Source organism: Pistacia vera, unplaced genomic scaffold, assembly GCF_008641045.1.
Source record: "Pistacia vera cultivar Batoury unplaced genomic scaffold, PisVer_v2 Contig357, whole genome shotgun sequence".
Taxonomy (NCBI): domain Eukaryota; kingdom Viridiplantae; phylum Streptophyta; class Magnoliopsida; order Sapindales; family Anacardiaceae; genus Pistacia; species Pistacia vera.
Window position 1 is genome coordinate 869,642 of NW_022196176.1, and position 72,089 is coordinate 941,730.

The following is a 72,089-nucleotide window of genomic DNA, read 5'->3' on the forward strand; positions in this document are numbered from 1 at the left end:
GATGTAGGATTTATAAATTAATAAAATACCTCATATGTTTGTTTTTTTACAAAATACCCCCTATAATAAAACATTAAAAGTTAACAAAAACACCCCTAACCCACCCTCAAATACGGACAGCCGGCCACCACCGCCGGAGGGTGGCCGGAGTCGCCGTATCGGCGCATGACCGGCTGGATCTTGCCGGTCTTGCGCCGATATGGCCTTTTCCAACTAGATCTACGGCTAGATCTGGCTGTCAACGGCCAGATCTGGCCGTATTTGCTCATCAACGACGGACAACAAGCGGTCGTCGTTGATGGTCAACGACGACCGTTTGTTGGCCGTCGTGACCGACTGTTACGGCCAAAGATCTGGCCGTCAACGGCCAGATCTTTGGCCTTAGATTTGGCCTTTTCCGGCCAGATCCACCATGGATCTGGCCGGAAAAGGCTAGATCGGTGCACTACCGGCCAGATTCAGCTGGTAGTGCGCCATCCTACCAGATTCGGCCATTTTCCGACAGTGGTGGCCGGAATCTGGTAAATGTGGATTGTTGAGGTGATTTTATAATTTTTAAAAAAATATTTAGGGGTATTTACTTAAATTAACAAATTTAGAGGGTTTAAAAAAAATTGAATAATATTGAAAGTAGTATTCCCAAAAATCAGAGTTTTTGGGTATTTTACTGTTTAACTTTTTTGGGAATACTAAAAGTAGTATTCCCAATTTTGAACCAAACGAAGCCAAAATCATCTTTCTGACATCACAAGGTCTACCTCTTATTACGTATCGAGTATCGACTGTCTCATAACACAAATCCTAGGTAGATATTAATTGCTTTCCCTAATTAACATTTATAGGGTTTAAGGTCGTAAGTTCAAAACTTGGGGTGGCCAAGTAATAAAGTGAATTTATAGGGACTAATTAAAATTCTATATAAAATTTGAAAGTTTTTGTGAACTCTGTGGTTTTGCCCTAATCTATAACGTATATCAAATGTGTTTTGTCAAATTACCACCTATATAACCAATAGTTATTATTATTGGTATTAAAAAATTACTGAAATCTTATATTATTTAACAACCAAACATAGTAATATCAATAATATAAGATGGCATTACTAGAATAATAAGAGATGACCCTCAACCAAACAACCCCTAAGAGAATATTACATACTCTTGTTATAGAACATACATAATCAAGATTAAGAAGATAAAAGATAAATTAAAATATTTTTTCTTTCAAATTAGTGATTTATTAATTTATCATTTACATATTAACGTTATGTTTAAGATTATGATTGAAATGTATGGTATTTTACTCATACAAGGTGAGGGGAAAGAATTCCAGTTGTAAAATATACAATAGAAGACATTAGACCATTAAAATCCTTGCTCCTTCCAACAATTTTTTGGGCCTCAGGTACCGATTTATGAGGGTCCATTTATTTTAGAGTAAAGTATTCAAATCTATTAGGTTAAATTATAATGTTGATTTAGTATTATATAATAAGATTTTACACATATTCTGAAAAACAGCTAAATTATGAAAAAATATGTATGCCACCTAAATCACCTAGTTAACATAGATAAATCAAAATCTAAAATATGCTTGCATTCATTCAGGCAACTTGTACCCTTAAGGTGCGTCTGGTTCAGGAAATGTTGTATTATTGTGAATGTTATATTAATGGAAATAAAGATTACCTTAGAGATTATTGGAAATGTTTAGGAAAATATATTTGGTTAGGTTGGAATAAATTGATGGGTATGTTATATTGATATATTTGGTTGGGGGGATAAATGAGTAGGTAAGTTATATAGATTACTAAATTTTTCTCCTTGTTAAATATTAATATAAGATTAATTTTATTATTAATTTTTGAATCATTCTTTTAACCCCCTACATTTGAAATTTTATTAAAACACCCCAACCATATTCAACTTTAATTTGTAATAAAATCACCCTTAGCCACCCAAGGGGCTGTTGGCAGCCAGCCACCACTGCTAGTGGCCTGTAGTCGCCGTAACGACGCACGACTACCAGATTTGGCCTGTTGTGCACATATAAGGCTGCTTTCGGCCATGGATTTGTGATCCACGGTCGAAAATGACCAGATCTGGTCGTTTCACAGCCAAAGATGTTGTTGAGAAATGGTCACACATCTTGCCGTAAAAAATCAACCATTTCACGGCCGCCAGATCTAGCATTTTCACAATTAGATCTAGCTATTTCTGACCATGGATCTGTATAGCCTTATCGACGCACAGCTGGCCAAATCCGATAGCTGTGTGCCGTTTCGGTGACTGTCGACGGTGACCGGCGGTGGTAGCCAGTGGCCGACAATCCCTTGGCTAGCTGGGGTGGTGGCAGGGGATGGTTGGAGGTGGCTGTGGTCTTGGGTAATTTTGTTGAAGTTCAAGAGTAATTTTGTCTTAAAAATCCTAAGTATGAGGCTAAAATTTTCTATAAATTTTATTGTAAATTATTTAGATAACAAGGGTATTTTTGTCCATAATTTTTATTAATAGTAGAAATTGTAACAAAAATAAGCTTACCAAGTAATATTTAAACTTGACAATCTTAAAATACCTAAGAAAATTGAGGTAATCAAATTATCTCCAATATTACTAACAGTAATTACTATTGGTTTTGAAAGATTATCGAAACTTATATTACTTGACAATCAAATGTGGTAATCAAGTAATATAAGATGACATTATCTCAGTAATCTCTTATTACCGTCAATCAAACACACACTTAGAACACAGTTTTACTTATTGACAATTCATGAAAATACGAAGGAAGGATGGAGGACAATAATCATCGGGTTAGGGAGTACATAGTCATTTTCCTTTTGTTTGGTGAGTTTATTTCATTTCTCAGGTAAGTTAGTATTAAACTCATCCACTTTGTTAAGAAAATATTAATTACTCTAATAAAAAGGTTTTCTTATAAATTTGAAGGGAGAAGTATGATAATTATTATATAGTTTTTAATACTTTTTTGAACCAAAAGGATGAATTAATACTTAGTAATCTTATAGGAAAAAAAATGAAATAAACCGTTTGTTTAGATTGAGGGTTTGTCAAAATGATACCATCGGAAATAAGGCTTGCACGGATGGAGAATTGGCACTAGAAAAAATTTGAAATTGAAGTGTTTGTTTATAGAATTTTGAGGCAAACAACGTAACCCAATCCTAACTACCTCTAGGATGATCGAGTGGTCTGATAAAGACTCTTAGATATATTACTCAAGAGGTTCTAAGTTTAAATTTCATGTTGGTTGCTAATAGAGATAATTACTGAAGTTTTTATCTAATCGATAGTTTTAAGATTTTGAGTGATTAGTTGAAATATGTATAAACTGGTTCAAATATTAAAAAAAAAAAAATCCTCAGAGAAGAAATTGTGATTATCCCCTCTCCATCTTATCATAGGGGAGTTAGTCCTATATATGCAATGTAGAAGAAGATGACCCTCATGGGCTGAAAAGGAAAGAAAATTTTCACTGAAACGGAAGTTACGGATATTACAATATTTTATTTGGAATCTTGACCTTGGGTCTTCTCCAGCAAATGTTGATTTGTCCATATGTATAGGCTAAGGGCTATTTGATTGACTCAACCCCTACAAGATTTTTTTTCAAATCTATAAGCTGTAGCCTGTACTATTGTAGGACCCAATTTCTGTTTCTCGTCATGCTTTACTAAAGCTGAAAAGATTGGCACTTGTTCTGTCCCCATGATTTAGGTCCATTTTGGTCCCTCCTCATCACAACTTCCAAGAATCACCACATTTGATTTTGCGGTTCATTATCTGTTTTTCTCTCTTTTTTTTTTTTTTTTTTTTAAATTTGTGTTGATCCCAGTGGCCACTTGCAAGTGAAAGAGTGGAATATTGGTGAAGAACAGCTACTCCTGATAGATGATCCCATCGGAATTCTTTAATATATTTTAAGAGGTTGCGAGATAAGTCTCTTTTTCGTTTTTATTAGAATACTGTTAAACTTTTATCCTATAAATAATTTTAAAATCTCAAAAAATAATTAAAGTGCATATACACACAATCCAAACACTTTCTTTAATAAAAACAAATTGTTTGTACCAATCTCATATAACTCTTAAACTAAACTATCTTGTTTAAGTGATGCATTAATTTTATATTCCTGTCATAGTTAATTTAATTTTCTTGCATTAAGATGCTGCCCAACATTCATTAATTGTTGTAATATTTAACTTCATAAATTAAAATGGAAACAGAGGAAAAAAGCAATCACGAGTTGATTTATTGGATTACAAATTATCTAGTTACATTGATTCTACATAATATATGAAAGGGAAGAAATATTTATATATATATGAATGCAAGCCTAAACATGAACGTCTAGAAGTAGAATGCGTCCATCTTCAGGATCCGGTGGCTTAGCAAATTACAGGCGGTGCGGTTTAAGGGCAGCATAAGTCCGAGGTGATGGAGCAGGTGCAAGTTCAACCGTTGACTTTGATCAGACGTCAAAGTTCAGTATGATTGGCATAACGATTCTTCATACAAGGAATCAAATTTAATGACTTCTCGTTTGGACAGGTCCTCCGCTTGGAGAAGAATTTACGGCATTCTTCAGGTGATCTCTGAAATGGAAGATCCAAATGCAGTTCATCCGAATATCAATTTCTTGTTCCTTATCAACTTCCTGCATTCAGGTCCAACCTGCGTAAAATAGTTATATGACAAAGACAAGTTCGCGAGCTTCGGCAGCTTGCAGACCATCTCCGGAACCGGCCCGTAAACTGGTTATTAGCCAAATTGAGTTCTGCATACCGGCCAAACATCCAAAAGAGTGTGGAATGGGGCCAGTCAACACGTTGGTGCTGACATCGAATACAGTAGCATTTCTCAGGAAGCCGATTTCGTATGGCAAGCAACCTGAGAACTTGTTGTTCAGGAAAAGCACTTCTAGCGTTCTTTGCTTTGCCAATGCTGCTGAATGGGACCGGTGAACTTGTTGTTGGCGAAAGTGAGATAAAGAGCTCGTGTGGAGCCAAGATTCGAAGGAAGATTTCCCGAAAAGTGGTTGTTATTGATGAAGAGGACATCAAGATCCAGGTTGAATACTTCAGGTGGAACCTTTCCTCTAAATGAGTTGAACCTGAGGTCCAAGAAGGTTAATTTCTTGCAGTTAAGAACTTCCATTGGGAACTCACTGATAACTTGTTGTTGCTGACATCTAGCTCGTACAAGTACTTAACTTGGATGTTAATTTTGGGATTGAAAGGGTGAAGTTATTGGAATTCACGTGGAAGATTGCCAATCATCCAACTGCTCAAGAATCAGAGAGGCTAAATCTCGGACCCTTAAAATTATAGCCATTGAAGTCTACTCCCGCAACCGCCCTCTGTTTTACGTCAGGACGAGTATCACATACAAAGCCTTTGTATTTGCAAACATTTTTACCATTCCATGAATTTGTAATATTTTGTGGATCATCAACAATTCTAGTCCTGAATCTTTGAATTACTTCGCGACACGCATGAGTCGGGCATTCGCGGGTGGGTGGTCTCGGTATTGGAGATGGAGGTCGCGGTGGTCTTTGAGGTGGAGCTGGTGCTGGTGGCGGCGGCGGCGGAGGCGATGGCTTCGGCGGAGGCGGAGGCGATGGCTTCGGCGGAGGAGGCGGCGATGGCGTCGGCGGAGGCGGAGGCGATGGCTTCGGCGGAGGAGGCGGCGATGGCGTCGGCGGAGGCGGAGGAGGCGGCGATGGCGTCGGCGGAGGCGGAGGAGGCGGCGATGGCGTCGGTGGAGGAGGCGGCGATGGCGTCGGCGGAGGCGGCGGAGGTATTGGAGGAGGACAAATCGGCTCAGGAGGAGGAGGAGGACAATTTTGATATCCATGAGAGGGAGCAGGGCCAGCTCCACCTCCACCGATAATGATCTCCAAACCTTCTCTTCTTGTTTGATGATCACCCACTACCTTATGATGCAAACATGAATGAAAAATGAGAGCGAATAGCACTAATGAAGAACAAAGCTGAGAAATGGAGGCCATAATTGTATTCTACAGGATTTTTGAGAGTTGTAGCTAGATATCAAATATATAAATAGAATAGAGTGGAGGGCAGTCAAAGACTCACGAGCAAATCAGACGACGTCTACCTCAAATTTACTAGCGGTAATGGCCGTTGCCCTATCATTTTCACAGCAAGAGACAATCAATTAGCACTGGTGTTTCTCACTGAACTCACTCTGCCTTTATTGTATATTTACTTTCTCCAACTTTTTGGTAGGTTCCAAAATTTATGGCTGTCTTTAACTATGTCTTCAATGCATGCCTGGCCTTCAACTCTCTGGTTTTAATTCAATTCAGTAGATTTACGTAATGAAAATGGCAATAATACAGTACTACTACTGCCAGCCCGGTAGATAGATGATGATTAGAAAAAGAAAAAGAAAAACGAAAACATGATATTCTGCCAACCCATTGAGAAACTTTTAGATTCGAACCAAAAAGGTTGAAGTAATCAATTAATTATCTAAAAGCTTGAGCTAGTTATTTTTTGTTCTAATAACATGTTCCTTGTGTGGAATAATGTACGTGGATTAAACAATACTCTTAAATACTAACCACTAACAAACTAATTAACAACAAACAACAAATAACAAATGTATATATAACTAAAAGTTTATGTTTTTATATAATTTATTTGATAAAATAGATTTGAACACTGGATTACTTTTCTAATACAAACTTAAAAAATTATCTCATATTCAAAGTTAAGGTCATAAGTAAAAGGGTAATACTATACTTACAACTCAATCTTACAAACTACTATACTTACAACTCAATCTCACAAACTTTCTCTTACAACCTTGATGTGACAGTTCACAATTGGTCAACTCGTAAATGAGTCATGTCTGCTCACTATGGGTTATGTTTGCCCAATTGTGAACTGTCGTGTTGGGGTTGTGACAAAAAGTTTGTAAGATCTTACAAATAAAATCTAGGCAAGAACTTAATAGTTCACTTCTTGGATAGCCAATATTTTGGATTTACATTATAAAGTTATATACTCTTACCAAGTGCTTAAAATAAATTTGTGAGTGGTGTTATTTAAGCTCCACCCAGACTCTTTTTAAGTCCCAAAATTAATTAATTTTCCAAAAATACCCCTTTCCTAATCTTTTTCAACTTCTCTAATTTCCTAATATTTTTCAACTTTTTTTTTTTTTTTTTTTTAAACTCATGATTTAGAAACAGTAACTGAAAACCCCTGGCCATGGCAAAGACAAAAAACAAGGCTTATCTCAGGTATCTCCACCTGAAAAAATTATACGCCGTACAAAAATTTTCTTTGATAGGAATCTCTGCAATTCGGTACTCTTAAAACAATTCCAATTGAAAATGGTTAAAACAGTATTTAAAAAATGAAAGAGCTGGACACTCAATGTCCTGCCAAACTCCCCTCATGCAAACCTACTTTATGTCAGCATTAATAATGCAGTATGCCTTTGATTTTTCAAAGCTCTGACAATATTTTTTACTCTTTATCATATAATTTACACATGAAGACAGAGAGAGAATGAGACTAAAGTGAATGAAAGTTTTGGTACTTAGAACTTTTGTAGAGAGATGAACGCATATATAAAGAAGAAAATATGATAATTACGCCTGTACTATATTAGTCTTAAGAAATGATTAAGTGATTTGAGATATCTTTAGGAATTTATTCAAACTCGAATTTGATAGTAATATTTTGTGTAAACAATTAATATTTGTGATATTTTCGCATATGAAAGTCTGATTGAGACCTGTTAATGTGGGTTTAAGGTGTTTCCAAGTGATTGTCAATTCAAACTTTAATGCACATATTCGTTCCAGATAAGGTATCTTTAAAAAGAAGAGAGAAATTTGTGAAATAGAATAACAAATCAGAAATTTTTATATGGCTGCAATTATGTGAAGAGTAGTTAATTGAGACAAAATAGACATTGATGGAGGATGTTAATTGTCCTTATAGATAATATTACAAATTACATGTGTCATTTAGCTTAGATTGCCCCACCTTGTAGGGTATTTATATCTTTCTCTAGGGCAAGTTCATACAATTTTATTTCTTAGGCGGCGTTTGGATCTGGGACATATAAAATAATAGGGTAATCTTCGTTTATTTTGCAAGAGTCTGGTATTTAGTTTGTAAGTAATAAAATATTACGGGAATCTTCTATTGCAAATAGTATTTACTGTTGATAATGTAGAGGGTAATCTGATTACCTTATTAAGGGGTGTTATTAAAATATTACCAAGGTAATATGATTTTTCTACCCATTTTGCCTTTAATTAAAAACCATTTCGAACACAATTGATTTCAAATGTCTACCAAATAACAATTAGCCTAGCCCCCTATATTTGAGAAATTAGCTAAAACACCCAAACCACAAAAAAGTTTAAAAGTTAACAAAATACCCCTAGCCACCCAAGATCACCGCTTGCCGTGACTCACCACCATCGACTGCCGACATCAATCACCGTAATGGTGCACGACCAATGAGATCTGGCCGGTCCTACGCCGATAAGGCATTTTCCGGCCATAGATCACAAATCCATGACCGAAAACGGTCGGATTTAGCGTTTCTATGGTCGTGAAATGGCCATAGATCTGGTTGTTTTCCAGCCATGAATTTGTGATCCACAACCATTTTCGGCTTTGCCGGCGTACGGTAGACCATGTATGGCCAGTCGTGTGTCATTCCGTCGACTGCCAATAGCGGTGACGGTGGTGGTTGGATGCCGGCAATGGCTTGTGGTGAGTGGGGGTGATTTTGCTATAAATTAAAGTTTTATATGGTTGGGGTGTTTTAGCAAAATTTCAAATGTAGGGGTTAAAAGAAATGATTCAAAAAATAATAATAAAAATTACTATTATATTAATATTTAAAAAGGAAGGCAATTTAGTAGTCTATATAACATACTCACCTATTTATCTTCCCAACCAAACACATTTTCTAAACATTCCTAGTAATCTTCAAGGTGATATTTCTTTCCGTTAATATAATATTTCCTTTTAATAAAACATTATATGATCCAAACGCCCACTTAAAGATAATTTTTTTACATATCCATATCTACTCATTACCACTTTTGAGCATTTATACATGTTTCTTAGTGTATATGTTTCTCTTTGATTAATATCTTTAAGGAGTTTCAATTATCGTATTAATCCACTCTTTTCAAAATTAAAGTTTAACAAAGTTTATGTTAGAAAGTAAGAGTTTATATATATACTTTTTAGAAAAAGAGCATGAAACTCAAGTTTCATTCAAACCCAATTTTTGAAAACAAGAATATGTGCCCAAAACCTAAATAATAATAAATTAAAAATCCCATATATTAATTCATGAATGAAATATAGAATTACCAAAAAAAAAACCAGCGCTAAAAAGTAAATGCAAGAAAATTTTGAATTAGAGGATATTTACATGCAAGAAAGTAGAGAAAACAAGAATTGATCTATTTTTCTCTTGGAAAAAGGGTTGAAGATCTAAAAGAAATGATTTTGGGGAGAATGTCTTTGGTTTTCGGTATCAAAAAGTATCTTGGTTTAACTTGGAACTAAACAGTCCAATAGTGAAAGTGAAACAAATATTTTAGTTTCATGAATTAGTTATAGACTAAAGATTAGTCCCGTTTTACTCTTTTAGGGGTTAAAGTGTCAAGTTCAACAAATAAAGGAAGCCGGTTTTAAAAACTAAATTTATAGGGATGAGACATAAATTCCTATAAAAAGCTGATGGAGCCAGGGGTGGCCAACAGATACCTCTATCTATAAAAAGCTGATTAACATTTATATATACATCATTTCAAGCTCCTCCCCTTCTTGGGCGGAGCCCATCCACTTCTTCATGCAAGCCAAATTTCTTCTCTTGCAACTGGACCCCCCTCCATCTAATCTAACATCAAAATTCTTTGTGAATTGTGATGCCAACTTGAGACACAATACTGTAGTTTCTATATCCTCTGTAAGCAGTTCACACTGATGGCTGAATTGAATTTGAAACTACACCCTGCTAAGAACAGGACATCTCCATGGTCCATTCCTCCAAGATCTGATCAGTTTTATCTTGTTCAGGAATCTCAACACTGGACAGTTTGATGAGCAAGGCCACAGAAACTTAACTAATTAATGGCACACAACTATGTAGATGTTTCAGGTTGCCTTGTGATAGTCTGAGAAAGTTCAGTGAAAAAATTAATGCATTTGAGATTTAAGAAAACGATCAAATAATAAGATTCAGATTGGGGTAATTGCGGATGATTATTTGAGTCCCCCATTCTTTGAACTTGACATATGCCTAACCAAAAAACCTGTGAGCCCAAAACCTGCGTTGCTGGTCGAAACATAACTATAAACTATCCATTTTATATCCAGGCCTGAATCCACCTGTGGCGGTGTTGGATTCCAACTCTCATGCAATGGCCAAGGACATTCACTTCTTAACTTATGCAAAACCGATTACATTGTCCACCAAATCTTCTATAAAACCAATCTCTTCTTCTCTCAAACCCCCTGGTTTCTGACTTACAAAACCCATCCAGTTATATGGACTATAAATTGTTTGAAAAGTTGCAGACCAAGGACCAGAGAAACGTGAGATTGTGAGGATTGCTTTCAAGCCTATACCCGTAATGTGAACCACAGTGTTGTGAGTGAATGCTAAAACGGCGTCGTTTTGAATTAATGGAACGGTGTCGTTTTGAGACAGCTCCTGGATGATCCTGACAGCTAATTCAGAAGGAAAGCCAACAGCCGAGATCAAGCCTCCAGTCAACACTATAAAAGGATTAGGGTTTCCTGTTGTAACAGTAGATCGAATAAAAGGGTTGAGAGCCGTTTTCGTTTTTCTTAGAAAGCTAGGGTTCTTTCTCTGGGTCTGATTTTTTCTGTGTAATCTGTGGGTTTCTTGAGTGGTTTGGGTTAATCAATCAAGTGAAGAACTGCTGTGTTCTTGTTATAGGGATTTCCAGGTTAGAGGAGTCCTAGGGCAGATTACGGGTTCAGATCAGTGTTGTTCGATCTGGGTTTCTTGGAGAGTCTTTCTCTTGTAATCGTGACTGTAATCGGGTGTTCTTTAATCATAGTGCAGCGAACTCTCTTTCCAGAGTTCAACGTGGATGTAGCTTGCTCAAATCGGGCAAGTGAACCACGGTAAAGATTCTGTGTTTTGTTTGTGGTTTTCTGGTTTTCTTGTTTGTTTCAGTTTGCATTATAGGTTGATTGCATAACACATAGGTTGAAGAAAAATTCAGAGACTGGATGGCACTGTTGGCATGTTAAACCTCCTCCGAAAGATTGATATATGTACGACTGAGTCAAGTGGGCAATGTTTCTTACTGATAATTTATTTTATGGCAATTCCTGACTTTCCACTTGCGGAGTGGTATTTGGATATTTCTTATGCCTTTAGGAGTTCAATTTCTTCTTCTTCTTCTTCAAATTTATGTAGCAGTTATTTTTCTATTTTAAGGTTGACTGGATCGGGGATACGGAGTGATCATTAATTGGGTTGAGAGTGATTCATATTTATTTGAATCTCATTCATATCTTTTAAGTTGATGAACGAGATCCATATTTATTTATTTCAAAGTATATGCCAATTTTTTGCTTATATATTTTAAGGAAAGGAATGGAGTTGTGTCATGCATGTTTATTTATTATGATATATAATCAGAGTTAAGAACATTCATAATCTTAGTTGTTAATAAAAGTAGTCACTAAAAATTTATAAAGTCGTTAACTTTAGGGTTTCAAAAGAGTTGTTGAAGCACACTAAGCTAATCAAACACCTCTAGTTACTGAAAAAAAAAAAAAAAAAAAAAAAAAAAAAAAAAAAAACATACTCAATCTCGAGGTATGGTTAAACCATCGCACCCACATATTTGGAAACCAACAAACAACACCACCCCAAAACCCCCAAGAATGCAACAATTGATTATATAACATTTGCGATATTTCTTCGTATGGCAGCTGTGTTGATCATGAGGTGGATTTAAAAGTGGCGATCAAATAAATCCATGTGCAGATTAATTCTTGACTTCATGTATCTTTCACAAAACTAAAGTCAAGAACTATATTGATATTGGTGTTGGGGTGTTGATTTTTAGCCATCCAATTTTCCATAAATGGATTGTGCATAAGAGTGATATAAGAGGTGTTAAATTAAGTGAATTTGTCGGCAATGGTTGATTTGGAAAAGGAGACAATCAAACAAACATGACTTGGTGCATTTTCCTGTCAAATACCATTTACAAATTATTTAATTTTTTTCTTAAACTTTATTGATGAAAAGCAAATTCTTCAAGAGCAATAAGTTGACCCTTGGGGGATGCGGGTCAACTTAGTGCTCCACTTAGGATAGTCACTAAAATTTTATTAAATTAATTTAAATTACATTTCAACTTTTACATCAATCAAAAACTGTTTGGTGCTAAAAATTTTCTTTCAAAGAAAATTCAGGCTTCAGCCGAGAAACAGCATTTTAAGATTTGTCAATGGGCTCAATTAGTTCTTAGGATAAACAGCCCAGTGGGCCATGTTTTAAAGGAGATTTGCCGGCATATGGTCCGCCATATACGGTCAGTCGTGCGCCATTCTGTCGATTATCGGCGGCGGCCGTCGGTGATGGTTGGCTGCCGGCAGTGGCTTGGGATGGATGGAGGTGATTTTGCTACAAATTAAAATTGTATATGGTTGGAGTGTTTTAGCAAAAATTCAAATATGGAGGGTTAAAAGAAATGATTTAAAAAATAATAATATATTAATATTTAAAAAGGAAGACAATTTAGTAATTTATATAACATACTCACCCATTTATCCTCCCAACCAAACATATTATTAACCAATTTATTCGAACCAACTAAACATATTTTCTAAACAGTCTTAGTAATCTTCAAGGTGATCTTTCTTTCCGTTAATATAATATCTCTCTATAATATAAAATTATATAATCCAAACGCATTCTTAAAGATAAACTTTTTACGTATCCATATCTACTCATTAACACTTTTGAGCATTTATACATGTTTCTTAGTGTATATGTTTCTCTTTGATTAATATCTTTTAAGGAGTTTCAATTATCTTATTAATCCACTCTTTTTGAAATTTAAAATTTAACAAAGTTTATGTTAGAAAATAAGAGTTTATGTATAAACTTTTTAGAAAAAGAACATGAAACTCAAGTTTCATTCAAACCCAATTTTTGAAAACAAGAATATGTGCCCAAAACCTAAATAATAATAAATTAAAAACCCCATATATTAATTCATGAATGAAATATAGAATTACCAAAAAAAAAAAAAAAAAATTCCAACGATAAAAAGTAAATGCAAGAAAATTTTGAATTAGAGGATATTTACGGGCAAGAAAGTAGAGAAAACAAGAATTGATCTCTTTTTCTCTTGGAAAAAGGGTTGAAGATCTAAAAGAAATGATTTTGGAGAATGTCTTTGGTTTCCGGTACCAAAAAGTATCTTGGTTTAACTTGGAACTAAACAGTCCAATAGTGAAAGTGAAACAAATATTTTAGTTTCATGAATTAGTTATAGAATAAAGATTAGTCCCATTTTACTATTTTAGGGGTTAAAGTGTCAAGTTCAACAAATAAAGGAAGCCGGTTTGAAAAACTAAATTTATAGGGATGAGACATAAATTCCTATAAAAAGCTGATGGAGCCAGTGGTGGCCAGCCAACAGATATCTCTATCTATTTAATGGCAATTCCTGACTTTCCACTTGGGGAGTGGTATTTGGATATTTCTTAGACTATCTCCAACCTATTGCATCAAATTGGTACAAGTTTCACACCAAATTGGTGTGATTTTTTGTGTAAAATACTATTACATCTCCAACTCATTGCACCAAATATTACACAAAACAGAATATTTTTTAGAATATTCTTTTGTTTTATTGTAATAATCAACAATTAATCTATTTCATTCATTATTTTTGTATATATTAATTAAATATTGAAAATGATATTTTTATTAAATAATAATTACTTTGAAAATTATATTAATTTAATAAAATTAAGCATTTATTTAATCAAATAAACATTACATTTAATATAGAAAAACATTACATCTAATATAAAATTATACAAAAAAAAAAAAAAAAAGACAACAACAACACAAAAGTAAAATTCCATATTGATTGTAATTTAATTTTCCGAATTAGTATATTCTTCCCACAAATGATTAATTAATGCATTTTAAAGAGCATGGTGAGCCTCTGTATCCTTGATTTGTCTATGTCAAGCAAGAAAATTTTGAAATCGGACATTTTCATCCATAACAATTTCAACTTTGGGAGTTGGCGCTTCCATTTGATTCTCAATCGATGCATCAACATTATGATCATCCTCGATTATCATGTTGTGCATAATAATACACGCAATCATTATATCATGTAATATATATTTTTTCCCAAAAACGTGTCAGTTCTGCCACAATTGCAAACCGCGATTGGAGAACTCCAAAAGCACGTTCCATATCTTTTCTACATCCTTCTTGTTTCATTGCAAATAAATTTTTTTTTTTTTTGGGACCACGTGGATCGTGAGTAGTTTGTACGAGAGTAGACCACTTTGGGTATATACTATCAGCTAAATAATAACCCATATTATACTATTTTCTTTCAATGATATAATGAGTGGGAGGAGCAATACCTTGAGTTAGGTTGGCAAACAGATGAGATGCCTCCAACACATTAATGTCATTGTTGGAACTTGGCAAACCAAAAAATGCATGCCATATCCAAAGATCATAATCAGCTACAACCTCGACAATAATAGTTGGGGATCCACTACGACTAGCATATTGTCCTGCCTAAGCTGTTGGACAATTTTTCCACTTCCAATGCATACAATCTAAACTACCCAACATTCCTGGAAACCACGTTCTTCACCAACATGAAGTAGCCTTGCAACATCATTAGCATTAGGTGATCTTAGATATCTTTCTGCAAATACCTTAACAATAGCACGACAAAATCTCTTCAAACTTTCAATGGTTGTAAATTGGCCTATTTTAATATACTCATCAGTAGCAGTTGCCAATAGACCATACGCCAACATCCGGAATGCAGCTGTTATTTTTTGAAAAGTAGACAATCTGAGCCTACCGAGCCCATCCCATCATTGTACAGAGTAGTTATCATGACCTTTCATGCGATCAACAATACGAATGAATAAATTTCGAGACATTCGAAATCGTCGGTGAAACATGGAATCATTATATTGTGGATTATCGACAAAATAATCGTTAAACAGATTGCGATCAGCAGTTTCCCGGTTGCGATTGATGACTCTATGACTAGGAATTGATCCTCTACGGATCACCTGGTTGTTTTGTTGATTGAGATAGTGAAGGAGGAGGAGATTGTTGTTAGCTCTCATGCGAAGGATTGCTTCTTGCTCTGCATCAATCACTTCAAGATCATTCATCAATTTCATTGTCGGAAAATGATGACGAATTAGAAGATGATAAATGAGATGGACCTCCAAAATTGAAATTCATCTTTGTAGATATATTAGTTGACTGATTTGGAAGTTTATTTGGTGTGAGCTTTTATAGTTGAAGAAAATACTATTCTAGATAAAAAATAATAATTCAAAAATATGTATTGTCCATTCAAGCTTTTGAGATTTGTGGTTTATTCAAAAAGATGTATTGTCCATTCAAGCTTTTGAGATTTTCAAAAGATGTATTGTCCATTCAAGCTTTTGAGATTTGTGGCTTATTCAAAAAGATGTATTGTCCATTCAAGCTTTTGAGATTTGTGGCTTATTCAAAAAGATGTATTGTCCATTCAAGCTTTTGAGATTTGCGGCTTATTCAAAAGAGGTATTGTCCATTCAAGCTTTTGAGATTTGTGGCTTATTCAAAAAGATGTATTGTCCATTCAAGCTTTTGAGATTTGTGGCTTATTCAAAAAATATGTATTGTCCATTCAAGCTTTTTAAATTTGTAGCCTATTTCAAAAGATGTATTGTTCATTCAAGCTCAAAAAGATGTGTTGTCTATTCAAGCTTTCAATTCAAACTTATGTTATAAAAGAGCATATAACACATTAATTTTGAACACATATCTTCCAAAAAATAAAAAAAAGAGAAAAAAAAAAGAAAAAAGCATATATCTTCTTCATTTGTGTTGCAAAATGACTACACAACGAAGTTCTTCGTACACAAATCAAGAAGACATGCATCTATGTCATATTTATCTTGATGTTTCTCAAAACCAGATTTTAGGTATAAACCAATCTAGCGATCAATTCTGGTCTCGAGTTGAGCTTGACTACAATAGTTTCCAAACTCATGTTTCTCACTCAGGTTCGAAACAAAAGATCTTTGCATTGTTGAATGCAACTGATCTTTAAAGCTATTGACAAATTGAGGGGATGCGTACGTCAAATTGAAAATATGAATCCAAGTGGTGCTTCTGAGCAAGATATTGTGAGTATTTGTTACATTTAATTAATTTTTTTTATCTAATTGATTTTAATGTTATATGTATATTGTTTTGTAGATGATTCAAGCCAAAATGTTACTAGCACAAGATAAAAGTTAGAAGAAAGGTTTCAGATTTGATCGTGTGTGGCCTATACTTAGGGATATTGAAAAATTTACAGATAATGTTAACGCCGTAAAAGTATTTCAAAGGCAAACTGGTAGGTTTGTATCACAAGAATTAGAGACTCCCAATTCAAAGTCTCCCCAATCGGTGTCTTGTGATATGTCGTCATATTCTCTAAACATAAATGATGAAGATATTGGGGGTAGTTCAGTTGAACAACCCATTGGGGTGAAGAAAGCAAAATTAAAAGGGAAAAATGATGAAGAAGTTTCAAACAGTATTGAAACTATTCAAGAAGAAAATCGACAGCTCGCTGCTATTTTCAATCGGGGCAACTTAGCTAGGGCACAAAATTATGAAATCCAAATGAAAAAATTGGCTTTGGCAGAATATCGAGAAGATAACAAAATTTTATTCAAGGATTTGAATTCCATAACCGATCCAAGCCTACGTGAGTTTTTTCAAAATAAGCAATCAAGAATTATGCAAAAAAGAGCTCAACAACAAGGTCAAGGATCTCAAAATAACTCTAGTTCTTTCTAATATTTTGATGATCTTAGAGGATCCGGAACTAATCTACTAGAATACTAAATTGTTATTTTAGTTTATGTTATATTTTCTTTTAAATTTAGTGTTTTTAAATTAGTGTTAATTTTTATTTTGAGTTATTGTAGTTTAATATTTGCATTGAATAAAGTTTTGTTTCTAATTTTTCATCATTTTTTGAATTATATAATTATTATGAATTTATTATTATAAATATTAATAAAAATAAAAATCAAATTAACTTAAATACAGATAACAAAAAAAAAAAAAATTTATATTGTTTGAACAGTGTCACGCCAAATTGGTGTGTATGAACAATGCTACAACAAATTTGGCGTGGCAATATACATAGGCACCAAATTGGTGCAAAAATTGGCGTTGGGTTGGAGGCCTCTTTCACGCTATTTTGGTGTTTTTACACCAAAATAGCGTTGGGTTAAAACACCAAAATAATGTGAAAAATGTGATCCAATCCAACGCCAAACACTACACCAAGTTGGTGTAAGTGAACAGTGTCATGCTAAATTTGGCGTGACACTGTTCACTTACACCAATTTGGTGTGGCACTGTTCATATAAAATATATTTTATTTTCTTATTTTTGTTATTTGTATTTATGTTAATTTGATTATCATTTATATTAATATTTATAATAATAAATTCATAATAATTATATAATTAAAAAAATGATGAAAAAAAAAATGATCATAATATTGATGCATCGATTGAAAATCAGATGGAAGCGCCAACTCCTGAAGTTGAAATTGTCGTAGATGAAAATGTATGATTTCAAAATTTTCTTGCTCGACATAGACAAATCAAGGATATAGAGGCTCACCATGCTCTTTGAAATGCATTAATTGATCATTTGTGAAAAAAATATACTAATTCGGAAAATTAAATTACTATCAATATGGAATTTTACTTTTGTGTTGTTGTTGTCTTTTTTTTTTTTTTTTTTTTTTTTTTGGTGGGCTGTGTGTGTGTGTGGCATTTTATATTAGATGTAATGTGTTTCTATATTAAATGTAATATTTATTTGATTAATAAATGCTTAATTTTTTAAATTAGTATAATTCAAAGAATTATTATTATAAAAATATCATCCCCATATTTAATTATATAAAAAAAAATAATTAGTGAAATAGATTAATTGTTGATTATTAACAGAAGAAAGAAAAGAGAATATTTTAAGAATATCTTTTTTGTGTAATGAGTTGGAGATGCAATAGTGAAATACACCAAAAATCACACCATTTGATGTGAAAACTTGCACTAAGTGGTGTTGTGGTTGAGATGGTTAGGGATTCAATTTCTTTTCTTCGAATTATGTAGTAATTATTTTTCTGTTTTAAGGTTGACTAGATCAGGGATATGGAGGGATAATTAATTGGGGTGATAGTGATTCAAAATTTTTGGTTCAATTTACTTAATAATCCAACTTTTTATTTGAATCTCATTCATATCTTTTAAGTTGATGAACGAAATCCATATTTATTATTTCAAAGAATTGCCAATTTTTTTACTCACATACTTTTAAGGGAGGAAGATGAGTTGTGTCATGCATGTTTATTTATTTTGATATATAATAAGGGTTAAGAACATACACAATCTTAGTTGTTAATAAGGGTGATCACTGAAGGTTTATGGTCGTTAACTTCAGGGCTCCAAAGAGTAGTTGAGGTACATGCAAGTTGGTCCAGACGACCTGTTACCAAAAAAAAAAAAAAAAACCATACTCACCCAACATTTTGGAAACCAATAACACCACTCGAAAACCCCCAAAATGCAACTATTGATTATAGAATTAATCTATTATATGTGGTATATAACTATGATGTGGATTTTGACACAAAACTACTCACAAGTATAAAGCATTAGCGGACTAGAAATCACACTTGATATGGGAATATGAATGGAAAAACAGATGAGAAGCAATATTTAAGTGGTTCGGATGCTTGAAAGCGAATCATACGTCCACTGCTATTGTATTAATAAAAGGGTAAAATCAGGTCGCCGCGTGTACCGAGTTGAGTGCAATCTAGAGAGATACAAAAAAGAAAGAGATAGAGAGAGAGAAAGGTAAGCTATTTGGGAGTAAAAATGTCAATCTCGCAAATGAGAGAGAATACCTCTATTATAGTGGAGAGTTCAGGTAATGATTACAAATCCTACAAGTGGGTAGGTGTCGTGAAAATCTTCTTTGGGTTCCATTGGTTACATGCCCAAGGGATTTCCTCAACTTGCATAGGGTTTGGACACGTGGGCGATCTCTAACCACTCGCAAGCTTGACACCATTTATTGTGCTACATAGGAACGATTCCCCATGTGTCAGGCACGACGTGGTCACTTGGACGGCACAAAACCTTCCTGAGCCCTGATTGACCCTTGCTGACGAGGTCCACGTCCACCCTAACTTTTCAGGCATAATAGAAGTGCCCCAGTTTTTTAGGTTTAAGGATTGAACCTTGAGAATTCATAATTATGCCACGACTTGACATGTCCAAATGACACCTAGTCGAGCTGATCGGGCTGCAAAAAGGTTGCAAACACAATCTCTACGAGCGACCTGAGATGGTCTTCTTCCGCAAAGTCGACGACCTGGATTAGACTTACCTAGTGTCATACGATGTGTTTAAATCCCAATCGAGGTCCGCGACTGATAATACTTAGCATATTTTTACCAAAGACAAGGAATCACATTGTCTTGTAACTAATACGCGGCGAAGAGTGTTTTCTCACAACGACCACTTCAGATGTTATCTGTTGTGCTTGACAGTAATCGTTAATAAATAAATCTTTATTCAGACAAACGTGCTTGCACGCAATAAATGTCAGTCATACGCATTAAATGAAAGCCATGCTAAAACGACATTTTTTCAAGGCATTAAATGCGGATGAGGGGCATTTATGTGGAGGAGAGAATCGAGTCATAGTTTGGTTATTTCAATGGAAGGAAACGCCGATTGAATTTCTCGAAGCGTGGCAATTACTCCTTCTCGTCGATTGATGACACGTGGTCGTAATCAATGGTGAGAAACGCATTCCACCCAAGCGTCGCTTGGCTTAGGGAAGACCAATTGCCACATCCTCCCTATAAAAACCCATGCTCGCCTCAAGCAATGTCACAGCACTCTTATTTCAGAGAAGTAAAAAGCTCTCGCGAGACTAGACTCCCATTTAAGTTGGTGTGCATTTTTCGTTTACAGAAGGAAGTTCGATTCCTACAAACCAAGAGGTAAGGAAGATTTTCCATTAATTTTTCGTTTTTCTGCGTTGTAGATAACTGACTTGGCGTAAGGTGGGTGTGAACTGTTTAATAAACCTTTGTGGTGCGTGTTTATGGGCAGTCAAATAGAGAAGGCTTTTCTTTCATAAGGAGTAGTTTAGGGCACGAATCTTTGGGGGTGGTCCCCAAGGATTTTTTAGGGTTTTTCTAGGGTTTAAGGAAGACACATTAGGGTTTTTGTTCTTCACGTCGTCGTACGGAATACTATACGAAGACTGAGTAAACTGCGTGTCGTCTTTTTTCAGACCGCATGAGAGATGGATTGCCTTAGCGACTAGGACAACCAGGGGACAAGCTTGCAAGCGCAAGATGCCTCAGTGGGTCCCTGCGAGAGATTTTGTTATTGGCCATCCGAGATGAAATATAGAGGGTAGTGGACCAATATGCACTTAACGTGGACGTCTACTAGCATAGGACGTATACAGCTCAGAATCCTTAGAGGAATGGTATGATCTCCGAGGCGATATTCAAATGCGGGGTGGAATACCTTCCACACCCTTATTAGGTGATCCTCGATCACTCGAGGTCGCACTTTGTAACTGATGCCCAACACGTATGATAGTCGTTGTATGTTATATCACGTGTGGCAGGAACGGCCTCGGCAGTTGACTGCTGGAGCTCGCCTGCTCCTTATTTGAAGAAGAGCAAAGACAAAGACTCCTACTACCTCTTGAAACGATCTACGATCGAGGGAGGCATATTTGGTTACCCTAGTAATGTTAGGGCATATGAAACCAAATTTTTCTTTTTCCATATGATGGCGTCTACTAATTTAGAGAGTCGAGTAGGTCTTCCTTTCTTTTACTTAGCGAATTTTTTTTCCTTTAGTCTTTGCTTTCTGATGAGCTTTCCCGTTTCTTTGCAGGAAACAGACGACCAGGTTGACGGCTCTAACTGACTTCAACCGAATAGTTATTCGAATCTACCCAAACAGAGTCGCAACACGAGACTACTTGTGACAACTGCCAACCTGAGAAGTACGACTTCTTTAATTCTGAAGCGCCCTTAGTTTGTAAGTGTCCGTGGACCTTAGAAAATTTTTCCTTTGCATGCAATGACTTTTTTTCTTTTTTAACTGTACTTCTATGCAACGACCATGCCAACAAAGCACACGATCGTCAAGGGCCAGGAGGTTCATTTTTTTCCAGGTCGCCCCCACCGAGCCAGCCAAGGCAACCCCTAAACCATCGAAGGAGTGCGGTGGGAGCGCAAACACCCATCGAATGACTGTGGAAGCTCGGCCTGCGTTCTCGCCTTAAGCAGAAACCATGGGCCAAAATTCTAAGAAGAGAAAGCAGGTGCAGCTTGAGGAATTGGAATCCGAGCAGATGAGCTTGGGGGTACAACCTGGGAAGTCGGCAGCTTATTAGGCCTTCTCGGGAGTGACCTCGAGGCATAAAACTGATGTTACACTGGTCCTTGAGCATCCACATAGGGGACAGGGGAAGCACAAACCTGGAGGAGGAAAGTAGGTAAAGAGCCGACTAGCGATGGTGCCATCTGCTTCAGGAGCTGGCACACCTGTTGGACTCATGGGACAACTTTTGGAACATTGCAGCCGGTAGGTATACCCTCTTGGAGTGCCAACTTGCCAAGGCTCTTGAAGAGTTCGTGGCCCTCGACCTTCGGACCTGATGACTAGTGCGCTTCAGCTGTAAAGCTAGGTAAGGCGGTTCGTCCTTGTCGAGGACTTTCCATATTGGTTGGTTTTCATTTCCTTTGTATTTTCAAAGAATGGAGTTTAACCCTTGCTCCCTTTTCTATGTAGTCTCTGTCACTTTGCACTTGGCCTAACAGAAGATCCACCTAGACCCTACCAGGGGGCTCTACGAGCTGAAGGAATAAAAGGCACAACTGAGAAAAGACAGACTGCAGTATAGATAAAGAGGCGAAGACTACACAGTTTAGGTGAACCAGTACATGTCGGAGAGAACGCTGAGCTTCGCATAGTAGATTCAGAAGGCCGAGTGTTGGACGGTCGTCACGGTCACAAAATTAAACTAAATACTGTAGTTAGTGGTAAGCAGGGGCAAATCCACAGAGAGCAAGAATAATGACCTAAGCATATTTGAGTTAACGAAAGAGAAATTGGCAAATGATTGATTAAAACTAAGGAAACTATTACTTGCAGGAAATTAAAAGCAGTAAATAAATTGCTAACTAAAACACAATATTAAAAGCGTTGTCGCTACGGGTTTGGTTTGACTCAAGACCAACTTACAATCCTTTCCTCGCTCTTGAATTTCCTAATCCTAAAATCTAGGCAAATCAATAGAATATCTCCAGCAATCTAGGCAAATCTATCCTGTCTCCCCGTCGTCTAGTTACAGATCGATTGGTTAAAGACTATCATTGACTAAAGAAAATTGCTAAACCCTTAAACACCACTAGTTGGTACAACGTTAACAAGTACAACCTATCACCTGTATCATCCAATCAACTAATTCCAAAATAAGCATTCCTAGTAGAAATGATATTAAACGCTACTACAACTTGATACAATCAGTACCGAACCAATTTAAAGTCATAATCAACATTCATATCTCAAACCGACATTCAATTATGCGAAAAGTTATATATCAATAAACGTTCTCAATGGACATTATCAATTCAACACGTCGAGCATCAGAATAATATTAAAGCATCGCAAACAAACTGAAACGAAAACAAATATAATCTGAATACAAGAAACTTAACCAAATATCCAACATTCGGGCTCATCCAACTAGTCGAGAGCTGATGAGGAGATCAATGGAGTCAATCTCGATCTCACCTACACCGTAACAGACAACCGGGAACTCAGTCGCTCATGGTAGTGATGACGGAGGCTGAAACAGTGGAAACAGACTGATCATGGCGGAGAGGAGGTAACTGACAGCGATGTGATGCAAAGAAGGGATGAAAACGACCAACGGACAGCCCGGAATACGAACAGCCGCACTCACCAGAAAACGTTAATTTTTCGACGGGTATTCCAGAAAACGGTGGCAAAAATGGGATCCGAAGGTACCAATGGAAAGCTCTGGTGATGGGGAGTTCAGATCAGGTCCTGGGGAGGTGAGAAGTCGCCGAAAATGAGCAAGATCTAGGCTGGAAGATGAAGAGGCGTGGCGGCAAAGTAGGGATTCTAGCGGTTTTCGCGGCGGCTGAAGCTTGGGAAGTGTAGATCCGGCCGTGGGGAAGGGAGATCAAGTCCTGGGGAGTCTAACCGTCGCTAGAAAATGGCCAAAACTGGTCGAGAATGCGAAGCGTCGTGATGGAAGGCGTGTTTCACGGTGGTGATGACGGGATGATGGTGACCGGAGCAAGGGGAAGCCGAAACGTCGCCAGAAAAGGAGATGAAGGGTCGTCAGAGCTTGATCGGAGAAGGTGAAGAGTTTTGGTGGGCGGCAGCCATCCAATCTACGTCTTTGAGCTGTAGTTTTATACAAAATATGGCAAATTTACATTTGGTCCCTGCATGATTGAAGCATGACAAAATCAACCCCTTGAAACATGACATTTTACCCCCTAAACAGCATAAATGAGACAAAATCACCCTTAATCCATAAACCACAACCCAATATCAACTCATATATTTTCCAAAATCATTCCAAACACGTTAAATTCATAAGAAAAATATTAGGAAGCGATTTTCGTGATAAATTCATAAATTCTTTAATTGTCTCAATATACTTCAATTTAATCACACATGGGGTATTTTTATCACCAAAATAGAGTCACTTTCATGACTCTAACACCGAGTTGGAGAAGAGATTAAAGAGCTCTAGAGGATAGTGACCAAGCTCACCAAAGAGAGTGGCAAGAAAGAGCAGGAGCTACAAGCAAACTCCGAACAGGCCTTGAGGGCAGAGGAAGAAAGAGCTTGGTTGTGGGAAAATACCGAAAAGTAGAAGAGGACACTGGAGGCAGACCTCGAATTATCCCAATGGTGGGTGGTTTCATTAACTGATCAGATGAAGCGACAAAACCTGGAGATTGAGAGGAAGGCCGCTGACTAGGCGATTCAGGCAATTTTTGCCTTGCGGCCAAAGAACCCGGGAATGGAACTTTCCGACCTCCTGATCGACTATCAGAACATCCTCATTTCCATGGCGGAAGCTGATGATAAGGAGGAGGAAGGACAAGGGCCTCACCTTGATAGCGATCAACCGAAGGAGTATGTTCCAGAGGACCTAGCAGTTGACCAGGTAGTCAATGACCAACTTGGGGATACGCAGGTTGCACCCTTAGGGTCTAGAGGTGGACACCAATGATCGCTTCTGCTTTTGCACAACCTTGCTTTTGACTGTCTTTGCATTTCCTGTCTCTGTACTTACTATTATATGAATGAAAGAAATATTTTCAAACCATTTGTGATAGCACTTATAATTTTTCGTACTCCACAAGCATTACATAAGCGAATAGAAAGATATTTTCTAGCCATTTGTTATAGTACTTATAATTTTTCGTACTTCACAAATATTACATATGCGAACAGAAAGATTGTAAAACCAATGTGACGAACAAGATCATACAAGATAAATTTTGCTTAAGAGCGATCTTATTTACAAAGTTTACAAGGAAATTTAAAGAGCGAGTTTGGAGTTATTGGTAATAGGGGCGAAAATGCTTAGCATTCCAAGCTCGCGGTACTTCGGAACCGCTGTGATATGTCCTTGGACATATCACCTTGGCGATGCGGTATGGGCCTTCCCAGTTTGGTCAAAATACCTTCGCACTTGGTTCCCTTGTACCGAGAAGGACTTCTTTTAGAACTAGGTCGCTGACCTGAAAGTCTCTTCTCCTAATGTCAGTAAACGGTCCCGTATACGCAGCGGAAACAAAAAAATAATATAACTGGATCATTTACATGAGCCAAGATCTAGGGTATAATTTTACAATTTTATCATAAATAAAATCTGCAGAAAAATAAATCTGAGTTTAAAGAAAAACAAACGCACGTTGGAGGCTCCTCCAAATTTGTCAACGAATGTTTTGCTACCGATCCAAGTGTAGGATCGAACCCACGTAGTCCACACGAAGACAATCTCAAAAGAACCAAAGAGGGATTTGCTAGATCCTCTTTGGCTTCAAGATTAAGAAGAAAGCAAAATCAATTGAATTGATTTTACGCCAAAAAGTGTTACTGCCATGGGAGTGTTTTCAAAGGGGCTGCTATGTTTTAATTTCAAAGAAAAAAATTAATTAATCATTTAATTAAAACATTTTTCTTTTTATAATTAATCAATTTGCCCTAATCCCATACGGAATAGGCTTGGGCTCTAACCCAAATGCCCCATGTTGCCAAACACTCCCAATTTAATATTTTATTTTTCCATCATTATCTCAATTAAAATCAATTAATATATATATATATATATATAATGATAATATATATTTAAATGTGCGAACACACATTTAAACGTAATTCCACTTATTTAATTTTTCTAACAAATTAAATAAAGGCTACGACCTCAGCAAATTTAATTGCACTATGAAATTACCAAAATACCCTTTCGCCTTAAAAGACGAAAACGCCCTTCTTTCTTCTTGGATCTTAAATTATCTTCTATGTGTGTGACCCATAGGCTCCTCATCATACCGGCAGTGTATAGTATCGCGATTAACACCAATTAATCGTCTCATTAATACACAGACCAAGATTGGCCCCTAGCAACGCATCATGGCCACTCGATAGATTCGGATTCAGCAAAGTAGCTACCTGTCAACGATATGGTTACCGTGCAAATCGATCCTTTCATCATTCGTTATCTCGACGAGACAAAGGCATAGAAATAGTGTCAACCTTCGGTTACTCTCGATATTAGGTATTCAGTTTCTGGACCAATAACCCGTATTATAAACTGGATAGAGCAACAACTCAATCCCACTATAGCCACAGTTTTAACGTCATTGCTATATACTGAATTGCGCCATAAGATAACTTCTCCCGTACCCGGGAGTGATGAATCCTCTATCAATCCACCATAGTCTTGATATACTCCTTGATGCAGCCAATCACCACTGTATTGACAGCTTTGAAGAGAACTGCGTTAGGCTAGTGTCAAACTACACCAATCGGTGCACAAGGCGCTCCGGTGATCTCAAGTCTAAGGATCACATGCACCACCATTCATTAGAGGATTTGTTCCATAGACACTGGGGTTACCATCCATATGGAATCCTCTGGTGGGTCAGTCCAGTGAACTTGCTGCGGTGTAATCGTCTATAGCAAACACCCATGTGTTGCACCAGGTTGTCACCAAACAACCTTGACAAGTGAGATCAGTCACTGCCTTTCGACAGGGTCGTTCAACACTATGATAGCCTTACCGTATTATCTGTGCCCTTACTTCAGAATAATACTGGGGCTACGGACGTTTCTAGAATGGCCACCATATGTGCTCATAAGGTTCTCACTATCAAGATTTGAAACACTTGATACCCTCGTCACGGTTCTACCATTCTAAGGACATATATCAATACATATTGCAATAATAATGATTTACGCGATATAGAATAAAATGCCTTTTATTGATTAATGAACATTATTACAAAGAGTCAATTCTACAATAATTGATTGGCTCTAGGGCATCTACTCTAACACCTGACCTTAGAGTCGAAGAATCTTTTCGTGTGCCGCTGGCAGGATGCTATCCTTAACTGAGCTTTGCCACGGTGTTCTTCAACTAAGTCCAAACTTGCACGCATAAGTGTTTTATTGTCTGTTTAATTGAGCAGGTCTCTTCGAAGTGAACCAATCCCTACTTCCACTAAGATCATAGCCTCACAGCCTTATGCTAGTGAGAAGGGTGTTTCTAAAGTAGAGGTTCTCGGAGTTGTCCTATATGCCCATAGGACTTTTGGGAGGTCATCGACCCAATTACCCTTGGCAGCTTAGCCTCCAGAGTATGCGTGATGATCTTGTTGACAACTTCAACTTGACTATTGGCTTGCAGTCTTGCAACTGAGGCGAACTTTTATGGATCCCTAGCTCATCGCAAAACTGATTGAATTCCTCGTTGTCGAACTGCTTCCCATTATCAGGGATGAGTGTATGAGGAATTCCGTAGCGACATACTATATTTTTTAAGACGAAGTCCTTGAGCTTCTTGGTAGTGATCACGGCCAATGGTTCAGTCTCGGCCCACTTGGTGAAATAATCCACTGCGACCACAACATACTTAACCCTTCCCTTTCCGAATGGCATGGGTCCAATGACCTCAATTCCCCACATGGAGAATAGCCAAGGGTTGGTCATTGTTATCAACTGGTAAGAAGGAGATCGCGGTATGTTCATGAACTGCTAGCACTTGTCACATTTTTTTACAAAGTTGAAAGTGTCTTCCTAAAGCAGGGGCCAATAGTACCTTTGGCGAACAATTTTGTTGGCAAGGGATTGCGCGGTAGTGTGATTACTGCAGATCCCTTCATGTATCTCCCTCATGATATAGTCTACTTCCTCATCGGTTACACATCGGAGGAGAGGGGCGCTAAACCCTCGTTTGTACAACTGGTCTCCTATGAGTGTGTAACGAGCAGCTCTGGTACGCAAGGTTCTTGCCTCAGTCTTGTCATTAGACAAGGTCCCATCTCGGAGATACTAAATAACTGGGGTTATCCAGGAAACTGACTCTATTAACAGCCACATCCTATTCAGGCGAGCTGATACTAAGGATCTCTATATACCGAACAGGAATACTTTTCGACGCATCTGAGTCTAGCAACGAGGTTATTCTTGCCAAGGCATCTACAATAGAATTGCTATCTCTAGGAATCTATGTCATCGTGAAGTGCTTGAAAGACTCGAGTGCGGCCTTAGCCTTCTTCAGACAATTGATCATGTTTTCTTCCTTGGCTTGATATTCTCCCAAAATCTAATTGACAACCAGCATGGAGTCGCTATGAATACTGATTACGATTGACCCCATCTCTTTTGCCAATCGCAGGCCAGTGAGCAATGCTTTGTATTCGGCCTTGTTGTTCATAGATTTGAATCCAAACTGAAGAATACCATGGATGCGAGTCCCTTCGGGATTGAGGAGTAGAAGGCCTACCCTGGCTCTTTTTCTGTTTGAGGAACCATCGACATAGAGGCTCTAGGTCGATAAGTTTTGAACAGTTTCCTAGGTGACTTCACTGGCTTGCTACTCAGATTCCTGATTCGGTTGTTGTGAGAACTTCGAAATGAAATCAGCAACAGCCGGCCCTTTAATGGTTGCCTTCGGTCTGTACTGCAGATCAAACTGACTTAGTTCCATTGCCCATTTGAGTAACTTACCTGAAGCCTTTGGCTTCTAAAGGACTTGCCTGAGTAGATAGTTGGTCAAGACATGGATTGTGTGGGCATGAAAATAAGGTCGCAACTTTCTGGAGGCGATAAACAAGGCATAAGCTAATTACTCCATTTCTGGATACCGCATTTCAACATCCAGCAGTCACCTACTTGCGTAATATACTAGCCATTGGACTCTTCCTTCTTCCTGAATGAGAGTTGCACTGACCGCATGCCGAGAGACAGATAGATACAGGAGAAGAACTTCCTAGGGGAGAGGCTTGGACAGGAGAGGTGGCTTTCTAAGGTGTTCTTTTATGCTCTAAAAAGCCTGCTCGTAGTCCAGAGTCCATTCGAAGTTTTTATTGGCCCTAAGTATATTGAAAAATGGCAAGCAGCAATCTATTGCCCTTGATATGAAGCGACTGAGAGCCGTTATTCTCCTATTGGGACTTTGAATCTATTTTCGGTTTGTCGGGCTTTTCATATCAATGAGAGCTTGGATCTTCTCGAGGTTGATTTATATTCCCCTCTGGTTAACCATATACCTCAGGAACTTTCCCAAGGATACTCCGAATGAACAATTAAGAGGATTGAGCTTCATTCTATACCTTCGGAGTATACTGAACATCTCAACGAGATGCGTTATGTGATATGAAGTGACATGCGATTTGACCAGCATGCCATCAACATAGATTTCCATCAATTTTTTGATCTGCTCAAAAAACATTCAGTTAACTAGCCGCTGGTAAGTCGTCCCAACAGTTTTTAGGCCGAAGGGCATAACCTTATAACAATACAGCTCCTAATCTGTAACAAAGGACGTATGCTCTTTGTCTGACGCATACATCAGAATCTGATTATATCCCAAGTAGCCATCCATAAAACTTAGTAGCTCATGCTCGGAGGTGAAATCGACTAGCTGGTTGATTCTCGGCAAGGGAAAGTTGTCCTTTGGATAGGCTTTGTTAAGGTCGGTGAAGTCAACATAGGTTCACCATTTGTCGTTAGGCTTCTTTACCAAGACCAGATTGGCAACCTAGATCGGGTAAAGCGCCTCTCGCTTGGACCCGTTCAGGAGGAGATTATCTACCTCAATTTTCAAGGTAGCATATCGTTCGAGGTCCATTGCCCTTCTTTTTTGGCGAACCAGCTTGACCGCATTTCAACTTGACCGCATTTCAATATTCAGTGTGTGGCATATAACATTTGGGCTGATCTCGATCATGTCAATGTGAGTCCATGCGAACACATCGATATTTTCTCTGAGGGAGCTTGTCAGGTCATTGGCGAGCTATGGGTTGAGATTACTCTCGATTCTCAACACTCGGGTTGGCTCGCTTTGGTCAACTTATGCCTCGGATAGGTCCTCGACCGGCCCATTACGAGGGCATTCCTAGATGCAAGGATCCATGTTATCCTCAACCAAGCCAGGTTGAGGCTCGATCCTACTGATCGACATTGCCTATTCGGGGATGCCAACTGGTATTCCCTTTCCATTGCACGCCATCTGCACTGGTCTTATATAACAGTTGCGAGATACGCGTTGAGATCCACTTACTTCCCCTATCCCTGTTAGGGTGGGGAACTGTAACAACTGCTGAAATCTAGTACAATGCATGCACAATAACAATAGAAAATGGGCCCAAAACTTTTCTTTTTATTAAAAGTAATACGTCTTTTATACACAAAGAGCATCATNGCGCCAGCAATTCAAAAGTTGTCGAAGAAGACGCTCTGGTGGATCACCCAATGAGAAGATCAGATCATCGAAGAATTCCCTACGTAGGTAATGTTAATTGAGCAATAACACTACATAGTAGGCATGTTGAATGTCTCCATTGAACATCATGTGATGGTATTAGTGTAGGTGAATATAAGAGATGTGTCACTAAGACATTAGCATGGATAAATGGTTAGTGAGCTATTTATCGAAAATGACATATTACGATAAATCACATCGACGTGGTCAATGATGTATCGTAGGATCGTGCTAGTGTACCACTGATCCTTTAACATTTTTTACTCCCAAGTTCACTTCAGAAACGTCTCCAACTACTGCTACCACCTTTTCCAATATAAAGGACTTGAAATTGGCACTAAGTTTATCCCTCAGCACATTAAACAAGTCCTTCTCAACCTATATAATTTTCAAAGTTTTAATTAAGTGTGTTGATTATATGTATCATATTATTGAAAAAAAAAAATCTAAAATTACAGAGTATCCCGTCGTTCATATCACAATACAATATATTTATGACATATATGATCATTGTCTCTCTCATTTATACTTATATCTAACTGTATGGTGTGAATGAATGCATTAGTTCAATTCAAAGTTGAGTTCAATAACAATATGTTCGTGTGTGCGTATGTATATGGGCACTAAAAATGTTGCATGAATATTTGTAGAGAAACAGACTATTAAACACTATGGAGGGAAACATAAACCTCATCAAGAATTCGATTCATTGCAGACTTTGCATCTGCTGCTCTCACAAGAAGATACAATTTTTTTACATTTGGTTGAATCTTCAGGATCTTCTCCACAAAAACTGCAATAACATATAAATTAATACGAACATAACAAAACATCAAATTGATGGGAGAATGACTGAATGAGAGAGTGTGATTGAAAAATATTAATACCTTTTCCTAGAAAGCCAGTAGCACCAATGACTAAAATAGTCTTATCTTTAAAAAACTGGAGAGGATTAACGAATTCCATTGATTTGAGAGTTGAAGGATGATTGGTGTGCTGTGGAATGAAAATAAGGGCTATTTATAAGAAAAAGAATCTAAAAGATTATTGAATCAGCCACTTTAAGAAAGTTGGTGCATAGATTATTATAATCATGTACTTATCCTCTACTTGGTTGTCCAAATTTTATTTAATGCCTAACTAATCGCCATCTACCTCTTGTCCTTCATCTATTCATGATTACTATCCAAGAAAATAGACCATCTAGCCTTCCTCCGTGAAAATTAATATATATTTTTTTTACTTGGGTCGGTTTGTTTTATTATTTTGGATAGGATTTTTGATATTTTTAGAGTTGGGTCAGTAACAGGATAGGATTTAAGAATTAACAAAAACACCCCTCTAGGTTTGCTAATTTACTAAACACCCTAATATATAAAAATTTTATAAAATGACAAAAACACCCCCACCACAATTGCCAAATTCCAACCACCACCGTCGGAATCTGGCGTTATGGCACACAACCAGCCGGATTTGACCGTTCGTGTGCTGATATGGCCTTTTTCAACCAGATCCACCACGGATCTGGCCAGAAAGGCCCGATCTACTACCATTTTTGGCCGTCGACGGCCACATCTGGCCATCGTTGACAACCGAATCTTTGGCCGTGGATCTAGCCAGAAAATAATAGATTGGCACACTACCGGTCAGATCCAGCCAGTAGTGTGTCATTATACCAGATTCTAGCCACCTTCTAGTGGTGGTGGCCAGAATCTGACCAATGTGGATGGGTGGGGGTGTTTTTGTTAATTTTTAAACTTTTTTCTGACTATATTTTAAATCCCTTAAGTTTATTAATTTAACTAAACACCCTCAGAAAAAAGTTTAAAAATTAACAAAAACACCCCCACCCACCCACATTTATCAAATTCCGACCACCACCACCACTAGAAGGTGGCCAGAATCTGGTATAATGGCATACTACCGGCTGGATCTGGCCAGTAGTGTGCCGATCTATCATTTTCTAACCAAAGCTACGACCAATGATCTGGATGGCTATTTATCCAATGATACATACTATTTAGATTTTGTTGCCTCATAAATCACCATCTATGATCTACTTGTTGCCATTTATCCAATGAGGCTGACAATGGCTACCGACAATCGCCAATTGTTCACCTTCTCTTGCATGTGAAAATTAACATGTTTTATCCTGTTAATATATGTTTCAGTAACACTTTGTATCTATAGGACGATGGAATAATTGTATTATTTTCTTGTAATCGAGGTAATGCTGACACAAACAATTAGGATTTTTTTTAGGTTGGTATGTAGAAAGATTTTTGGAGATTAATACTTGGATTTTCTTTCTCATATTATTATTATTATTACTATTGGTTTCTTGGCTATTACAATTTTCTAAGAATTAACTAGGGAGGTGTTTGTCCGAGCTTATGAAAATTAACTTATAAGCAACAAGTGCCTATAAGCTAATTTTAGCTTATAAGCATTTGAAATTTTAAACAATTACGTGTTTGGTTAAAGTACTTATGAGTGACTGATAAGTAGTTGAGGTGTTTGATAAAATGTGACTTATAAGTACATTTTATTATAAAATGACTAAAAATGGTACTACATTAAACAAGGGTATACTATGAAATTTTAAAATTAAACAAGGATAATATGGTAATATACTTGGTCAAACTAGCTTATAAGGAAATAAAAAAAAAAAAAAGTACCTCCCCCCAATTTTTTTTTTTTTTTTTTTTTTTTTTTTTNACCCCGTTGTTTTCAATGTTTTTGCAGGTAACAGGTGAAATACGGTCACTTGGATCATCACGCAGCGGAAAGGGTTGGGCAAAATTGTCAAGTTAATATTTTGAGACTTATTTGCATTATGTAAAGTTTTGTTTATAAAGAAAATTAAATATGAGCCCATACTTTGATACTCGTTTATATATTTCCTTATATATATTTAATGAGTTTTTTCTATTATTTTAGTAGTATACTAGCTAGAAAGAGAGTCATTACAGTGATCTAGCCATGGGCCTAATATATGTTTCATTATAAATCTTTATAATCGAAACTCCCATTGATTATGGTAGACGTCTATCAATGTTCCATAACCCCTAAACAACAATGAAGTGTAAACTCCAATGAACCATTTTTTATCATACGTATTGTGTAGTAAAATCCCTTTGTCATCTAATCCCAATTAAGAATGGTTCATGGTATGTCAAAACCTTTAACTTAATCTTTAATCGAATAGTCGATCAATACAGTGGAACTCGTCAACATGAAACTACCTTTCATCTGGCATTCATTATACTCTGGCTAGAGATTTCCCTTTTCCAATGTTTATTGACATTCGTCTGGGAACTCGAGATTGGACTATTTTGAGTTAACGGATCCCATCTTGACCATCACTTGTCCTCACACATGAATAACATATGTACGAACAGGCTTATTACACAAGACGTGACTAGTCTCGTGCTTATACTCCATATGAACCATATGTATCCTATGTTGAATTCAACCGTGATGTCTCAGGTCTAGGATCAGTGGTACAGTAGCACGATCCTACGATGCATCATTGACCACATCCATGTGATTCATCATAATTTGTCATTTTTGATAAATAGTTCACTAACCATTTATCCATGCTAATGTCTTAGTGACACACCTCTTATAATCACCCACACAAATACCATCACATGATATTCAATGGAGACATTCAGCATGCCTACTATGCAATGTTATTGCCCAATTAACATTACTTGCATAGGGAATTCTTTGATGATCCACCAGAGCGTCTTCTTCGACAACCTTTGAATTGTTGGCACTACCAGAGTCTAGGATTCGGAGTGGGGTTAGGTTTTCCCCTTCTTTAGGAATATTATCCATGGTTTTGTTTAAGGAAGCTTTAGGATCGAATATTTGTCAGAATTAGGGCACTGTCATTGCCAAAAATCGCAGAGAAACGAGCTTAGGATCAACTTGTATCAACTTCCAGTCAAAAGCCCTCCAAAAATCCTTGGAAAATTTAAAGAAAGCTTGAAAGGATTGAAGGATGGAAGAGGCGGTGGAGAAGAAAGAATGAAAGGGTTTCTAAAGCTAAACCCTTAATATCTAATATTTTATCCACTCTTTCCCATTTTGCCCTTACTCTTTCTTAGGAGTTCCAACTTTGCCCTTTAATTCTTTGCAAATGCACCCCCATGTAAACTATTCTCCATGCAATTTCCTTGCAATTCACTCCCCACTTTTCCTGCTATTTAGGGGTGGAATGGTCATTATGCCCTTAAGGAAGAATTCTCTAGAAACTCATAAGAATTTTTGGCCGAGTCTTCGCCGCAACGAAGATGAATTCTTTGCCTTGGCAAAATATTCCAGGGCCTAGGTCGCCGCGGCGAAGTCTACCTTTCACAAATTTCAAAAAGATTTCACCAATTTCAGGGCATTCAAGCAATTTCAACACATACACACTTAACTAAGGGCATAAAAACAACATTAAGGGCAAAATGAGCAAATATGAGTTACGTACCTCAAGCGGGCATTACACTTTTGGCATTGTCTATAAAAGANTTTAAAACTGATAGCCTTTTAATTAAATGTAAACTTCAAATGTCTTTTTAATAAACTCCCCCATAAGACCGGATGGTACTTAACCCAAAGCTTAAGTATGGGCTTGGAAATGGGAACACAAATATTATTGAATATTCTAGTAGAAGGATTAAGGAACAAAAATATGAGTGCTCAAGGACTGTGATAGGTTGAGTAGAGCATCTGTACTCAAACTGGCAATCAGTCATATTGAATTATTATTAATGTGTACGGTTACAAAAACTTCATTTCTCTTATTTATGTTGAATCACTTCTTCTCACCCTCTTCATAAAAAGCCATTTTCTTCTCCATCTTCTTCTTCAAAAGGGAAACTTTGCTTTGCCAACACAGCCCCTCTCCTCACACTTGACATTTCCATTTTTATCTTGTTCATTTTTCTTCCCTTTTCCAGACCTCTAACATTTCGAATTTTATATTACTAGCCACACAAAAAAATTATGCTATCATTTTCCAACAAAATTAAACATTCCAATAATATAGATTCTTATATTACAGATTCTTGCCCAAAGCACAAAGCCTCAACTCTACACTATGTTTGTTTATCAATTTTGTAAGATTATTTTATCAAATTATTAATTGTTTTAAAATACAAGTTTGTGTGTAATTGATGTACCTCAAACCACCCTATACCCATTGCAAACCCAGCAGGATATCAAACTTAATCCAACTCTGATTGGCATGGGTTGAACCCAACTTCAATCAACTGGGGCGGGGCAAACCCAGCCCGATGGGTTGTGTTGCCATCAGGCCCATAAATGTTGATACTTTGGAAGATATTATGCTTAGACAGTCCGACTATTTTGAGCCTCACTGAGAGCTGTAACCGCGGCCCATATATGTTGTTGGATTAATACATGTGCAACCGACGCATCACAAAAATGCTCCTGCAGGCATCAGGTACTTGGTTGCCTAAATGGTAAACACTGATATATTTAAGTAATGTTAAGTCTATAACTCAATCTTACATAATATAAACCTTTCTCTTCCAATAGAAGAGAAATGAATTCCATCAAATTGTCCAACTTCCAAAAATTCTAATCTATATACGAACTTTGAGAGCTCTCAAAATAACTACCATCTCTTTTGCTGCTCATCAAAAAAATTTAGAGCATAGCAGACCAACAGCAAAGACCCCGGAGCAAAGGGAGAGTTTAATAGGACTATTAACATATCACAACAATAAATCCCATCAGCAACTGCTGTTAAAATAAACTGAAGGGTGGCACTCTAGCATTATAAAACCAAAATAATTTGCCCTTCATTTTCTAAGCATACTTTCCCTGACCACACTTGCAAAGAATCTAAATAATGCAAAATCTTAGGGTAATGAAAGATGTCAACACAGCAATTAGAGCAAAAAGGGACTTGTGTGGAGACGAAAGCTGATAAAAAAGGGCTGTTAAAACCTCAAAAATGACATTGCCAATAACCAGGAACCATTTCAGAATCACCTGCAAGAGAGAATGTACTTAGAACTTGAAAATGAATATTTTTTTAGGAAAATATTTAGTTTCGTGATGAGTTCAAAATTCCTAACTTGGTTAGACCGTTCACTTTTCTCCTATCATTTGTTCTTTGATCAACATCCATGCAGCTATAGTACTCAGTCACAGTGGGCGAACCAAGGGTAGAGTATGTGCTACAGTTTATAACATCTTGAAACCCATTAATTAGATATAAAAACTTGCTTAACTAAAAACAATCATTAGAAGAATAACATAAAAGGGAATCATATTCTTAGTTAAGTTGAGCTCTCCAATAATTTTACCATATATAAATATAACAGAAAATTGAGATTCATCTACATATTGTTTAGCTCTCGACTTGAGTCATTTCTCATGTGACGTGCTTCATGATTGTTTTCGGTCTCAGGCAAAAGGGGTGTAGAGCTTTTAGTCTCAGGAAAGGGGGATGAAGCATTAACTTCAAAATTATCCTGAAATACATAAACAAAACAAAATGTTGGTGCAAGCTCAGGCTTGTGCAATCAGAATTAATCCAGCAAAACCCACCAAACAAATTAACTAAGTCTTAAGACACACCATATAAATCAAATAGTTATCTTGGTAAAACTAATGTCAGAATTAAAAGCATACACATGCGATCTAATTTTTATGTATATAGTTTGAGGGAATGCAACACTATGCCATATTGTATATGCTTCACGTTAAAATTAAGCCAACTTAAAAGTGTTTTTGCAATATGAAGTAGAGTGAATATTAAAGTAATCCCCCAATCTAATGAGATCATCACTAGATTGGTGGCACCGACCATGTTTTACAAGAGTGACTAAGGGTTTGATTTTGCGACCATTTGCAGGAGACTATTGATATATAATCCAAAAACATAACCTTTTAGGAGGAGCGACCACTCCTCTTTATAAAACTCAACTCCCAAAAATAATCCAATGTGGCAATCCAGAACACAACAATGCATGCACAATATCTGATTTGATCCACAAATTCTAGAGAGAAGTGTACCAACTTCATCTTCTTCAATATCCAACAATTCTGATATTTATATATTAGTCTCTCTGATGAAATGCGGGCTGCAGTCATAGCTGGCTAATTCAATTATTGGCATCCTCGGTGATTGAAACTTCTTTGAGGTTGCATGGCGAAAACCATTTCTTGGCTTCTTTAGAAACAACATTTGTTTCTCTCAAGTCAAAGGATCACCTACAAAGAAAAGTTACCAGAGATTCAAAACTTAAACGATCTTTTTAAGAACAAAACAGAGACACTAATTTCAGAAAACTTGCATTTGCATTTGCATTTGCATCATATTATAATTAAAGATACTTTGATAAGCAGCAATCTTGTTAATTAACAGGACAAACCATAATAAGCTAGTTAATAAAACTTTAAGTTAATCATTGATACGATGATTTCATAAGCTAACTAACTCCAAGTTTAAATAAAACATATACTTTTACATATAAAAGAAATTGCTTGATATTTTACAGGAATCATCCCATCAGTGCATCTAACATACTTATAAGTTCAGCAAATTTGGCTTTAGAAAATAAATTATAGACTCGACAACCAAACTCGGACTCAGACTCAGTAGAAGTAGCATGCATTAGACTCATTACAAACCCAATACACATATCTTTTCCTTAATAGCATCTCTCTTTAAAAACAGATAGCTCTTCACTATCCATAAGAGTAAAGATTTTGGCTTCATAAAAATTAAAATTAAAAAAAAAAAAAACACACACACACACACAGTGTAGCTAACAAAACTTGTAATAGATTTTCATTAAAAAAAATATATATAAATCGACCTTGCTTCCATAGGCGGCACGATTCGAGATCTTCGAATGCGTACCTATCTCGATAATCTAGGTTTTTATGGGATAGACAGTGTAAGAGATGACCCGTACTGTGGCTCCTCGGACCAGATTGAACCGATTTTTGTTTGGTTTGGAGCAATTCTGCGACCCGTGATCGTACCGGTACACAAACGGGCCATGAAAATTTTAAGAATTTGGTTTCTGTTTCGAGACTCCGAGATGAGGAAAAGAGGAAGCATTTTGTAATCGTATGAAATTGAGTTCATTTCTGTTGCAATTAATGCAGCTTCGTGGAAGTGAGGAAGGATTTTTTTTTCAGGTGTATCACTTTCACAGCTCTGAGTGAAGCTCAAAATAGTCGGACTTTCTAAGTATCTGTACTTGAATACATGTATTTCCATAGCAGCACAGGGCCAAATCAGCAGCAGGAAAACTGTACTAACCCGCCACCGGTGACTTTCTCAGGGCTCCGCAAAAGAAGAAAGTCCGGGTCCAATTTCTAATGAAGCGAAGGTCCCCCTTACTCCCTATTCTCTCTTAAAGCTCTAAGAGAAAGGATTGGTTAAGAACTATTGACTGAAAACCATAGCAGTTAAAGTCACTCAATGGAAATGTTCGCCTTTGAAATGAAGATGGATAAGTCCTTATGAAGAATCTGAGAACTCAGGCTAGGCATACAGAACTTAAAGAAGACCTGCCTGCCTTTACCTTTAATAGTTCCGATGATGCCGTCCTTGTCTACAGTCATTGGGCTAATTGTGGAGAGGAACGGTGCTCCCAGTAGGATGGGATGCTCTAGCGCTTTTAAGTAACACAAAGTCAGACTGTACGGGAATTGGGAATTGGAGTAAAAATGTCATGGCAACACAACCCATCGGGCCGGGTTTCCCCCGCCCCAATTGATTTAAGTTGGGCTCAACCCATCCCAATAAGAGTTGGATTAAGTTTGGATAACCTGTTGGGTTTGCAATGGGTACACCGGTACAAGGTGGTTTGAGGTACATCAATCATACGCGAACCTGTATTTAAAACCATTAATCATTTGATAAAATAATCTTACAAAATTGATGTTCTAACCAATTTGGTATAAATCATGCTATCCAAGTTGCAAAAAACCAATACTTTGACTGCCTCCTATAGACATAGATTCATAATATACATTTTTTTTCAGTGAAAGTTAGATGGTTGGGTAAATGTATAAATTCTAATCATTTTCATATAGATGATATCGTAAGATCTATTTTGGTGATTATAATAGAATAAGGTTTAATTATAAGGTAAGATTTAATCGCAATAAGCTCACACAAATAACATAATCTTATGGAATTCAATTTCTTCATGATGAGAGAGAGAGAATTTTTTTTATTGTTTGGTTTTTTTTNTGCATTTTTAAGTGTGACCATTTTGGTTTACTGTGATCTAGCCATGGGCCTAATATATGTTTCGTTATAACTCTTTATAATCGAAACTCCCACTGATTATGGTAGACATCTAGCAATGTTCCATAACCCCTAAACCACAATGAACTATAAGCTCCAATGAACCCGCTACAACAATATATATATATATATATATATATATATAGCTACGAAAATTAGCCACAGAAAAGAAAACTGTAACAAATACATATTTACAATTACAAAAGTCAATATTTATAGCTAATTGAAATAATTTTAGTGATAATATTTTTTTTTTGTAGCTATATATAGCTACGAAAATTAGCTACAAAAAAGAAAACTGTAACAAATACATATTTACAATTACAAAAGTCAATATTTATAGCTAATTGAAATAATTTTAGTGATAATATTTCCTCCTTAAAGCTAATATTCAATTCTTACTTTAACTTATTAAAATCATAGCAATAACTAGTCATTTAGCTACAATTATTAGCTATGGTAAAACATTATAGCTAATTAATGTATTTAACTATAAACATTTTATTTACATGACATATAGTATTATTATTAGCCATGAGTTTAACTATATAGCTATTATTTGTGCATTAGCTATAAATTATTGAAATTTGTAGCTAATTAAGGTATCTAGCTATACAAATTTTATTTTCATGGTAGTAACAATATTTTAATATCATTATTAGCTACTAGTTTAAATATATAGCCAGTATGTGTGTATTAGCTATAAATTATAAGGATTATATCAAATAAAGAATGTGAAAATTAATTTGCTACAATCCTTATAGTATGCAACTATAAATACTATGAATTAATTATATTTTTATCTCGTAAGTAATTATATTTCTATTATTTATGAATTTAATTATTATAGTCAAACATAGTGTTAATCACACTGCTAAGGTCAATAGTAAATTGGAACCTTCAACCAATAGCTAACTTAAAAGAACTCTTCAACGAGCTAAAAGTGTGAGCTTTTGTAAAATAAAATAAAATTTTAGAGGATCTCTGAGGTTTTTGTCTTTTTCTATGGTGATTTATAACTAATACTTTATGAAATATATATGATTTTAGGTATGAAATATGAATATTATAAAAATTGGTAATGTTAAATATTTATATATATGGACTTGTATGTATGTTTTAGATGATGATGATGATAACGTTAATAATATTATTAATATTTGAGTATGACATAATTTTTTTATTGTTAATTATACATAGGAAATGCAAGAAAATAGAAAAAAACAAATTAAATCATATAAAATATGGTTAAAATTATAGGAGATATGATACAAATTAAATCATATAAAATACTGCAAAATTACCTTCTTAAAAACTTTTTCATTGTTTATGTGTTTGGTTTAATGCTTTCATAAAAAAATTCATACAATGGTACAAGACTATTGTAAAAAAAAAAATAAAGTAAGAAGAAGAGATTAAGAATGGTGGAGTCACAAATGTCAGCTATCGGAAATGGCAATAGCAACAACTGGAATATCGATAGCTTATTAAATACTTATTTAAATTGAGTAAATACTTATTTAAATTGAGACTGGTAGTAATGACATTGAAGCATTCATATTTTGTAAAAAAATTAGTTGATAACATTTTAAATTAATAAGATGGACGATTTTATGAGAAGACAATTACTTGGTTGAAAATGACTTTATTAATGTTTTATTTTTTATATTAGATTTTTCTTTATAACGTTGTTTTATCTATTTAATATAAAAATGTTGCTATAAATTTGTAATTATTATTAAATTGGTTAATTATAGCAATATTTGTTAAACTTAATTTTAATCAAAGCAATAAATTATAAATTCTTGATATAAATTATTTGTTCCATTGCAAATAATTATAATATTTAGCTACAAATTATATATATATATATATATATATATATATATTATATCCTATATAGTAATTTTTAAAGATGATAAAATTGTAATTAAGTTGAGAAAAGTAAGAGTGTGTTAGAGATTGTTGTAGCTTAAAAATAATCAATTAAGTTTTATGCTACAACAATAAAAGTATTTCGTAAACAACTTTTAAAACTGATCAAGTTTGAAGATGATTATGAAATAATCTGATTTGTAAAAGGATTACAACAAGCTATTTGGCCACAAAAGGCTGTAAAACATTTGGTCGCCTTTTGTGGTCAAATGGCTTGTCAGAATCCGGTGAAACCACCAGATTTCGACAGATCAGCTCATTTTGTTCCTTTTAGGACTAGCTATGACACCAACGTGTCTTGGCAGTGATTGCTTGATTTTAACAGTTTATTGTGGCGACAACAAGCTATTTGGCCACAAAAGGCTGCAAAACATTCGGTAGCCTTTTAGCAGTTCATCTTCCGTCAAGGAATGGTAGAGGTGGGAAGGAAACAAATGGAAGAAGAAGCTGTCTCCTCAAACCAACCAACAAAGCCAGTGTAGTGATCCCAGTCATCTATGTCTGAGTTCGAACATTCTGAAGAGAAAACCCTAGGGAAAGAGAGAGGCACCACTTGAGCGGGAGAAAAGAAGATAGCGACTGGACTGATTGACCTAAGGCTGAATTTGGCCAAATGGCTTGTCAGTAGAGGTGGGATAATCCGGTTAATCGAACCGGATTAGCAAAACCAAAAACCGAACCGGTTATTCGGTTTAGAGAAAATGCAAACCGAAAACTAGACCGGTTTTAGTTATAAACCGATTATAAACTGAACCGAATATTCGGTTCGGTTACCGGTTAACCGGTTTTCAAATTAATCCCTAAAATTCTTCAATGTTTCATTTAAGTCCCTAAATTCAAATATTTATTATTTTATATAAATAATAAACTGGTTAAAAATGTTAAGTTTGACCCTGAGGAAGAGGAAGTTGGACACATAGCTACAAAAATTGAAGAATCCAAAATCTGTCTACACATTCGTTTCATGAACTAATGGAGGGCCTTAAGACACAACCAAAGAATCAACAGCCACTCCACTTGTCTTTAGATCAAGCTTTTCAATAAAATTCAAAGGAATCTCCTATTATCAATCTATAAAAGAAAGAAAGAAAAAAAATAGCAAGTTTCTTATTGAATCTGCCATTCAATCCTCACCAGTTCCACCTTCAAACAATAACAATGCTCTATTTCATAATTTCTAATTGGGATACAAGCTTCCAGATAGAAAACTCACCATTAAAATTAAAAATTGGGAGGAAGCTGAAAGTGAGCTTGACAAAATGGTAAAGTTAAAGCTCTAAGGATATGGATATTTTTTGTTATTTTTGTAAAACAAGAAAAAAAAAATTGAGAAAGAAAGAAACTCAGTTGAATGGTGATGCGGCTGGACTGTAGGCGATATGCCAAATGGATGCTGAATGGTGCTGCTGTTGGACTGTCAACTCACTGTGGGTGGAGCTGCTGGGTGCTGCCGAAGGCGAAGTGCAAAGAATGAAGGAAATGAAGACTTGAAGATGGAATGGAGTGAGTGGAGTCAGCTGTGTAGAGTGTGTAATGTGTAGATTGGAGCTTGGAGGTGGAGAAGAGAAGCAAAGATAAGAGAATATTGAAAAAAAAATAAGGGTTTGCTTATATACTTACTTACTTATGGTATAAGTGTATAACTGGTTTTAAAAACCAGTCCAGTTAACGGGTTTGAGATATTTCTCCAAACCAAAAACTGAACCGATTTTTTGGTTTTTTATATTTTGTAAACCGAACCGGTTTGTAAAAAAACCTAATTTTCGATTCGGTTTCCAGTTCGGATCAGTTTTCGGATTATTTCTCCCACCCCTACTTGTCAGAATCTGATGAAACCACCAGATTCCGACAAATCAGCTCATGTTGGTCCTTATAGAACTAGGTGTGACATCAACGTGTCTTGGCAGCGATTGCTTGATTTCGACAGTTTATTGTTGAATTCTGACAGTTGGTTGCCGGCCAACCCTATTTTCTTCTCTTTTTTTTAACTATTTGATTTAATAAATTTTAATTAAGATAAATTATTTTAGTATATTTTGTAATATTTATTAAATATATACTAAAATATATCTTATGATTATATTTATACATATATTTTAATGAATAAAATATATCATTTTAAGGGTTGGTTTGGGATTATTGTAGCTATAAGTTTAATTAGTTTATACCAAACTTTAAAAATAATCAGAAATGTGTTTGGTAAATTTAATTTTTGAAATTGTGGTGAGTTTCAAAAGCTATATACTGCATATGTGTTTGGTAAATTAGATTTTAATATTAGCGTTATATGTGGAATGACCAAAAAGTATATATTCTTTCTAAGATGCATAATTTTTTTTCCTAACCCTATAATTCCCAAAAATAATGCTAAATAAATAGTGACCAAAAAGTATGTGTAATGACCATGTCACTTATGTGCCACCTCACTTCCCAAAAATAAAGAATTTTTTTCCTAACCCTGTAATTCAAATCCTAAAATTTTTCCCATAGCCGCCCTTTCCATATCGAGGAAAAGTGTCAACGAAAGGGAAGGTTCTCACCTTGTCCTCGACATTGTTCTCCGACGATGTCCCCTAGGCGAAAGGGGCCACCGTTCTCTTTCTTTCTTCAATAGTTTCGATCAAGACAATTGGGTTGCTTCGTCTCCTCCTCCTATCTAGGCAATTATCTGTCTTTGTTTGTGATCATGTTAGGCGAAAGGTAGTTGTAGAGGAGCATTGTAAAACTGCGATTCCCCCCTTGGAAATTCAAGTGAAAAATGAAGGCAAAAAGTCGTATAGTGTAGGAGGCAATTTTTTGTAAAAAAAGGGTTGATTACTTGGATTGGTTTTCGCGTCCCCGTGCCCAAAAGAATGGGCGAGTTTGGTTCAAGTGTTCATCGATCGGGTGAATCCTGTCACCTTGATGTGGTAATCTCAGGGGGTGTTCACCACTTTGGTCTGCTCCGCCACCGTTCTCTACTCTCCCATCAACAACCTCCTCAAGCGAAATTCAGGCCTTCTTCTTTTCCTCTCCCTCCCCCCCTTCATTCTAACATTCATATTTCGTATGTCTCTCTCTTTTATTGTTTAATTCTGATTAATTTTTCTAATTATGATTTCAATCATCGATATTAGTTTTCTTTTAGCTGCTAAGATGTTTACTACAATAATCTGAAAACAGACGCATAATCTGAAAACAGACGCATTCTTGTCCCAATTTATGCTATAGGATTGTCTTCTTTGTCCTACAGGATTTGCAGCCAATATGGCTGTGATGGTAGCAATTGGAAGCATAGCCTCACTCCTGGCTCTGTTGGTAATAAACCCTTGAAAAATGAAAAAATTACCATATTTTCTAATGCACTAAACCATGCATCTATAATTGATGGTATTTGTCTTACTAAGAGAACAAAAAAGTGCAGAACCTTTTATCTATAAACACTGTGACATGTCCCATCTCAAGGCACTATTGTAAGCATTTCACTTCTCTCTTTAAGTATTCCATGTATTAGTTTTTGTTGCATATGTTATTTCCATTGTTCTTGTCACTGTAATGGATTCGTGTTATGACAGATCAAGTGGCACAATGAAGAAAAAAGTTGTGACTGACAGGCAGTCATCTTTTCTTAATTCCTTCCCTTAATACTATAGCTTTTGTCTTCCCTTTGGTTAGATAACTTAAGAAATAGATATAGTTATTGGTCACAAATATTCAAAGTCTGATGCTTGTTCTAGGATATCATTCTTTTTTTTTTTTTTCCTTTACTTTTACTTTTTCTCCATATGCTAGACAACTAATAAGCAATAAGATTTATTGTTGAGATAGACATAATTAATTTCAAGGGTCACTCATTTAATCCAACCACTAGATTGCTTAAAAATATGTGTCAGATATTTGTAGGACCATTTTGAGGGAGAGCTAAAGGAAACTTGGAGGGATGATATATTGGACTTTAGCTTATTTAGTGATCTTGCTGAAAAGTGTAAGATGAACATTTGGATCTCCAAAATATTAAGGTGTGAGCCTCAAGCAGCCATAAGGTTTAAGCATGAGTTGAGTTAAAATAGCTCCATTTAGTTCCCTGCCTTGACTTAGGGTTCTCTTAGTTTGAAGGTGGAAGTAACAAGCCTGGTAATTGTGAATCTTGCTCTGTGTGTTGCAGAGTCTGTTTGGACCTGCATCTTCATTTTTATTTCAAATTTTCATGCTGTAATTTCATATTGAGTTAAATCTTCTAATAAGATTGTAAACTTTGGATACATGGGCTGACACCTTTTATGAATGTGTTATACCTTGGATATTTTGCATCTTGTCTATGAAACCTTACTGCTCTGTGGTTCACAGTTAGTCTTTTGGAAATATTTGCTAGGTGTTTTGGTAATATACCATATATTTGACAGATTGCTGGTCTTACTATGTTTATCTGTTGTGTTATTTATTTATTTTTTAATGTTTTTACTACTGAAAATCCTGATTTTTTAACTTCTGGCATATTTTCTGATGATGTGCTTAGTTCTCTTCTTTCTATAGCTTGTTTAATATGGATGGAGACATTGCACCAATGGTTGAACTTGTGAAGCTTTGCAAGAAGTATGGCTTCTTGTTAGTCTTAGATGATGTGTCATTAAACATAATTATTATGCAATTTGCACTTCCACTTTTATTCTCTGCACTCAGCCAAACAGTCAATTTGAATATTCATTTTTATTATTAATTTAAATAATTATTAATTAATATTACCATTTTGTATGTAAATTAAAACAACGCCACAAAATGCTTGGTTTGGGCAAACAAATACTGAATACTTATCCCAGTTTGTATTCATATGAAGCACATTTATCTTATTACTCTCTCACATACACACAGTCACACACTTGAGTAATGGCAGGATTGAAGAAGAGCTCAAGACGAATATGTCTTCACTGGACGAAAAGTACACCATGGAACTCGAGGAAGTCATTCATGAACTACTACTTTACAGTAGACTCTCATCATCACCTGTTGAGATTCCTGAAAATGTCTTATTGGAACCTTCCAAGAAAGGGCGGCATTGGAATGAACTTAAGAGTAGAGGGATTCTCAAGTGGTAGTAATGACATTGAAGCATTCATATTTTGTAAAAAAATAGTTGATAACATTTTAAATTACTAGGATAAGGGATTTTATGAGCAGACAATTATTTGGTGGAAGATGATTTTATTAATGTTTTATTTTTTATATTAGAATTTTTCTTATGATGCCATATTATCTATTTAATATAAAAATATTGCTATAAATTTGTAATTATTATTAATTTGCTAATTATAGCAATATTTGTTATAGTTAATTTTAATCAAAGCAATAAATTATAAATTCGTGATATAAATTATTTGTTCCATTGCAAATAATTATAAAATTTAGCTACAAATGAAAAATATACATAGCAAGTAATTAATTTCAATAACATACTATGTCCATAATAATATCTTTTCATATATAGTTATGATTTTTATATGTTTGTAGCAAAAAAATTAATATTTAGCTATGAATTTTCTATATATGTGGCAAATGATCTTTTTATTTAGTTATGATTTTAGTGGTCACATAACCAAAAGGTTAATATATTTGTTATAGATATTATTTTTGTAGCAGGAATTTTCAAGATTTAGTTATAAATTTATATTTGTGTAACTAAAATGCAAACATAGCTATATAGACCATTCTCCATGGCTATAAAGGCAAAGATACAAGTTTATTATTGTTATGACAAAAATATTTAAGTTTTTAGTTACACATTAATCTTATCCATAGCAAAAACTATAAACTGTTAACTACGTAAGCAAAAAATTACATGACTAACTTTTAGCTGCGCCACTTCTAACTACGATAAACTACAAAACATTATATTTGTAGCTAAACCATTTAGCTATGCAAATTCGTACTTTTAGCTACAATGAACGTCATGACTAGAAATGTATAATGTTGTAGTGATGTGAAGTTATAGAATGATTATGGTACACAACATTATGGTATGGTTCTGTCCATAGATCTCCATCAAATTAGATATGATATGTTTTAGCTACTGCACAATGTATTAGCTTCAAAGAATTGCATAACTTTCTCTTACTTTGTCGCATTTAATGCATATAAAATATGTGTTTATGTGTGTGCATGTGTGTGTGTGACCGAGAGAGAGTGAGGAATTTCTTAATGTGCTGGGATAAATGAGTAACATCCTTTTAATTTTTTTTTCATATATGAACCTGGTTTGGTCTCTAACCCAGCAGCTGTCTATAGAAGCTGTTACGATTGCTGGTGTATAACAGATTTAGCAGTTCAAACTGCATTTTGATTTTTGAATGTAATTCTGAGAATATTTGTCAGTTAGTATTCCTTAAGAATAGGTCAGCTTGATTACTGCTGAGATATAGGAGATAGTTATGGTTTCTGATTTGATTTATTGTATTATTTATAACAATTTGAGTCTGATGAAAAAGCAGACTGGGTTTATACAATTTGTTGAAGTCCTTTATGGTATTAGAGCAGCTTCTCTTCCTCTGCCGTTAATTTTTTTTTCTTTTTTTTTTTCTCTGTTCCTCTTCACATCCCGTGATGACTACTCTAAACGGCACAGCCACTCTCCCCAACACCAATGAATCTCAACTCCTCACAATCAACACAGCTGCACAAGCTCCTCTCAAACTTACCTCTTCCAACTATCTCTCATGGAAAATCCAATTTGAAACTCTCTTCATTGGCTATGATCTTCTTGGATACATTGATGGATCCAATCCATGTCCACCCAAAACTCTAACAACAAACAATGTTGCCACACCAAATCCTGCTTACACCTTCTAGATTTGCCAAGATCAATTGATCCTGAATGCTCTCACTGGTTCTCTCTCACCCACAATTATTTCATTTATCGCTCTTGCCAATAGCTCTCGTGAAGCATGGACTATTCTTGCAAATACCTATGGCAAACCATCTCGTGGTCGCATCAAACAAGTCAAGAACCAACTCAAAAATCCTACTAAAGGTACTATGACTGTTATTGATTTTCTTCACTCTGTCAAAGCTTGTGTAGATGAATTAGCCATACTAGGCGCCCCGATAGAGGAAGAAGCTCTTACAGAGAAGATCTTGGATGGACTAGGTGATGACTACAAAGAGCTTGTCTGTGCTGTTCAAGCCCATGACACCTCCATAATCTTTGATGAACTCCATGAGAAACTATTATCCTTTGAAGCCTCTCTATCAGCCAACACCAAATCTGAGGTACATCTTCCCATTACTGCTAATCCTACAAATAGGACCACCCCCATCAACAGCAATTGGTGGCCACACAAGACCAACACCAACTGGCGTCCCAATCCCTCATACTCTATAGGGATTTTGCCAAATCTGGCGTCCACATCCAACCTCCCCTAGCCGCCCTTCTATGGCCACCAACTCAGGTACTCCAACTCGCAACAATCGCCCTCCACCCCGTCCTTACCAGGGATTTTGCCAAATCTGTGGCATGCAAGGTCACACCGCCAAGCGCTGCCCATCGTTTCAACTTGTACCAATCCAACCATCCACTACAAGTGCTACACCACCAAATAACCCAGCCACATCTTGGCAGCCACGGGCTCACTATGCTGCAAATACTACCACCAATAATCCATCATGGCTGCTAGATAGTGGAGCCTCTCATCATGTCACTACTGACTTAAGCAATCTGTCTTTTCATGCACCATACACTGGATCAGATGATGTTATGATTGGTGATGGTACATGTTTATCCATCTCTCACACCGGTTCTGCTTCTCTTCCAGCATCAACCACCATTTTTACCTTGAATGATGTTCTCTGTGTACCAACCATGAAAAAAAATTTAATTTATATTTCTCAATTTTGCATCTCTAATAATGCCTCTGTTGAATTTTTACCCTTTTCTTTTCATGTGAAGGATCTTAGTACAGGCGCAATTCTTTTGACGGGAAAAAATAAGGATGGAGTGTATGAGTAGCCAACTACACAACCTAGATCTTCCCCAATTGTAGCCTTCTCTCATGTGAAAACTACATCATCAAATTGGCATCATAGCTTAGGACATCCAACTTTTCAAGTTTTAAAACAAATTATTTCTAGTTATCAGTTAGATTTCTCTTCACCTTTACCAAAAGAATTCTCATGTAATGCTTGTCTTAGCAATAAAAGTCATAAGCTACCTTTCTTCATTTCATCTCTTCACTCAACAGACCCTCTTGAAATAATTTTTTCTGATGTGTGGACTTCTCCTATTCTGTCACAAGATGGTTTCAAATATTATGTTATTTTTGTTGATCATTTCACAAAATACATATGGTTATACCCCCTCAAAAGAAAATCTGAAGTTCAAGAAGTCTTTAAACGTTACAAAGCCATTGTGGAAAATTATTTCTCTCACAAAATTATCACTCTCTACTCTGATAATGGGGGTGAATATTGGGCACTCAAAGATTATCTTTCCCTCCACGGCATTTCCCACTTAACCACTCCACCACATACCCTTTAACACAATGGCTACTTTGAAAGAAGACACTGCCATATCGTTGAAACAGGTCTCACTTTACTCTCTCATGCTTCACTTCCAATCACCTTCTGGCCTCATGCATTTGCTACTGCTGTCTATCTAATTAACAGGCTTCCAACCACCACTCTAAATTTGTCCTCTCCCTATGAATTAGTTTTCCACAAAAGTCCCAATTACTTTAAACTAAAAGTTTTCGTGTATTTGTGCTATCCTTAGCTTCGCCCATATACCTCGCATAAACTTACTCAACGGTTTAAACCATGTGTGTTTCTTGGGTACTCTTTATCTCAGAGTGCTTATTTTTGCCCTGAACCATCTACCTCAAAAATCTATGTTTCTCGCCATGTCCAATTTGTTGAATCAGTCTTTCCATACACATCACTGCACACCACTCTCCCACGTCCCACTTCCATTACCATAACCACTTGGATTCCTCCTGTCCTTATTGTTTCTATTCCCACATCATCCCAGCAGGTAGCCACCACTCCATCTACAACTAGCTCTCAAGGATTGACTCTGCCCGAGGCTACTTCCCANTTCAATTTGGGTATTGCATCATTTTTGTAATTACTGATAATGACCAGAAATCACTTTTAAAGTTATGAGACTATATTTGTAAAATAACATTAAAGATTTATCCTCTGTTTTAAAACCCGGACCGGACCTGGCAGCTTCTCCGGTCCGGTTCAGGTCTTAGGGGGGTTTTTGTAATATTTCAAAATTATATGGGTGTGTAATTTTTATAGGGGTGTTTTGGAGAAATGTCAAAATTTTAGGGATTAATTAGTAATTTTTTTGGGCATTTGAACTTTTTAGAGGTATTTTGTAATATATTAAAATTTGAGGGATTAACAGATAATTTTTTAAAAATAAAATTGTCGTTGACATTATTAGTCCAACTGGCCGGTCCAATCGGTTCGACCAATTGACCCGTAACCTGGGCAGCAAAATGAGTTCCCCTCCAGGGTTTGAAAACAATGGATTTATTCAGAATTATCTCAACTGTTTGATCTTGGGCAACGGAAGTGACAATATTAATCAAACAACAGGAAATTGAAAACGAAGATAATAATAATACGAAATAGCATGCAGAAAAAACAATAAAATGATCATTAATTACTTGAAAAAGTATCTTCCAAAAAGAGAAGTGTATTTGCGGTATTCAAATAATTTCAATTTGTTCTTTATATTCTTGTCTTTTATAAGTAAACGTAAAAGACCAACCATATCCTTTTAACCTTTTTTCAAGAATAAGATCAAACTTCTTAAATTGAAAAACCATCTTGCATGCATGTTACCTCTAAAGGGGCGTCTGATTGAGGGTAATATGAGATTATCAAAGTTATGTCATCTTATATTACTTGATTACTACATTTGGTTGTCAAGTAATATAAGAATCTGATAATCTTTAAATACTAATAGTAGTTACTGTTGGTAATATTGGAGGTAATTTGATTACTTCTATTTTCTTAGGTATTCTAAGATTACCAAGGTAATCTTTTTTTTGTTATAATTCTATCCCTTATTAATAAAATTTTAGGACAATAATGCCCTTATTTTTAAATTTATTTACATGAATATGGCTTTTACTATTTCACCCCAATTAATTAACTTTTTGGACAAAATTACTCTTGAATTCAAAACAAATTACAGTCCACCCAAGCCACCACCCCCACCCACTTGCCGCCGATAACCACCGTCGCGGCCGCCATCGGAACGGTGCATGGAAGGCCGAAAATGGCTAGATCGTGACAGATCTGGCCGTCAACGGCCAGATCGATGGCTCTAGCCGTCAATGGCCAGATCTTTGGTCGAAAATGGCCATATGGCGCACAGAGGCCATTTTCTGCCTTCCGTATGCCATTAGGTTGCTGGCTTCCGTGGCCTGCGGTGGTTGCTGGCGGCCGGCAATGGCTAGATTGGTGGGGGTGCTTTGTTGATTTTCCAAACTTTCATTATGGGGTTGTTTTGCCAAGTTTTTAAATACAGGGGGGTTATAATAATCCAAATAATAATCAATATTAAAAAATAATATAATAATAATATTTAATTAGAGGACAATTCAGTAATTTAAATAACATATCCACAAATTTATTCCTCATAACCAAACATATTAATATAACATACCCATCAACTAACCAAATACATTTTTCTAAAGATTCCCAGTAATCTTCAAGGTAATCTAACTTTCCAGTAATCCAACATTCCTAGTAATCCAACATTCTCTGAACCAAATACACCCTAAATATAATATAGAGGCCAAGTTACCAATAGAACCTGTTTTTTTTTTGTTTTTTTTTCTTCTTCTTGATTTATTTTGAACTCAATTTGACTTCAAGGGTTGGGTTAAGTGGCATAGACTTTTGGAATCAACAAGAGGTTATAGGTACAAGTGGTTGTCAACTCGCATATGGTATTGTATATTAAAAATCTAATTTTTTATGTACGCATTTTTTTTAAAATTTAGTAAAATAATAAAATTTTTCTAAAAATTAAAATCATTCTAATGATTAATTAAAAAATTTTGTAGTATTATTGACTTTAAATTAGAGTATTACATAATCAAAATTAATCACAAAATTAAGAATCTATATATTTCCTCTCAACCATTTATATCATTTCTAAGATCAATGTCAATATTTATATCTCTACTGGTATTATTATTATCATGCAAAATGGGCAACATATGTTCCTTTTCGTTTTCTCCATGCAAAATGGGTAACGTTGGACAGGTTTTAGTGAACTAAGTTGGGTGACTCGGATCCGACCCAAATTTTTTTTGGGTCTTTGGCCTAATTTAATAAAATGGTATCGATATTTTTACGGATACGTATCATATCGTAAAATACACATCAACGTATCGAAAGATTTAAAATACTCTCTGATATGTATCGTTAGCCACTCATATCGATTCTTATATTAAGATAGGGTACTAATAACCATTACGCACAACACTCCCCAAACCCAAAGAACATACGTGGATACATTCAATAAGTTTCCTGTAATCCCCAGTTAGAAATTCATGAAAATTTAAGAGAGGTTGGGGAATTTCCATGCCTAAAAGAAAATGTTCAAGTACTTGGCACTTGAAGAAACTGTTATGAGTTTGTAGTGACTTTTCTACAATTGCTCAGAGTTAAAGTTAGTGTAAAGACAGTTGGGATTGCTCATCTTTTCATGGTGCAAACAGCATGATAAAAAATTACCACACTCTTTGCAACTGTAGTGAAATAAATTGCTGAAATTGGATAGAGAAAAGAGAATAAACTAATGAGAGCAACTCTATGAGGACAAATAAGAAAGGAAAGAAAATAGAAAAAGAAAAAAAAGGAGAGAAATAACCAATCATACAAAAATATATGAGCAATACTACCGTTACAAAAAAATACGTTCGGAATGATTTGACAAAATTCTGATAATTAATTAATAATTAATCGATGGTCAAAATTACATCATATCATTCTGTTCATGAATTGGGTAAGCATTCTGTATTATTTTCCAAAATATGTTTCACTCTGAGAGTGACGTAAATAAAGAGGGTTCTATTCTATGTAGTTGATGAACCCCAACAGGAAATGAAACTTTGGACTAGTTCTTGCATACTTAAAGCCTCTAAATTGATGCTAGATAAAAAGGTCTTCAAAAACTATTAATTAATATTACAACGACGCAGCAAAATGCTTGGTTTGGGCCGACAATTCACATTATATTTGAAGAAGAGCTCAAGGCGAAGATGCCATCACTGGACGAAAAGTACACCCAGGAAGCCGGTCATGAACCTTCCAAGAAGGGGTGATGCTGGAATGAGCTTAAGAGTAGAGGGATGCTCAAGTGGGGTAAGGGGAAGAAAGTTCAGTTCCTGAGAAATGATGAGACCGAGAAATTAGATGGTGAAGAAGACGATGTGAGGTTAGATAGGAGATGAAGGAGAATCGGAATAGAAAGTGCCTAGCCACGTGTTTATTACTAGCTGTGAGAAGAGAAAGGCCGAGAACTTAAGTTATAGATGGTCCAAAGAGAGGTATCAAATGGCGTAACTGAACATGTCGAAGATGTTGAAGGAAAAAAAGCGGTGTTTGGGAAGCCGGTATTGAGGCCGGCATTGAGATCGGAGGCGAGGAAACTGATCGGAGATACCGGTCTGTTGCATCATTTGTTAAAAACACATGGCGAGGAAGGTGGCGCCAGGGGGGCAAGAGAGGTTTCAAAGGAAGCATAATGCCGACGGTGCAATGGAGTACTGGTTGGAGAGTGCAGATTTGGTTGATATTCAGAAAGAGGCCGGAGTTGAGGATTCTTATTGGATTCTACTGCTTGCTTGGAGCCTTGGTGATAATCTGACTCAGGATCCTGTTTCTGCCGTGTGGAGTTCAAGCTGCTCAAGGAAGCCATGACCAAAATGGAAAGGTTACTGCGTGCCTGCAGCTTGTTAATTTCCTTATAACACATTGAAGGTTTAATAATTGAATACTTCCATTTCACAAAGAGAATGTGAAACTTCCATCATTTGTTCCTTAATCTTAGCTTTTTTATTCATCAAATTTGTAAACATCTCCTGCCAAAACAATCCAACAAACACCTAAAGAGTAGGATCAACAACACTTTGGGGATTAAATCCACTGTTCACTAGTTAATCATTTACCTTCAATGGAAGCAAGAAGTTGTCATGATCAAAGTTCTGGCTCGTATTACAAGAACTTTGAGTGTTCACAACAGCCACATCATCCTCCTGCTTCTTAAACAAGAGCTCCTGCATGTTCCTGTAGATTTCCAAACAAAACACAGATATATTAGTATTATTCAACATCAATTTGTTATAAGGAAATTAACAAGCTGCAAGCACGCAGTAACCTTTCCATTTTGGCCATGGCTTCCTTAAGCAGCTTGAACTCCACGGCACAAACAGAATCCTGAGTCAGATTATCACCAAGGCTCCAACCCGGTGGTAAAATCCAATGAGGATCCTCAACTCCGGCCTTTTTCCGAAATCAACCAAATTAGCGCTCTCCAACCAGTACTCCATTGCTCCGTCGGCGTTATATCTCCTCCGAAACCTCTCTTGTCCCCTCGGCGCCACCTTCGCCGACATATTATTTCAACAAATGATGGAACAGACCGGTATCGCCAATCAATTTCCTCGCCTCCGATCTCAACGCCGGCCTCAATATCGGCTTCCCAAACATCGCTTCTTTCTCCTTCAATATCTTCGACATGTTCACTTCCGCCATTTTATACCTCTCTTTCGACCATCTAGAACGGGGTGGGGAAGCCTCGGTTTTTTGGGGATAGGGGCGGGGGTGGGGTTGTCTTAATGCCCATCCGCCCATCCTCGGGGATGGGCAGGGGTGGATGATGCCTTTTTCCTGTCTCGGCTTGTATAAAATATATAAAATTAAAAAAAAAATTATATATATATATATATATATATATGCATTTTTTATTCATATTTCTATATTTTATCTAATTACACAATTATCTAATCTATATAAACTTATATTTTTCTAATTTCTCTCACCTTAAACAATTGAACAAGAACAATTGTTTAAGAACAAACCTTGACTCATAGTTATGTATAATTAATTATGGTTAAATAATTAATTTAAGTGTTTGTCATATGGACGAGAATTAACTATTGTGTTTGGTTATACTAAAATTAATTTGTATTTATATAAAATTAACAGGATGGGGATGAACCTCTAACATTCTCCTTTGGGGCGGGGAAAGGGAATTCTTTTCATCCCTGTAACAACGATGGGACGGGGGTGGAGAGTAATTTTGAGGGCAGGCATGAGTATGGTGAATGAGATCTCCGCCCCACCCCGCCCCATTGTCATGCCATAAACATGTGCGCCGCGCGCTTTCTCTTCCGACTCTCCTTCATCTTCTTAGGGGACCAATCTAACTGTACATCTTCTTCTTCACCGTCTAATTTCTGTGTCTCATCATTTCTGAGGAACTTCCTTCCTATTACCCCACTTAAGCATCACACTACTCTTAAGCTCAGTCCAACAACGCCCCTCTTGGAAAGTTTCAATAAGACGTTCTCGTTTTCAAGAATCTCAACGGGTGATAATGTGAGTGCGTAGGAGTTCAAAGGCTGTGAAATAATTAATGAGAGCGGCCAAGTTTTACTGGATGTTTCAATTAATTAATTAAACCAAAATTCAAAGATGGATGCTTGAATTGAATCTTTTTCATATTACAAATTTAACACAGATTTTCAAGCCTTTACTATTAAGATGAAATATCACATTTACAAATATATTTGTAATAAGTTTATATTGAATGTTATAAATGTCAAAATCAATTGCTTCATCTTCTATATTCACAACCACACTCCATACTAGTACCAAAAGCAAAGTACCATCAACATGATTACAAGCAGAAAAACCAGTCAAATGTCCAGAATTCTACATTTTTATTGCTACCATACCACAAACACGACTTCTCTAAGTTCTCTTGGTGACCGCGTATAGTTACTGGACATGGATCTTTGTGTACATAGCAAGGCTCACAACACACTTGACCAAACAACCTCCATCTATTCTGTGTAAGATGAAACAGACTGCTCACCTTCATGGTATTAGCACAACTGATCCAGATGTTTTTCGGCTCTCCAGCTCTGCATGTGCCTGTGCTGCTTGTGCCAAAGGGTATGTATGATTTACAAGAACCCGCAAGACACCTGATGAAATGTTGGCAAATACCTCCCCAGCAGTTTCTAGCAGCTCATCCCGGGTTGACGTATATTGCATGAGAGAAGGCCTCGTCAAGAACAGAGATTTTGGTGCCAGTGCTGATAAGGGAACTGGATCTGGTGTACCAGAAGACTGCCCAAAACTCACCATGTAACCCCGAAGCTTTAAGCATGCCAGTGATCCCTGAATATGGTAAAACTTAGATGTCAAGAACTGACTCCCAACAAATTTAAGAGAACAAAGTAGAGAGACCTGTTAAACCCAACAACTGTTTACGTCAACCAAAACTCTTAATGGATCAACTCGGTTCAATCCGGATTGCATTTTAGCAACATTTTACTAAACCAACTTCCTTATTAATTTAAATTCTTCAAGACAATTAATCAGTTCTAGCCTAGGATTAAATTGCTTTCAATAATATAACTAACGTGCTCCATAACCTTATGGGACAACAAGGAACGATCCCCCAATTTGTCCTCAAGTGGATACAGTAAACTTTTAGTTGCTTAAATTCCAAATCAACTATCCTAACACAGATGCACTCTTGGCGACTAATATAAGCTAACATGAAAAGCACACTGAAAAACATGAGCCTCATTTGAGTGTATCCACTTTAAAAGGTTTAGTCAAGTTACTGCTTCTGTGACACACCCTATTATGTACAATACTATACTTCCCATTGATTCAACCATCTGTACATAAGGAGAATAAAGTCATGTTACCTGAAAGGTGTCTTTTCCTACAGAATCATAGACAACATCTACCCCATTGCTTGATGTTATCTCATTAACGCGGGCAACAAAATCCTCTTCCTTGTAGATGATAACATGGTGACATCCATCATCCTTGGCTTGAGTTGCCTTCTCTTTAGTTGAGACAGTGCCAATAACAGTTGCACCCAGAGCATTTGCCCATTGGCATAACAGAGATCCAACCCCACCAGCTGCAGCATGAACAAGAATTGTGTGTCCACGCTCAACCTGTGTATATAAAAAGAGAATCACATCCTTTTTACTACTGAAGTAAGAAAAGAAGAATCAATCTATCCTAACAGGTCAGCATGATATCCGGACAATCATGCTACATCATTATTAAAATGACTAAAATAATGAAATTGTGAAGATAAATAACACATTCATGATGAAGGCATTTTATTCTAATAGTCTTTCATACACGGAGAATGCCCATATGCCAAACTTTTTTGTTTTTGCTAGCCATAGAGACGTCCAATTCAAGGATAACTTACTTAAAAGTAATGTTTTTCCCAATATAGTTATTTAGCTTATAATTAATAAATCAATTGTTTTCCTCCAGAAAATCATTTTTTATTGCTCTCTTTTCTATGTTTTATGAGTAAAATACTCTATGTGGCTCATTCTGCACACATTTATGACAACAACTTTGACATGTACAATCATTGATAAAATGTCCAAATATTAATCCACTTGATCCAAGCAGGAATTCTTAAAAAATAGCAACCAACATGAGTTTTTGTATCATATAAGTTTTCTGGCCAAGAACTATTTCATACCCCAATAATGGAACTTGGAAGAGCAAATGCTCGAAGATGCACATGATACCTACCTTGAAGCAACGGCGAAGTAGAAACTGAGCTGTCATACCCTTAAGTATGACAGAAGCTGCAATAACAGGTGAGATAGAAGAAGGAACAGAAACCACTTTGTTTGCAGGAAGGATCTGCTCTTCAGAATATGAACCCATTGGACCACCAGCATAAGCCACGATATCTCCAACTTCCCTGCCAGTAAGCCCAGGGCCCACAGCAATTACCTCTCCAACAGCCTCCATACCTACAATAGAGAAACGAAAGTCATTTAATAGCCTTGCAGCTGATTTATTCACGATGCTGCATGATCAAATGTCCTAGCACCATGGCTCACCAAGCAGGTATACTTAATCTAATATCATAAAAACACAGCAACCTAAATTAACTTAGAATCAAATACAGAAAGTAACTTCTAATACCAAAGGAGTTCGCTTGCTACTTGCTTGAAGAACATAAAGCCAAATGAATGTGGCAGTAGCTTAGAACAAAAAGATCACATAACAAAAATGATAGTTCAAGAAATTGTCATAATCAAATTCCAGATGAGATATCACGTATTATTCATAATCTTCTAGCAATTATTAATCACATAGCATCTTGCAGTAACTTACACATTACTTACAGTCTACAGAGAAGAAAATAACAAGGGCTATGCCATAATCAATAACTTGCACAATGCATCTAATAAGCAATTATTGTTAAAATAACTAGGAGTCATTCTTTCTAGAAAATGGAAAATATGAAATATAAAGTAAGAGAACCACACCTGGGGTGAAGGGCATTGTGGCAGCCTTATAAACGCCTTTACGGAAGTAAATATCGATAAAATTAAGCCCAATCGCTTTGTTTCTCACGCGTATCTCGCCGTCACCAGGCTCCCCTATTTCCACATCCTCCCACTTCAGAACCTACCATCATCACGCACAATAATAAGTAATAAGTTATACGGAAAACATCTCCATTTACAAAACTTAGTAACAACTCTTCCCTCCCCCATATTAATGTTTCATTTCTAAGAATTAAACTGCAAAATTATACATGACCCAGATTGCATACAAGGTAAATTTATAAAAATTTCATATTCAACGGTAGTGTAATATAATAAAACAACCATAAATTGGAATCAATAATACAAAACTAGAAATGGATTTCACAAATTGATCAGGAAATAAGGAACAGACAACAAACCTCAGGTCCGCCAAGTTCATGAACCCTAATGGCTTTGACCATATTTGATATTGGAGATGCAGAATCGGTGGCAAGTGCTTTTAGTTTAGTATGTCTAAGTGAGAAAAGTGGTGGAGAGGTGAAAATGGAAGAATTGTGTAGAAAGAAGAGGGTTGAATTTTGATTGAAACGGTGTGGAGCAGAAGCTAAATGTGAGAGTCTAAGTGACGTTAATATTCCCATTATTAGACCAAAGTATTTGACAATTTATTAGTGCTGTTAAATACCCATTTTCAGTGTACCTGGACGGAATATAGGGACGGTGAAGAACATCACTGTGTGTAATAACAGTTGAGTGAGACCTTAAACCTGGCCAGCTGGGCTTTCATTTAGAATTTTGGATGAACTCTTTTTTTTTTTTTTTTTAATCCTTCCTAAACATATTAAAAAAGATGTTATACGTGTATTAATGAGTACTTTTTTCAACTTAAATAATGGTTTACGATACTTTTTCATTTATAAACTTTAAATTAATATTTTGACGATCATTATAGAGCAAATTTGATTCAGATTATTAAGATTTTTGAAGAGAGAAGGTAAATGAGTCATTCAGTAGAAAAATGTTAGATTTTGGTGATTAAAATTGATTCGAATTTGATTTTGTAGGGATAACTATGCAAACCCTAATTGTTCAATTGTTGACAATTGACAAGGTCGAGAAAATAGGGTTTCGGTGAGTGATAATCGAAAAAGATAATAATGATGATACGAGGTCATAATGATGTCGTAATAAAAAATAGAATATAAATTTGAGTAATAAAGTGAAATTTTAAAAGTTCTATGAGTGAAAAAATGTCATTAAACTATTATTTAATTGAGAAAAAGTCGTTTATTCATGTCTTTAACTGCAAATATATTCACAATAGAAGCTTAATAAGACAATATATTGAAATAAATGGCATTACTTTTTTCTATAGAAAAAGTTGTTTGTGTAATGTTATAGAAATATTAATTAAATGATAAAAAAATTGTTATTTTTGGAAATAATTAAATATTTATCAGAAAAAATATATTATAAAACCCCTTAAAAATATTATAAACCTCTTAAAAATATTAAAAACCTTTATATACGGGGCTTTTCATTCTTTATAAAAATCGTTAGATTACACATTTTTTTGTAGATATTAATTAAACAATAATACTATACTTACAAAGAATTTTTATATAAAGTGAGTTGACAAAAAATAAATAAAAAATTAAAACAAAAAGTAAAACTTATTAAATCCACACTTTTATTTATATTTTGTTACGTCACTTTATAATAGATCTTTATTTATAAGTGTATTACACCTCAACATCACAAGATCTTCTCCATAATTGCGGGTGCTCAATTCTAACTTAACACACTAAACCTATTTAAAATTATTTGATCTCAAAACTCAAACTCAACCACCGATCTGTAACTAGCTGCCGCCTTCCATCCTTGAGGTATCATATTTTCCGCCGCCGGCGTCTTCCCCGCATACTTTGATGTCAATTTAATCGACAACTTCCAAACCGCTCCCCATGATTGTGTCATGCTCCTGCATTCACCTGACCCCGAACCCTCCTTCAGATCAACTGCTCCGAGATCTCCATCTCCCTCTTCAAACTCAACCACCACCGCAAAGTAGTTTGGATTTAACCTTTGTTCCGCATGGAACACTATTTGTTTCCCTGAATAATCACACGCAACCCTGCAAATTTACACCGCCCCATCAAACCTTTGAGTTACCAATTTAACCTAGTATATATCTTAATTGTGTTGAATTTATGTCTACCGTGCATATTGGATTTGCCGGAATTATAAAGATTTGCGCCAATTGCAGTGACAAAAGAAGAGAAAGGACGCTGAGACACAGCACTACCATAACCACAAGAACCTCCTGCATGCATGAATAACATTTAAATAATTCACTCAACAATGTTAATAATAAACAGATATATGCATGTCTCTCTCTTGTATATATATAAATATTTATACACATTACCGTCACTTCCGGCACCATCTGGGCTGCCATACCAGGTGGCTCCGGCAGGCGACCACTGGGGGTTCCAGTGGATGACAAGTTCAAATGTTTTGGGTAGAAGCAAGAAGAAAGCTGTAAGTAGCAAAAGAAAGCTACCAAATAGTAGAGGAATAAACTTGCCATTTTCAGAAACAACATATAATAATTGCTATCAGCTTTAGCTATGATTATTAATCCGGAAAATTGCTGGTATTTATAGAAGCAAAAGCATGTGCGTAGTCGCCATCAATCCATGCAATCACAATTTTATTTAATTACGGCCAATCTCTTCATTATCCCCACTTCAATTAACCCATTTAAGTCTTTGTCTTGACGTCCAAATTTTACGTTAATTTTGTAATCCCTGATTATATGCATGCAATCAATTTCAATTTATAGAAATTTGTGCTTTGCATGAACCGAATTCAATAAAATTGTAAATTCAAACCTTCAATTTATAGCATCAGTTTCGTGTATGCATAATTTTTTTTTTTTTTTTTTTATCAGAGATGTCTGGGTCAGCTTATACGCACCTCATCTAATTTCTAAGAACCTTAGAATTATCGATCGGATAAGAGTTCTAGTGATCACCCTTATTAACAATCGATGAGAGATTCAAACTCGAAACTTCTTGAATAATACAATTAAGAGTTCTTAGTGAACCACTCAGTCATGTAACGGTTGGTTATTATGCATTGATTTTATTATCCACATCAAATTGTCTAAAAATATTAATTTGGGTTGAAATTAATGATCTTTTTCTGGCTAATTATTGCATGTGTTTGAATTAAGTCCGGGTGTAAGAGATTTAAATAAACTAAATGTTGTAGAAAAAACCATTGTCGGTTTGAAGCTAGGCCAACTCTTTGATATTTGATTACAACATTTAATTTGTATTAAAATAATACTACACATACAACATTTCTCATACGATATTATGTGGCAAAAAATGATTGAGTAAAAATTTAATTTTAATTTAAAATTAACTAATCATATTTTATCACATAATGTTGTATAAGAAATGTTATATAAAAATGTTGTATGTATAATATTATTCTTTATATTAATTTGATAATTATTCGATTAAATACAAATTTCTCCATGTATTTTGCCGTTGATAGTGGTTATTTATAGTTAATCCCTCGAGATTGTGTAATTTTTTTAAAAAATATTTTATTGATTCATGGCCGTGATTGAATTGAAGGGACCCTTAATTTCGGATTGATTGCACATGTTAATTTATATTTTATTGATTTGGGTCGACGTTATTCAACCGTGATAAGTATATTGATGGCTAAGTGTTTGGATTTATTTCTGTATAAAATCAACTATTAATGCTTTTTTTTCAACTTCTATGAGAATGAAGTCTCACCCACAGAATCTATCCTTTTCCTCCCGATTTTGCACTTCAAAATTTCTGTGTATCTATTTTGTTAAGGAGTTAACGACATGTTCCTACTAAAAAAAATATGACTCATTGAGAAATTCATACCTACTTACTTTTAAAATATCCTTTTAGTATCCAAAGCATAATTTTGTTAATAATTTTTGTTTTGAGAGAGGGCAAATTAACCAAAAGTCCATTATTAATGAGGGCAGAATGGTCAACAAATATTTAACAATTGGAGAAAAAGAAAAAAAAAGAGGCACGGAGCACGTTAGTAACGTCATAGCCATCGATTTTTGCCATTTTTTTATCGATCTTGGCGTTCAAAATCACTTTTGAGACCACCCACAGAATCCTCATCACCTCCTCAACAAAGCCCAAGCCTCTATTTGCCATCATCACTCATCATTTCCCACCACCACCACCACCACCACCATTTGCACGGCCAAGTCTTCAAGCCAGATTTTCGATCGATTTCTTTGCCATAAATTCCCCTAGACACCACTATCACACTCCCCACAACCCATCTACAAAACCCTAACCTCCATCACCGTCCATTGCTTGCTGATCACCAACTATGCACCACACGACCTTTCAACTTCCAAGCCAATTTTTGGTCGTTTCTAGTGTCAGAAATCATCCTTCCCACCATCTATCGACTAATTGGATCTTCCTTTCCAAAAGCCTCGACATTCTCGATCTTGTTTGGTCACCAATCGCTGGCTATTGAAGCTTCCTCACCCTAGGGTTTTTCGAGTTTTAATTGGATTAATTGAGTTTGATTTGTTCAGTTTTTGTGTTTGTTGAGTTGAAAGACAATTGAGGAATATTTGTTTGTAGTATTTTCTTGTCGCCGACACTTCCCAACACCGATGGCAATTGCCGGCAATGGAAGAGGCTAAGAAGAGGGGTTTTTTTCGTGAATGAATATATTTCCCAACCAAATTAGAGAGAAACATATTATTTGGGTTAGGGGTGAGCATGAGTAGCGGGTAGAACCAGAACCTGCGGGTAGAACCGAAATCGGAACTGACACTGTGTGAGTAGGTTCCGGTTCCGATTCCTACATATGGAGGAACCGAAATCAGAACTGGAACATGGAAAAAAGAACATGCAGCAGCCAGCAGGTACTTGGTTTGGAGCATGTTTTGGAACTTGGGTTGAAATGAAATATCTGTGAAGAATTGGGTGGTCCATTGTAATTTTATATATAAAAAAATTGAAATGGAAAAAGTTAAATTTTTACAATAACGTAATTAAATAAACATACAATTATACTTATTACATATAAACTACACTATATAAAAAACTTTAATATATTAATATTAAAGTTTTGATTAATTAAGTGTATAATTGGAATTATGATAAATTAAAAATGTTTTAATGTTATTAAAAGAATTATTTTTTAATAAAATAGTATATTTGATTGAATAATAATATAATATTAAGTTATTTACTTCAATTATCAAGTTCTAATTATATCTGTAGGAAATTAGTAATTAATTAATTATATATGATAAATTGATAAACATTAATACATTACTAGTTAAATGATTATTTAATCAATTATAACATTACATTATAGTTAAATGATTACTTAATTAATTATAAGTTTATAACATTATATTAGTAATTTAGTACATTACTTAATTAAATAATTAGAAATTTAATTAAATGTAACATTACATTATAGATTTATAGTATAATTACTTAATTAATTATAACATTACATTATAAACAAATGATTATTGAATTAAACGATTACTTAGTTAATTATAACATTTCATTATAAGTATTAGTACAATACTTAATTAAATGATTAAAATTTTAAATAAATATAATATTACATTAAACATTTAGAGTATGATTACTTAATTCATTATAACATTACATTATGGTATGATAACATAATTAATTATAACATTATATAATTAAATTATTACTTAATTAATTATGACATTATATTATAAACATTAGTAATTTACTATATTAATATAATACTTAATTAAATGATTAGAAACTTAATTAATTATAACATTACATTATAAATTTATAGTATGATTAGTTAATTGATTATAACATTCCATTATAAACATTAGTTTAATTCTTAGTTAAACAATTATAAATTTAATTAATTATAATATTACATTAAAGATTTATAGTATGACTACTTAATTCATTATAACATTACATAATTTAATGATTTCTCAATTAATTATAATATTATATTATAAACATTAGGACAATACTTAATTAAATGATTAAAAATTTAATTAATAATAATATTACATTATAAATTTATAATATGATTACTTAATTAATTATAATATTACGATATAAACAAATGGTTACTTAATTAAATGATTAGAAATTTAATTAATTAAAAAATTACATTATAATTAAATAATTACTTAATTAATTATAACATTACATTATATTATAATCACTTAAATAATTTAGTATTACATAGTTAAATGATTACTTAATTAATTATAAACTTATAACATTACATTATAAATATTAGTAATGTACTACGTTAGTACATTACTTAATTAAATAATTAAAAATTTAATTAATTATAATATTACATTATAGATTTATAGTATAATTACTTAATTAATTATAATATTCCATCATAAACATTAGTACAATATTTAATTAAATGATTAGATTTTTAATTAATTATAATATTTAATTATAGATTTATGGTATGACTATTTAATTAATTTAATTAATTGTTTGTGTTTTGGTTTTGATGGAGAAATTTTATGTGAATTGTGATGAATTGATTGAATTCAAGTGTTGCCTAAGATTAGAGGATTTATGAGTCACATTGGACACAAATGAAAGAGTAATCAAAATTTGTTAGGGGTGTATTTGTAAACTTTTAAGGTATTTTTGTCATTTTTTAAACTAATAAAGGGGTAATTGATTTTTTACAGCGTACCAGGAAAGCAACCGGAACCTACATTTTAGGTTTCGGTTCCTTGAATTGAAGAACCTGCACTTTCCAGTTTCGGTTCCTGATCCTTTTTTTTGGAACCTACACTGTGCGGTTCTGGTTCTGGTTTTGATAGGTCCCAAACGCAGCATGTATAAATGCTAAAATAACTTGTGTTCTCTTCGGGTGAGAAAGTACCACAACAATTCGGATAATTTTTTCCTGGCTTCGTTGATAACATTTGGCTGCTTAAATAAGCAAAGCCACGTATAAACAAACCAAAAATGAAGGGAAACTAGCAACTGGAACTCAAACACGTAAAACGGAACTCAAATACATAAAACAGAGCACTCTGATGGCCCAAAGCGTGCCTAGAGATCGTCTTCAAAATCTGCCCATGAGAGAGCACGTCCTTTGTCTTGGAACGTCTTGCGGATCCACTGCCACCATTGGTTGGCCTTTCCTTCCAAATGGTAAGAGGCTAAGCAAACTTTCTGGGTTTCGAGAGTATTCTGGAATTCAAAAAATTGGTTCACACGGTTGAACCACTCCGTCGGGTCATCTCCAGAGAATCTAAGAAACTTCAGTTTTGCCGTTTTGGAGGATACAACAAGCCATCCCCCATTGTGGCCTTCACGGTGTGGCTTACCCTGGTTTGGACGCTCTTGGCCTACAAAAAGTACATCACAGAGACGGTTAAGAGTTTTTTCCAAATGTCGTAGCCTGTCCGCCATGTCGAGCTCCATCTAGTGTAGCCCATCTTGCACTTCACCGAGCCCAGCCTCCAACTACTCAACACGCTCTTTATTGGTTCCCATAACAACCTGGCTCTGATACCAATGATAGGTCCCAAACGCACTGTGTACAAATGCTAAGATAACTTGTGTTCTCTTCGGGTGAGAAAGTACCACAATAGTTCGGATAATTTTTGCCTGGCTTCATTGATAACCTTTGGCTGCTTAAATAAGCAAAGCCACGTACAAAAAAACCGAAAATGAAGGGAAACTAGCAACTGGAACTCAAGCACGTAAAACAGAACTCAAACACATAAAACAAAGAGTAAGAACATAACAATAACAAACTGAAATAAAATGACGTAAAACTTGCAACTACGGATGAGTAAACTGCATTTCCTTCTACACGTAAGCTGCCACAACCCAGTTTATTTCTGCATGGACTCTGTCTACTATCTACGTTGCATGCACGTCCCAACTCATCCCATCGTCGTGGCCTATCAATTCTCCCCCCATCAAGTGGATCCATGTCCTCAAGGTCCACAGTTGGAAATATTTCCAGAAGTTTTTTCGTCTAGCCATTTTTTGGTGGACTTGGACCTGTTTGAAGGTTGTTTGCTGTTGGTATGGGTGTAGCTTCAAAAGTACCATATTGTCGATTTCGAATGACACATCCCTCTTGAGTTGGTTGCTCTCCACTGACATCTTCACAAATTATGCTGTCGTTGCCATCGTGTCCTTCCAGCATGAGTAGTCGTGGCCCTTGACACCGGTGACCTGTAGTAAAATGCTCATTACAATTAAAACATAGGCCTTGAGCTCGCCTCCGTTGCATTTCATCCCAAGTCAGTCGCCGAACAGGAGCTGCATGTGCGGCTGGCGGAAGAGCTAACGGGGCTCTCACTGGTGGTGGAGGATGTACACATGTTCCCTGTCTCGATAGTTAATCCTCTTTCAATCGCGCTAAGCTGATAGCCTCCTTTAATGTCTAAGGCTTAAACATTCGGATACCATCCGAAATGTCCGTTTTTAAGCCACCCATAAATGTTTCCACAAGAGCTCTCTGCGTCCAACCTCATACGCGATTGCCCAAGCGCTCGAATTCCCATTGATAATCACGCAATGAACCATCCTGCCGTATCCTTGAAAGGGCTTCATCAAAATCCTCGCACTCCGACAGCCCAAAGCGTGCCTAGAGCTCGTCTTCAAAATCTGCCCATGAGAGAGCACATCCTTCTTCTTGGAACATCTTGCGGATCTACTACCGCTATTGGTTGGCCTCTCCTTCCAAATGGTAGGAGGCTAAGCAAACTTTTTGGGTTTCGGGAGTATTCTGGAATTCAAAAAATTGGTTCACACCACTTCGTCGGGTCATCTTCGGAGAATCTAGGAAACTCCAGTTTTCCGTTTTGTAGGATACAACAAGCCGTCCCCCATTGTGGCCTTCACGGTATGGATTACCAGTGTTTGGAGGCTCTTGGTCTGTAAGGAGTACATCAGAGAGACGGTTAAGAGTTTCTTCCAAATGTCGCAGCCTGTTCGCCATGTCAAGCTCCATCTGGTGTAGCCTATCTTGCACTTCACCGAGCCTAGCCTCCAACTCCTCAACACGCTCTTTATTGGTTCCCATAACAACCTGGCTCTGATACCAATGATAGGTCCCAAACAAAGCGTGTATAAATGCTAAGATAACTTGTGTTCCCTTCGAGTGAGAAAGTTCCACAATAGTTCGGATAATTTTTGCCTGGCTTCGTTGATAACCTTTGGCTGCTTAAATAAGCAAAACCATGTACATACAAACCGAAAATGAAGGGAAACTAGCAACTGGAACTCAAACACTTAAAACAGAACTCAAACACTTAAAACAGAGCGTAACAACATAGCAATAACAAATTGAAATAAAATGACGTAAAACTTGCAACTACGGATGAGTAAACTGCATTTCCTTTTGCATGTAAACTGCCACGACCCAATCCATTTCTGCATGGACTCCGTCTACTATCTACGTTGTATGCACATCCCAACTCATCCCAACATCGTGGCCTATCAATTCTCCCCCCATCAAGTGGATCCTTGTCCTCAAGGTCCACAGTTGGAAATATTTCCTAGAGCTTTTTCGTCTAGCCATTTTTTGGTGGACTTGTACCTGTTTGAAGCTTGTTTGCTGCTGGTATGGGTGCAGCTTCAAAAGTACCATATTGTCGATTTCGAATGACACACCCCTCATGAGTTGGTTGCTCTCCGGTGACATCTTCACAAATTATGTTGCCTTTGCCATCGTGTCCTTCCAGCATGAGTAGTCGTTGCCCTTGACACCGGTGACCTGCAGTAAAATGCTCATTATAATTAAAACATAGGCCTTGAGCTAGCCTTCGTTGCATTTCATCCCAAGTCTGTCGCCGAACAGGAGCTGCATGTGCGACTGGCGGAAGAGCTAACGAGGCTCTCATAGGTGGTGGAGGATATGCACATGTTCCATGTCTCGATAGTCGATCCTCTTTCATTCGCGTTAAGCTGATAGCCCCCTTTAATGTCTAGACATAAACATTCGGATACCGTCCAAAATGTCCGTTTTTAAGCCACATAAATGTTCCCACAAGAGTTCTTTGCGTGCAACCTCGTACTCGATTGCCCAAGTGTTAGTAAACGGTCCAATATACATAGTGGAAACAAAAATAATATAATACAAGGATTGTTTACATGAGCCAAGATCAAGGATATAATTTTACAATTTATATTAAATTAAAATCTACACAAAAGGTTATTCATGAGTTTAGAACCATACGCACGTTTGAAGGCTCCACCATGTTTGTATTTGAACGTTTTGCTATCGACCCAAGTGTAGGATCGAACCCACGTTGTCCACACGAAGACAATCACAAAAGAACCAAAGAGGGATTTGCTAGATCCTCTTTGGCTTTAAGATTAAGAAGAAAGGAAATAAAATAGATTTCATTTTAGGCAAAAAGTGTTTCTGCCGTGGGAGAGAATGAGAGGGGCTGCTGTGTGTTTTTATTTTAAAGAGAAATCAATTACCTTTCAATTAACACACACTTTTCTTTTATAGTAAATCAAGTTGCCCTATTCCTATATGGAATAGGATTGGGCTCCAACCCAAACACCCCATGTTATCAAACACTCCCAATTTGATATTTTATTTTCCATCATTATCTCAATTAAAATCAATTAATATATATTTAATATATATTAACATTTAACAATAATGATAATATATTTAAATATGTGCGAACACATATTTAAACGTAATTTCACTTATTTAATTTTTCTAACAAATTAAATAAAGGCTACGACCTCAGCAAATTTAATTGCACTGTGAAATTACCAAAATACCCTTTCGCCTAAAAAGACGAAAACGCCCTTCTTTCTTCTTGGCTCTTAAATTATCTTCTATGTGTGTGACCCATAGGCTCCTCATCATATCGGCAGTGTATAGTATCGCGATTAACACCAATTAATCGTCTCACTAATACACAGACCAAGATTGGCCCCTAGCAAGGCATCATGGCCACCCGATAGATTCGGATTCAGCAAAGTAGCTACCTGTCAACGATATGGTTACCGTACAATTCGATCCTTTCATCATACGTTATCTCGACGAAACGAAGGCATAGAAATAGTGTCAACCTTCGGTTACTCTCGTTATTATGTATTCAGTTTCTAGACCAATGATTTGTATTATAAACTGGATAGAGCAACAATTCAATCCCATTGTGGCCACAATTTTAATGTCATTGTCATATACTGAATTGCGCCGTGAGATAACTTCCCCGTACTCGGGAGTGATGAATCCTCTGTCAATCCACCATAGTCTTGATACACTTCTTGATGCAGTCAATCACCACCGTATTGACAGCTCTGATAAGAACTGCGTTAGGCTAGTGTCAAACTACACCAATCGGTGCATAAGGCACTCCGGTGATCTTAAGTCTAAGGATCACATGCACCACCATTCGTTAGAGGATTTGTTCCATAGACACTAGGGTTACCATCCATATGGAATCCTCTAGTGGGTCAGTCCAGTGAACTTGCTGCGGTATAATCGCCTATAGCAAGCACCCATGTGTTGCACCAGTTGTCACCAAACAACCTTGACAAGTGAGATCAGTCACTGCCTTTCAACGGGGTCATTCAACACTATGATAGCCTTACTGTATTATATGTGCCCTTACTTAAGAATAATACTGGGGCTACGGACGTTTCTAGAATGACCACCATATGTGCTCATAGGGTTCTCACTATCAAGATTTGAAACATTTTATACCCTCGTCACGGTTCTACCATTCTAAGGACATATATCAATTCATATTCCAATAATAATGATTTACGCGATATAGAATAAAATGCCTTCTATTGATTAATGAACATTATTACAAAGAGTCAATTCTACAATAATTGATTGGCTCTAGGGCAGTTACTCTAATACCAAGCACTCAAATTCCCACTGATAATCACGCAATGAACCATCCTGCCGTATCCTTGAAAGGGCTTCATCAAAATCCTCGCATTCCGATGGCCCAAAGCGTGCCCAGAGCTCGTCTTCAAAATTTGCCCATGAGAGAGCATGTCCTTCTTCTTGGAATGTCTTGCAGATCCACTACCACCATTGGTTGGCCTCTCCTTCCAAATGGTAAGAGGATAAGCAAACTTTCTGGGTTTTGGGAGTATTCAGGAATTCAAAAAATTGGTTCACACGGTTGAACCACTCCGTCGGGTCATCTCCGGAGAATTTAGGAAACTCCAGTTTTGCCGTTTTGAAGGATACAACAAGCCGTCCCCCAGTGTGGGCTTCACGGTGTGGGTTACCCTGGTTTGGAGGCTCTTGGTCTGCAAGGAGTACATCAGAGAGATGGGTAAAAGTTTCATCCAAATGTTGTAGCCTGTCTGCCATGTCGAGCTCCATCTGGTGTAGCCCATCTTGCACTTCACCGAGCCTAGCCTCCAACTGCTCAACACGCTCTTTATTTGTTCCCATAACAACCTGGCTCTGATACCAATGATAGGTCCCAAACGCAGCGTGTATAAATGCTAAGATAACTTGTGTTTTCTTCAGGTGAGAAAGTACAAAAATAGTTCAGATAATTTTTGCCTAGCTTCATTGATAACCTTTGGCTACTTAAATAAGCAAAGCCATGTACAAACAAATCGAAAATGAAGGGAAACGAGCAACTGGAACTCACGCACATAAAATAGAACGTAACAACATAGCAATAACAAACTGAAATAAAATGATGTAAAACTTGTAACTACGGACGAGTAAACTGCATTTCCTTCTACACATAAACTACCACGACCCAGTCCATTTCTGCATGGACTC

At 35.9% G+C, this 72,089-nt stretch overlaps 3 protein-coding genes and 2 pseudogenes across 3 annotated transcripts; all 5 read right to left on the reverse strand.

The window, feature by feature from the left end:
• Nucleotides 1-4,498: 4,498 nt before the first annotated feature.
• On the reverse strand, nt 4,499-6,030 carry LOC116139667 (annotated as a pseudogene).
• An 8,254-nt stretch (nt 6,031-14,284) lies between these two features.
• LOC116139677 lies at nt 14,285-15,548 on the reverse strand (annotated as a pseudogene).
• Nucleotides 15,549-30,689: 15,141 nt separating this feature from the next.
• Nucleotides 30,690-31,424, reverse strand: LOC116139668 (probable fatty acyl-CoA reductase 4). The gene is made up of 3 exons (XM_031425331.1): nt 31,346-31,424; nt 31,148-31,251; nt 30,690-30,836 (listed from the first exon to the last, which is right to left on the reverse strand). Exons 1-3 carry the CDS (start codon nt 31,422-31,424, stop codon nt 30,690-30,692), a joined length of 330 nt encoding a protein of 109 aa, XP_031281191.1.
• Nucleotides 31,425-56,476: 25,052 nt separating this feature from the next.
• LOC116139682 (quinone oxidoreductase-like) lies at nt 56,477-59,902 on the reverse strand. Its single transcript, XM_031425343.1, has 5 exons — nt 59,666-59,902; nt 59,244-59,385; nt 58,495-58,721; nt 57,633-57,890; nt 56,477-57,093 (listed from the first exon to the last, which is right to left on the reverse strand). The coding sequence occupies exons 1-5, from the start codon at nt 59,885-59,887 to the stop codon at nt 56,788-56,790; spliced, it is 1,155 nt and encodes a 384-aa protein (XP_031281203.1). The 5' UTR covers nt 59,888-59,902; the 3' UTR covers nt 56,477-56,787.
• A 1,110-nt stretch (nt 59,903-61,012) lies between these two features.
• LOC116139669 (expansin-B5-like) lies at nt 61,013-61,579 on the reverse strand. Its single transcript, XM_031425332.1, has 2 exons — nt 61,465-61,579; nt 61,013-61,360 (listed from the first exon to the last, which is right to left on the reverse strand). Exons 1-2 carry the CDS (start codon nt 61,577-61,579, stop codon nt 61,077-61,079), a joined length of 399 nt encoding a protein of 132 aa, XP_031281192.1. The 3' UTR covers nt 61,013-61,076.
• Nucleotides 61,580-72,089: the final 10,510 nt, after the last annotated feature.

Excerpts from the sequence above, each read along its gene's own strand:
- LOC116139668 (XM_031425331.1), bottom strand. The coding sequence starts at position 31,424 with ATGGAATTCGTTAATCCTCTCCAGTTTTTTAAAGATAAGACTATTTTA. Across the intron at positions 31,252-31,345 it reads TACTGGCTTTCTAGGAAAAG|TTTTTGTGGAGAAGATCCTG; the intron begins GTATTAATATTT and ends ATGTTATTGCAG. Across the intron at positions 30,837-31,147 it reads TGAATCGAATTCTTGATGAG|GTTGAGAAGGACTTGTTTAA; the intron begins GTTTATGTTTCC and ends AAAATTATATAG.
- LOC116139682 (XM_031425343.1), bottom strand. The coding sequence starts at position 59,887 with ATGGGAATATTAACGTCACTTAGACTCTCACATTTAGCTTCTGCTCCA. Across the intron at positions 58,722-59,243 it reads CACAATGCCCTTCACCCCAG|GTATGGAGGCTGTTGGAGAG; the intron begins GTGTGGTTCTCT and ends TCTCTATTGTAG. Across the intron at positions 57,094-57,632 it reads TAGGAAAAGACACCTTTCAG|GGATCACTGGCATGCTTAAA; the intron begins GTAACATGACTT and ends TACCATATTCAG.
- LOC116139669 (XM_031425332.1), bottom strand. The coding sequence starts at position 61,579 with ATGCATGCAGGAGGTTCTTGTGGTTATGGTAGTGCTGTGTCTCAGCGT. Across the intron at positions 61,361-61,464 it reads CGGCAAATCCAATATGCACG|GGAAACAAATAGTGTTCCAT; the intron begins GTAGACATAAAT and ends GTGATTATTCAG.